This window comes from Acomys minous (genome assembly GCF_964271855.1).
Source record: "Acomys minous genome assembly, chromosome: 14".
NCBI lineage: Eukaryota > Metazoa > Chordata > Mammalia > Rodentia > Muridae > Acomys > Acomys minous.
Window position 1 is genome coordinate 65,232,523 of NC_140496.1, and position 69,014 is coordinate 65,301,536.

A 69,014-nucleotide genomic window follows, 5' to 3' on the forward strand; every position below is an offset into this window, starting at 1 on the left:
TTGGGGAGCACCTAGACCAAAGGAAAGCACTTGATAAAAATTCTATTCAAAGGAGTTCACCATATTGGATGATAGTAATTTGGCTTATTCAAGACCTTCATTGTGTGCAGTAAACTTTGAACCCCTACCCAGATCTAGCCAATGGACAGGATGTTCTTCACAGTTGAGTGGAGAGTGGGGTCTGACTTTCACACGAACTCTGGTGCCCCATATTTGACCATGTCCTCTGGATGGGGAGGCCTGATGGCACTCAGAGGAAGGATAGCAGGTTACCAAGAAGAGACTTGATACCTTATGAGCATATACAGGGGGAGGAGGTCCCCCTCAGTCACAGTCATAGGGGAGGGGAGTAAGGGGAAAATGGGAGGGAGGGAGGAAAGGGAGGATACAAGGGATGGGATAACAATTGAGATGTAATATGAATAAATTAATAAAATATTTTTTTTTAAAAGACCTTCATTTGGAGGTGAAGTATGGCCTTGTGGAAACCAAAAACAGGTAAGTGACTCTTGAATTACAAGCTTTTTTTTTTTAATTTAAAACTTTTATTCAAATGAGTGCTTTGCCTTCACAGATGTCTGCACACCACATGCATGCCTGGTGCCTGTGGACGTGGTGAGCCTCCACATGGGTGGTGGTAATCAAACCTGAATCTTCACAAGAACGAGTCCTCTTAACTACCAAGCCCGCTCGCCAGTCCTGCAAGCCTCTTTCTACCATTCCAGAACACTGTTTCAGTTCTCTAACTCGCGGAGGCTCTGGGCCATGGTTCCTACAGCTGGAACCCTGGCTGCCTTTTGGGGTCCTACAGTAAATCTCCCTTCCCAATGCCTGGTGTGTAAAATTATTGTTATTAATATTATCATTTTAGGAGGATGGAAGAAGAGGAGGAGGAGGAGACAGGGTTTCACTATGTGTCCTTGGCTGACCTGGAGTTCACTATGTGGACCAGACTGGCCTCCAGATTCACATAGAGCAGCCTCTGTGTCCCAAGTGCTGGGCTTAAAGGCACTCACCACTCTACCCAGACTGCATAAAACTCTTCCTTGCAGCTGTGAAAATTCAAAACAAAACAAAACCAAAAAAACAAAAAAGCAAACTCTTCTACATTGTTCAAAGGTGCTTAAGATGACTTCTTCCCATGCCCTGTCACCCTTTGTGCGTGTGCTACCAGCGCCTCCCTGGGTGTCTTCATTTAATCCTGCCCAAATACTACAATGATGGCTCTTAAATCTAAGATTCACTTAGAAACACATTATATAAGATTTATAGGGTCCCAAACCCAGAATCCTAAGAAAGCCTGGAGATGGCTTTGGATTCTCCTTTCCAAGTTCCTTTGGCTTCTGACGTGGCTGGGCGAAGCCCACACCTGGAGAACATTGCTGTGAAGGGGAAGTGTCTCGCTCAGTGAAAGTTTTATTGCTGAGAAGAGACACCATGACCACGGCAACTCTCACAAAGGAAAACCTTTAACTGGGGCTGGCTTACAGGTCTAGAAGCATGGCAGCTTCCAGGCAGACATGGTCCTGCACAAGAAGCTCAGAGTTCTACATCTTGACCTGCAGACAGCTGAAGGAGACCGTGTGCCACACGGGGTGTAGCGTGAGCATAGGAAAGCTCAAGGCCCTCCCTCACAGTGACGCACTTCCTCCAACAAGGCCACACCTCCTAATAGTGCCACTCCCTAAGGGCCAAGGACTCAAACACATGAGTAGATGGGGGCCATTTCTGTTCAAACCACCATAGGTAGTGTTGCCCAAGCTCCCGGCTCAAGTTCCTCCCAGGATATTAATCATGAAGATTCTGATTCAGTAGGTCTGAAGCTCTGCAGTTTGAACTTTTTAAAGATCTATTTTTATTTTACGTATGCGGGTGTTTTGCCCAATCGTGCACCATGCGCACACATGTATGTGCACCATGTGCATGCAGTTTCCACAGAGGCCAGCAGAGGGCACTAGAGCTGGTGCTAGAAATATCCTCTGCAAGGGCAGCCAGTTCTCTTAACCACTGAGCCATCCCTCCAGCCCCAGGATGAAGTGTTAATAAAGGAGCTCTTATAACTCCTACTTTCTATGCAAGAAAACTGAGGCTCAGGGTAATGTCTCCACAGTCTCACGGCTAGTTGACAGGGGTGAAACCCGAATCCAGCTGCCTTGGAGTCAACCCAGTGATCGTCCTACAAGACCCCAGAAGCCACGCCACCTACAGGGAACCTTGAACATCCCAGGCAGTTGATAGGTACTTGCTAAATTAAATACAAGCCATATATCTTGCTTTCTAGGCCCCAGACAGGGGAAGAACTCCTTCCAAAGCATATTTACATCCCACTTTACCCAGCCTCACCCTGAGGCCTGTAACAGAGTGCTCTGCCCTTGGGACTCAACAGATGTTTGTGAGCCAATGCATATGATATGATTACTGGACTGTGCACAGCTTCATCAGTGACCTCTGGCTGTGCTCCAGGCTGCAAATGAGCTTCCCAGAACTGATCTGGATGCTGCAGCTATGGTCTGACCCAACCTGAGTACAGCAGAGATCCTGCACTCTTAAAGGAACTCCTGTCTGTGCTGGTGGCTGGACCTGTTGGAATGACATGAGCCCTCTCAGGAACTGGCACAACTGACAGACCGACCCTTGGCCCTTCTTGCTTGTTCACCTCCATTATGGCTTCCTTTTGACTTCCCAACCCTTTAAAAATGTTTTCTTTAAGCCGGGCATGGTGGCACACGCCTTTAATCCCAGCACTCGGGAGGCAGAGGCAGGTGGATCGCTGTGAGTTCGAGGCCAGCCTGGTCTACAAAGGGAGTCTAGGACAGCCAAGGCTACACAGAGAAACCCTGTCTCGAAAAAAACCAAACCAAACCAAAACAAAAAATAAAAAATAAAAATGTTTCCTTTAAACAAACAAACAAAAATGTTTCCTTTATTTTATGTATACGAGTGTTTTCCATATATGTAAGTCTGCGCACCACATGTGTACAGTGTGGAAGCCAGAAAAGGGCGTCAGATCCGCTGGGACTGGAGCTACAGAGGGTTATGAACATTCACGTAGGTTATGGGACTCTGACCTGGGTCCTCCGGGAGAGCAGTCAGTCCTCTTAACCCCTGAGCCATTGCTCCAGCCCCCAGCCTTCCTATTCTTTAAGACTCAGAGCTCTGTTCTGTCCATAAGCTCCATGGGCCCCTAGAACACAGGACTCTGCAGAGCACAGACCACAGATCGCAGCATTACCCGTGTTCTGTGTGTCCGGATTGTCCCTAGCAGTCTCATGGCACACTGAGACTCGGTGGGAACTGTAATTACCTGTTTGACGTTAGGCACATCAACATTCCATCACGGACAGGGAAAGAGCTCAGGAGGTCCCGCCCTTCTCAGAGGGACTATTGACAGTTAATTGTGGCTGGAGTAAGAGGTACGGCTTTCTTTAGTGATGTGGCCATTCATAAGCTGCCCGTACTCCTTAATAATAAATAATCTCCCAGCTGTGCTTGAGCAAGAAAGCTTGATTAAACTCAATTACACACCCAAATGCACATGAATGTGCATGCGTGTACACAGGCACACACACACACACACACACACACACACACACACACAGAGGACATGAAAGAAGGAGGCACAGTGATGAAAGAGAGTAACAGGTGTGTGAAAATGATTACAATTCATTATGTACATGTATGAGACTGTGAAAGTACAAAAATTAATTTAAGAGAAAGACCCCAACCGAAGATGCAAAGACAGCCCACTCCTATTTCCTACTATATGTAGTACCTGTTCAGAGACTGTGTTGGGAGGTATAGGCTTGTTAAAGTCTTACTGTCCCATGGGGCGGGTCTTATTTTCTCCATAGTGTAGGACGAGTAACTCCTTCCCGTCACACACCGAGGGCTGGAGCAAAGGCAGCAAGCCTGGCTGCAGAGACTGCACTCTAAACCACAAAAGGACACTTGTCTCTCCTGGCTCTTGCTGCTCTGCCCGTGAGCTTGAGAACTTGACGGTTAATATCTCTTATAACATGGGCCGTTTCTTGCTCTTATATACAGGTAAGGGCCGGACCAGCCAAGGTTTTAGTTAACATGATAGCCAGTTAAGAACAGTACAAATGGTCGAAACTCCTCAAACATAATGGCATTGGATTCAAGAGGCATGAGTAGAGCTGGGCATCTTTGTTACAGTATTTTGTATCCGTTCGGCCTACAAAGCAAATAACTGACACAGGGAGACTGAAATGGACTTTAAAGCTGCCAGCACTTCGCTGGGCGGAGTCTGAACTGATTCTAATCTAAACCTTATAACACACATATATTCAAAGCCCTTGCCACTATGACCCCTGGGCGGGTCCAGGTCAAGTTCCCACCTCCAACTCCCCTCCCCCCCTCCCCTTTCCTCCCCCCAACCGTCCAACTTTTTTTTCCTCCCCTCCAGGAAGTCCCGCCTTCCACTGTCCTTCTGCCCAGCTGATTGGCTAAACAGAGCTTTATTGACGTTTGATACATTTACTCAGCATTCTTCCACACATGGTGACACACGATTTTGATTCCTGTATGCGGGAGGCAGAGGCAGGTGGATCTCTGTGAGTTTTGAGGCCAGCCTGGTCTACACAGTGAGTTCCAGCATAGCCAGGGCTGTAGAGATAGCCTGACTCAAGAAACAAAACAAAAGAGAGAGAGAGAGAGAGAGAGAGAGAGAGAGAGAGAGAGAGAGAGAGAGGTGGGGGGGGGGGAATGCAGATTAGAGGAGAAAGATCTATTCACACAAAGAGTTAATCAAATGGCTGTAGGTCCCGAGGGAGATTCTTAGCTGTTTGTTTAACAATTTTTCTTCCCTAAGTCAAAAAGTCCTGATTTCCTAAACAGGAATATTAAACTCTCCCCACACAATACAAACTAGGCAAGAATTTGTAGGATATGAAAATTAGCTGAGAAGTCTCAATGTTAGCTAGAATTTAATTTTAGAGTTACGAGCCTTTAAAAATCAAAAGAGAAAAAAAAATCAAAAGAGAGGGGTGAGTGAAGAGGGAAAGAAAATATTTTCAGGTCCATGACAAAAATCCTTAATTAAAAAAAAAACAAGCCAAATCCCTTTTATACGACTGTAGTTGGGAGCTCTAGAGAATTCTTGTTGGTAACCATGCCTGGGACCAGTCCTCTACCTCTGGGATGCCTGGTCAGGTGCAGCAAGCTTTCCGTAGTAAAATCTTGCCCCTCAGGGATGAAACAAGATTTTGAACCATGAAGTTATCAGATATATTTCCAAGAAACGTCTACCTGATGACTCAGTTCAGAACTGTTTTGATATGTCCATACGTGAGTATGAAAAGTCAAGAAAAATGTTCATAATTTAGCTATCTGAAACAATCCTTTCCATAAAGGCAGGACAGCCCTGACTGTGCGCTATAGATTAAATGAAATACCGTTAGCTGGGGTCCAGAGCATTGGAAGCTGTCTACGGTGGCCCTGCTGGCCCACACCATTGATCCATTTTCTGCCTCCAGTTAACACGCTCGTCCTTGTGGTTTCTGCAGACCACCCAGGGCTGCAGAAGTGTGCATGGTTGACAGCAAGAGTGGCGACGGGGAGTGTGGAGCTGATTGTCTAAAAAGGAGGATTTATTTGCCTCCAGGATGGGAAAGCCATCAATGTATGAACATGCTCAGAACCGAGTCAGTAAAGGAGCAAAGGAAACAGGGCTAATTTATAAAGTGGGAAGTGGCCATAGAAATTCCCTTAGAAAATGCTCCATCAGAAATGAAACAAAAAGGGAAATGCAGGTGAACTTCTTTTTGTTGTTGTTGTTGTTGTTGTTTTTCGAGACAGGGTCTCTCTGTGTAGCCTTGACTGTCCTGGACTCACTTTGTAGACCAGGCTGCTCTTGAACTCACAGCAATCTGCCTACCCCTGCTGGGATTAAAGGCGTGCTCCCCCACACGTGGCCCGCAGGTGAACTTCTTGCTATGTGAAGACTGCAAGCCAGTGGTGAGTGCCAAACTTTATCCCTTGAAGCAGTTCCCAACATGACCCCCGTCTTTGCTAATTGCCCCAAGGTAGTCTTAAATGTATAGGCCTCGCTTTCTGGAGACATGGTAAGAACAAATGTTACAGCTTTTACTAACACCTCGAAGTTCTCCACAAAATGCAAGAACACTTAAAATATTCTAGTTTGGGGGCTGGAGAGGTGCTCAGCAGTTCGGAGCATCTCCCGTTCATGCAGAGAAGCTAAGTTCCCAGCAAGCACAGCGGGCACTCACCAACACCTGTTAACTCCAGCTCCACAGGATCCAGCACTCTCTTCTGGTCTCTGCAAGGGCCCACACACACGTACAACACACACACACACACATTTTTTTCCCCAAAAAAGCTTGGATCTTTGCTTAAATTTAATTTTTAAGATGGAATCTTATAAGCCAGGCGAGGTGGCACACACCTGTAATCCCAAAACTCATGGAGGCAGAGGCAGGTGGATCTCTGTGAGTTTGAGGTCAGCCTGGTCTACAAAGTGAGTCCAGGTCTGCCAAGGCCACACATGCTGGGTCTTTATCAAACTTGGGGTTTCTTGAAAGCTAGACAGGCACTCTACCAACTAAGTTCATTGTTAACCCCAAATTTTTGTGTTTTCTAGCTCCCAAAGTTAGGTTCTTAATTCTCTACTTTGATTTTAATGGTCAATATCAGTCAATCCAACAGAAAGAAAAAAAAAACACTTCTAGCGTGGAAGAAAGCAATTCACTCAGTCTCATAAGCTAGTAGACTCATGCAGCCTCTTTTGTTCAAGTTCTTAGCTAGACAAATCAGCTTTGAAATTGCATTTAGGAACACTGGGTTGATCTAGTCTAGCAAGAGGAAATAAGTGCCCACTATAAATAACCTGTTGCCATTTATCTTGCACAGGTTTTCTTTTGTTGTGAATTAATAGATAGTTGTTTGGTTTACAATGTAGCCGTGGGAGAGTTATTATGAGTCAATTCTCTATACAGTGCCACCCAAAGGACTCTCTGGGACAATGCCTTGCTCCATTGGGTAGCTAGCCACATGTCACCACTATTGTCAGTGTGGCTAGGAAAACTGAAGAAATGGTTTCTTAGTTTTTAATTTTGTTTTTGTTTTTCCAGGACAGGGTTTCTCTGTGTAGCCTTGGCTGTCCTGGAACTCACTTTGTAGACCAGGCTGGCCTTGAACTCACTCACAGCCATCTGCCTGCCTCTGCCTCCCTGAGCACTGGGGTTATAGGTTTTTTTTGTTTTTGAGACAGGGTTCTCTGTGTAGCCTTGGCTGTCCTGAACTCACTTTGTAGACCAGGCTGGCCTCAAACTCAGAGATCTGCCTGCCTCTGCCTCCCAAGTGCTGGGATTAAAGGCGTGCACCACCACCACCTGGCTGAGTTATAGGTTTCTAATGCTATTTGTTTGTAATTAACTCAAATACCTAGATGCACTGAGCAATGGCTACCTGTCTGAACAGTGCACACCTAGCCTCTTGTGACTCAATACACAGCCTGTAGACGGAAGCATTAATATCTAGGCTGTTAGAAATACAGCCTCTTGGGCCCCTCCCTGGACTAGTGATTCAGAATGTCACTATGAACAAGATTCCTCAGTGGTTTGTATGCATATTTTAAAAAAGTTTTTAAAGTGTAATCAAGATTAAAAGAAACAGAGGAGCTACCCAAATTATAGATACCAATTTTATTTTATTTTATTTTTGCTTGTTTCTTTTTCAAGACGGAGTTTCTCTCTGTAGTCCTGGTTGTCTTGGAGTTCAATCTGTAGACCAGGCTGGCTTTGAACTCAGAAACCCGCCTACCTCTGCTTCCCGAATGTTGGGATTAAAGGTGTGTGTCACCACCACCTGGCTTAGTTTACAATTCTTAAATCCGATGTCCAGTACAAAGGGCCTTCTTCTTTCTTGCAACCTGTGTTTTCCCTACCTTTGAAACACAGTAGAAAGAGGGAGGGAAAAGAGAAGAGAGCGTGAAATGCTGGCGCCAGGAGGAAGAATAGAGGGCAAAGCAGGGCAGGAGGAGCACGCAGTTTTCCAGGGACACTTGTATAAAATACGGTAGTATTTCCTTGTCACTTAACTGAATAAGGACTGTGGCTCTATGGGCGTTCGTTGCATATTTTTAGTGTGTTTGAAATTTTCAAAATCAAAAATTGATGTGACTTCAGAGACTGCTCCCAACAATCCTCTTCGACTGGAACTCATGCCCTTGTGCGGTCTCTTTCTATCCGGATCTGACTATGAAGTCAAAGTGACGATGACAGCAATACTTTAAAGAGTTAGGTCTTAGATCCCTTGCCCTGAGAGAAACTGTCCTGTCAGGGCACAGGTCTCTTGGCAACAGCCAATCATCTGAGACATCCACGTGACCCTCTGTGAGTTTTCTGGTGACTAGCTCCCATGTGAGGACATGTACCTAGCAAGTTTCTCCCGAATCTCTGGCCAACAGAAACTGTTTCACAGCAACTGGTTTCCTGATGCCTTCTTCCTTCTCCTCCAAAAAGGACCACTCACCCTCTCTGACTTCTACCCATGCCTGGATTAAACAGGGGAGGAAGAAATGTTTTTAGATTGTGCATAAGGTTAATGTGCTAACATCCCTTGAAGAGATAATACAGTCACTTAAATTCATGGTAAAACTTATGGGACAGCTAGTCCTTTGTTTTTAAAACTCTTAGCAAGCTGATTTGTTGAGACATTAATTTCAGGCTTGGTCTTGCTACTGTAAGAGACTAAAAAAGAAAAACTTGGTAATTTCTGCTTCCTTGTCCACTGTCTCAAGAATGAAGTCACAGATGGTACCCTCTTGGTTCGCCCTGTTCCCCGCCCCCAATCATCAATATCATACCCTGATTAACGGTTTCTTTGTGTTTGGAGGGGCATCCTACAGAAAGCACGGCAACCCCCTACCACTGGCCTTCATCTTGAGAATTAGGTTAATAAAGAAACTACAGGAATCATCTCACAATCAGAAACTGATTCAAGAGAGGCATAAGATGGGAAGTGGGGAGACAAATAAAGGGTAGTCTGTAGGACACACTTCCCAACTCCACTGGGGTGCCTAGCAGGCTTGCAGGCTACGGAGCTGTTTTCTTCGACGGTATTCCACAGTGTATGGACTAGTGGCATCAAGACGGGATGCCACAAAAACAAAAACAAAAAATAAAAACAAAATAAAGCTCTTTCTCCCAAATTTTTGGGACGTCACAGCTCCACAGAGAAAGCAGGAGGAACGTCAAAAATATGACTAATGAATTTCCCGCCAACACTGACAAGCGGGAGTCGAGCCAGAGTTCTTTAATTTGGAAAATTAAAAGATGTGTGACGCTTCTTGCCCCGAGCCTGTTCACTGGTTCCAGCGAGTCCTGTTTAGACTCAACTTTTTCTGACAGTGGGTTTGGGTAGGAGGAGAGGTACCAGGGCATGAAGAGAATGGACAGAGCGAGGCGAGCCAGGAGAGGCGCTTAAAGGGCCACGGTTGCTAGCTTTGGGTCCAGCACCGGTTCGCAGAAGAAATGACCCCTGACTCCAGCCAGCGGGCGGCGTGTCCGCCGGGAGCCGGAGACAAACACACGCACGTGCGCCCCGCCCCCGCCGCGCGCACGCGCCCGGAGGCTCCGGCGGCGGCGACGGGCGCGCGCGCGGTGCTCGCTGCCCCCACGCTGCTCCCTCGGCTGGGATCGCGGCGTCTCCCGCTCGCCGCACTGCTCCACGCCTGGTCCGTGGGTCCGGAGGCGGCAGTCGTGCCAGGTGGGCTCGGGTGGACGGGTGCGGCGGTCGAGGCGAGGCGGCGGCGCGGGTGGACAGCGCGGAACCCAGCAAGTTCCTCGCAGGCGATGTCGCCGGGCGCGGGCCCCTGCGTACGCCGGGCGCCGTGACAGGCCGGCCGGGGAGGTGCGGACGGGGGAGGCCGCGACGGAGCCCCCGGACTGGCCATGGGCTGAGAGACGCATCCTCGAGGAGCAGGTGCAGTGACCAGAGAGGTTCTGGGGAGGGAACCCGCGCCACAGGCCCCGGGAACCTCCGGCCCTTCCCAGCCTGGTACCCTGTTGACCTTCCCTTGGTTCCTGGGGAAAGGCCCTGATGACCCCGCCTCCAAAGCTCGAGCGTACAGTCCTTGTGACACTCCACCAGTACCACCACAGGTGACACTCTATACCTACCCTTACGCTACACCAGCGACCCCATCCCAGTGGGCCTTTGCGCCACTGCCTCTAATGCCCTAGTATTCTGAGCCCACTGTCTGCCTGCAGTGAGCCTGGGAATTACCTGGGATTCCGTCCTTTTTCAGCTCGACCAAGGGGTGGGGACAGGGGTGGGAGGGGGAAAGCGGGAGTAGTGGTCCTTCCCTCCTGAGTCCTTGGTGACTACAACCCCATCCTCTTTCTCCCAAGCCTGTAGTGAAAGTGACTCTCCTACCCGTCACCAGAACATGCCGGGGTGACTCTGTCCCACATCTTCCTGTGGCCTTCCTTGCTCTCCCCGGTGACACTATGCAACCCCAGCGCGACCCGCGAGGCCTCTGGCTCCTGCTTCTTTCCTTGGTCCTGCTCCTCTTGGAGGTAGCCAGGGCTGGCCGATCTGTGGTTAGCTGTCCCGCCAGCTGCCTGTGCGCCAGCAACATCCTCAGCTGCTCCAAGCAGCAGCTGCTCAATGTGCCCCAATCTTTGCCCAGCTACACAGCGCTACTGGACCTCAGCCACAACAATATGAGCCGGCTGCGGGCCGAGTGGACCCCCAGCCCTCTGAAGAGCCTGCACTCTCTGCTGCTGAGCCACAACCACCTGAACTTCATCTCCTCCGAGGCCTTTGTCCCAGTACCCAACCTGCGGTACTTGGACCTCTCTTCCAACCACCTTCACACCCTGGATGAGTTCCTGTTCAGCAGCCTGCACACACTGGAAGTGCTGTTGCTCTACAATAACCGCATTGTGGTGGTGGACCGGTATGCCTTCGATGACATGGCCCAGCTGCAGAAACTCTACCTGAGCCAGAATCTGATCTCTCGCTTCCCTCTGGAACTGCTCAAGGATGGAAACAAATTACCCAAACTGATGCTCTTGGATCTGTCCTCCAACAAGCTGAAGAAGTTGCCGCTGGAGGAACTGAAGAAACTGCCAGCTTGGGTCAAGAATGGGCTGTACCTGCATAACAACCCCCTGGAGTGTGACTGCGATCTCTACCACCTCTTCTCGCACTGGCAGTACCGGCAGCTGAGCTCCGTGATGGACTTTCAGGAGGATTTGTATTGCATGCATTCCAAGAAGCTGCACAGTGTCTTCAGCCTGGATTTCTTCAACTGCAGCGAGTACAAGGAAAGTGCCTTGGAGGCTCACCTGGGAGAGAAATTGAACATCAGCTGTGATACCAAACAGCAAGGGATGACCAAAGTGTGGGTGACACCAAGCAATGAACAGGTGCTAAACCAGGGGGCCAATGGCACAGTGACCATGCTCAAGGATGGCAGTCTCCATTTTAAAAGCGTGCAGGTGGAGGATGGGGGTGTATATACCTGCTATGCCATGGGGGAGACTTTCAACGAGACCCTGTCTGTGGAGTTGAAAGTGTACAACTTCACCTTGCACGGACACCATGACACGCTCAACACAGCCTATACCACCCTGGTGGGCTGTATCCTCAGTGTGGTCCTGGTCCTTATATACTTGTACCTCACCCCTTGCCGCTGCTGGTGCCGGGGTGTAGAGAAACCCTCCAGCCATCAAGGAGATAGCCTCAGCTCTTCTATGCTCAGTACCACACCCAACCACGATCCCATGGCTGGCGGGGACAAAGATGATGGTTTTGACCGGCGGGTGGCTTTCCTGGAACCTGCCGGACCAGGGCAGGGTCAAAATGGCAAACTCAAGCCAGGCAACACCCTGCCGGTACCCGAGGCAACAGGCAAGGGCCAACGGAGGATGTCAGACCCAGAGTCGGTCAGCTCGGTTTTCTCGGATACACCCATTGTGGTGTGAGCGTAGGCTGGTGGGGAGGTTCTGCCCCAGGAGAGGAAGTGTATCCCTGAGGGAAATGAGGGGGGATGGAAGAGAGGGCTGGATGCCCAAGGGAGTGGGTTCCTCCTGACCGCCAGGGAGATTGGTCATGGGCACAAGAGCAGGCAAGTCCCAGTGAGGGTGTGGATGCTGCGAGTTTCACCTACAGATATATTCACCCTCAAGCAGACACCGCACCCCTGCCCAAAGCCTTGGCTATTCTCAGTGTGGTAGAGGAAGAGGGACACGCGTCTGAGTTGGACAGGAATGAGGCGATGGGGGAGGGGAGGAGCAGATTCCCTAAACTTTTTTTTTGAGGTCATCCTTAGCTCCTTAAGAGAAAACCATTTGAAAAACAAAACCAAAAAAAAAAAATTTTTTTTTTCTGTGTCTCTGCCCACCCACACCTGTGAAGTTGTGTGTGTTGGGGGAAGCCTCCACAGGAGCCGTGCTGGGAAACTGCAGTATCCTGTCTGGTCAGGAAGTCACAGACGCAAGCTAGGGAATTGGAAACCTTTGGGAAATGAGTCAGGAAAAGATTGAGGCCTGGATCGATAACACTCCCTAAAGCTGATGATGTGCGGCTTCTCACTAGAGCTGTCTTCTTTCCCCCCCCCCCCCCCCCGAGTCCTGAGTAGGTGGATCCTTGCAGGAGCCTGGCCTCTTGCCTGTCAGTTATGGCAGCAGTATAGGATGCGGTGTCTGTGCCTTGTCCTGGGGCAGGTGGCACAGATGTGCAACAGAATGAATTAGGAGGTCCCTGTCAGAGGATAGCATCCTCTGTAGCTAGGACGTGCATCCCAGGGATGCTAATTCCCTTGCTGAGGGCAAGCTTTCATTGGCATTTGACTCCCAATGTCTGTCTATCTGTCGGGACCAGAGTAGGGGCTACTGAAGGCGGAGGAGCATTAATGGATGCCTGGCACCGATGTGGCACCGGGTGGTGGGGAGGGGCGCTCCTGCTGAAAAGATGAGGAAAACCAGCCTCTTCGATGTAGCAGCCAGCCAGCCCTACCTGATTTTCTGTGTATGCCATCTCTTAAGCCAGCCTTCTAAGCAACTCAGGTGGGGTTCTGAGCCTTCCAAAGGATGCTACTCTGCAAAGGGAGGAGTCCAGTAAGGTCTGATCCTGCCCAGTTAGGCTAGGTCTGAAGATAGACAGGGCCCAGCATTGATTTATTTATTTTTTCTCCCTTGCTGGCAAGGCTGCCTCGCTCCTGCTGCAAAGCCAAAGTGTGGGATCTTGTCGTCTGCAGGGTTGGAACCTGGAGGTCTCTGTCCCAGAATGGTGGCACAGGGTGTGGCTTAGAGCTCTGGTCTCCCCCACCAGCCTCTAAGGCAGGCGGTCTTGTGACAGAGGTGTAAGGGGCACTAAACTTTGAAAACTTCTGCCATAGTCTTCCTCTCAGTTGGAGGTCAGTGACTTGTCAGAGCAGAGGAACTTAAAAACAAACTCAGCCTTAGCTTCTATCCAGGCTTACAAAAATACTTTGGGTACAGAGGTGTCTGTGACCTGCGTCCTTTGACCATCCTGTGGGGGCCCCCGCCGGGAGGCAGGTGTTCTGAGATTTGGAAGAGGGCCGAGCAGGGCGAAGATGTTCTCCAGCATTGGTCTTTCCCAGTGTCTTTTCTTTCCCTTGTTTCCTGTGGTTGGAAGTTGTCCAGGTCCTCCGGTTTCCTGACCTGCTTTTGAGGTTCTAAGGGGTGTTGTTTACCTGTGGGTGAGGGCTGCTTAGTGCTTAGGAGGGCCTTGTCAGGACTGGGGAAGAAAAACTGAACTAAACACCATCCCCTGTGTGCTCCTGGGATCTCAAGGCTGCGGTCCATCCTATATTAGCAACCTAGTTTTGTCAAGAGAGAGGCACAGCAATTCCTCTTAAGTAGTTGCATGCTCTTAGGTACGCATGCTCATAGGCACGCATGCTCACCAGCACCTTGACCTCCACCAGGACAGTGACTCTGTGGCCCCCCTCTAACACCACCATTTCTAGAACAGCCTCCACCCATGTGCACAACTTCTCACACCCAATTTTCTTGTACTGTAGGAGAGACAGTGACCATGCCGGGGCTCCTCAAATGCACAGTCTTCCTGTCCTTTAGTCTCCACACACCCTGAACCCTTTACCCGTACCTCCATGGCTCCGAATCACTCTTTGCAGGGGCTGGAATTAGGGGGACCACACATTGAAGCGTTTGGGAGAAGGGGTAGTGAGGCACTAGCTGGTTCGTCCGACTCTTCACGAACCCTCCTGAAAGACTACACATCTATAAGACGGGAGGCTGGAACCAGAGCAGTGAAGGACCCCCCCCCCAAAGAATGCTGGTGGCGGCTAAGCTGCTCTGGGGGTCACCTGTCCTAACAGACAAGGGTAGGAAAGGAATGCTGCCTGGTCGAATTCTAAAGACTTCTGAGGACTTTGTCACTGGAGATCCAAGAGCCGGACCTCTGTCCTCAGACTCGTCAGGGAATGGGACAACCTCTTATATGGCGGTACCTTCTCCTGACACCATCTTGGTCTGGGAAACTCTTTAAAATGGGGGCGGGGGGGGGGGGAATCAAATGAATTTCACCTTCTGGGGCATTCTAGCTGAATTCCCAAGGACCAGGGGGGCCATTTTCTTTGTAAATCTTACTCTAACAGTTCTAACTCTCCCTTCTGTATCCACTTGGGCGCTAGTTCGAGACCCCTGCAGGACATGTCTGGATGTTCCCACAAGGACATTTCGGCTGGTTTGGTCTCTTCTTGCGGTTTCAGTTCTCACCCAGTGGTAGCTCTCTCCTTCTAAGAGGGGCTATGTGTATGTGTCCGTATCCTGCGTGGATATTCCCATTAGACCTCGGGAAGAAAGCTGCTGGGTGTAGATATAAGAAAGGCTGACCTTCACCCCCCACCTGTACCCAAAAACTGTACCTTCAAGGAAGCAGGTGTCTCTGGAGACAGGATGTGACAGGGCTCTGCAGTCTGTGTAATTATCTGTGACCTTTTTCTTCGCTGTATCTGTGGGGCCCCTGGAAGAGGCCTGGAGAGGGTAGACCCGTCTGGGGAAGAACCAAGCCAGCTTCCCAGTTTTGTGTCTGTTCTTGCCTCTGTAATTCCTTCTCTCTGTGTCTAGGACAATCCTCCCACTCTGTACACCAGGCTGGCAAACCTCGGAGCCCATGGCCTCTATAGCTAGACAATGACCATTAAACCTGGCTTGAGTCTCTGCTCTGGCAGAGTTGTGGTTGGTTTATTTATCTTAGCCTGTGGGTGGGTTCAGTGTACTTCAAAAGGGTGTGACGTATGGAAAGAGAGAGTCTCTTTTAAGTGCTGTTGTCTGCATCGTCTAGGATTTTAAGTATGAACTCTGCATCATCCAGGCATTAAGATTAGGGAAGAGAAAGGCAAACTTTCCCCCTCAGCCAGACAGCAAATACTTGGGGTTTTCATAGGCTTCACCGTCTGTTGAACCTCAGCTGCACTGCTGCAGCAGACAAATGTCCCCAAACAGCACACAGATGGATGACTGGTTTGGTCCCAATGAGGTAATCTGTTTGCTAGAATTAAATGCCCGAGGCAGAGTATTTTATGAGGAAGAAAGGGTTACTTAGTGTATAGTTTTGGAGGATGAGAGTCTAAGGTCTAGGGGTCCTATTTGCTGTGTATGTGGTGTGAGGGCCCTGTGGTGTGTGTCATCACAGTAACGGGACCACACGCAGAACAGGGGACACAGGGAAACAGGGAGCAGGCTAGACTCAGGGGTCTGCTTTGCCCTTTTTATAACAACTTCTTGTAAGAACTAGCCAGGGACCTGTGAGAGCTAGGTTAACGTCTTCTAGGATGACTTAATTGTCCCTCACTGGGTTGTGCCAGCTTTCATCTCTATAACACCGAGGTCCAGGGTTCTAGGCCGTGAATCTTTAAGGCACATAATTCAAATCGCTGCCGAAACAGCATTGATGAGAATTTACCTACAGGCATTAAAATGTTAGTGTCTTTTGAGGTTTGTTGTTGTTGTTGTTGTTGTTTTTCCAATCAGTTAAAAATGTAAATGCTACTATTCTTACAGACCACACAGAATCAGGCAGGGGGCTGATCTGCCCAACAGACCACAGTTTTCTAACCTCTGAGACAACCTCAAAAGCGGCATCCCAGAGCCTTTAGCAAGCAAGAGTTTAGATACCCTGGGCGAGGGCTTGTACATAACGACAACTTCCTAGATCCCTAAGGAGGGGGGTGGCCTCCCGACAGAGTTCTCTTAAAAGGCTAGATTGAGCTTTCTACTGGTACAGTGGGAAAACGCTTGGGTTGGAAGGTTGCGCTTTTTCCCCCCCTTAATGGCGGGAAACAGCTCACTTTCATAAAATTTTGATTATTACCAGGATATTTTCATCTTGAGCTAAAAGCATATTCATCTGATGGGTATGTTAATACTTAGTGACCGTTTTGTGTGCACTGAGTATTCTGTGTAACAGGAAAAAAATGCCCCAGAATCTTTACTTTTTCTTATAGACATACCCTACCAGAAACTGGCCTGTAAACTGTGGGCTGGACTCTGACTAGGCTCGTGGGGTTTCTGGAAGGGACTGTCCCAGTAGGTAGCAAGATGGTAAGGTTCAGGCCCACACCACCCTATATGTGCCAGACCTCAACTGATCTCAGACGCTAAGTACGGTTAGCCCTGGGACATACTTGGGTGGGAGACGAAAGAGGGAAAACATATACAGTCACCATAACCTCTTGACTGAGCCACCATAGCCCTCTTCTGCCTGGGGAACTGTCTTTCTTCAGGAACAGTGGAGCCATTTCCTCACCAAATGCAGATGCTGAGTGAGGTCACAGCTCTCCCGTAGTCCACACTCTGTATGTTTTCTCATCTTTCCCTTTGCTATGGCTGACCACCTGGTTGAGAGGATGGCGCTGGTAGAGAACAGACTGGGAGGACTACTTGGAGTTCTTCCCCTTCGTGCTATCTAAGCTCTCTCATCTTCCCAAAGCCTTATCTCTTCCACTGTTTCTGCCCATCCCACTCCTAAGCCACAGATCATAGACAAGATACGCAGTTTTGACTGCTGCATCTTGCAAGACTTTCCGTCATTCCTCCCAGGCAGGGGGGGACAGAGAAGGTTAATGTGACAGGGTACAAGTCCAGTGCATGGGCAAACCCAGTCTTTCTTCCACCTGGCCTCTAAACTCCTCCCCTTTCTTTATTTGTACCACTTATCTTGTCTCCTAGGCAACCAGTGGTGATGCTGTACTTTCCCCACCCACATGGCAAAAAAAGCTCAGGCCCTGCAGTAAGGACAGTTGGCTTTTTTGGTCAGGCCTCAGGGAATCTATGCTGGGGGCTTCTTCTCCCAGGGCATTGAAAGAGAAGGCTAAAGCTGCCCCTGGTCAAGCACTTTTATCAGCCTCAGACACTGACAGGTAGAAGATATCAAATGGCCAGGATCCTTAGAACTGCCCTGAGGCCCTCCCTTCCGGTGTGTGCCAGCCTGATTACAGAGGGTATAGAACGGGGCTAGGTGGTGCTTCGCATGTCTTCCCCCTCATCTCCCGCTGTTCTCTCACTTGGTTCGGTTTACGTTAGGTGTGGCTCTGATCATCACTGCTACTAGGACACGCTGGAAGATAACTGAGAACCTTTTCTTTTTAAAAAGAGACAGCGAGCCCCCCAGAATCCACAGACTAGCATGCTCCAAAGACAGGTTAAAAACCTCTTTGGGAAATTCTGACAATAGTTGGCCAGTTAATAATGGTCTAATGTTCTCTGACCGTATCTGTGGCTAGTCAGGCTTTCTGGGATAAGGTTGTCCCACCAGAGATAATTTGTTTGTGTTTAGCCATGCCCAGTGATGACCATCTACTACCCTAACCACCCACCCACCCACCCACCCAGGGCAGTTCTGGGGCACTGCCCTCCTTCCTGCCTTCAGCTTCTGTTTTCTTTATGCCACTCTGGCAAGAATGGCTAAGGCCAGCCGGGCGTGGTGGCACACACCTTTAATCCTAGCACTCGGGAGGCAGAGGCAGGTGGATCGCTGTGAGTTCGAGGCCAGCCTGGTCTACAAAGTGAGTCCAGGACAGTCAAGGCTACACAGAGAAACTCTGTCTCAAAAAACCAAAAAAAAAAAAAGAATGGCTAAGGCTAGACTAGCATTTCATTCCTGGACCTCAAGACAGAAAAAGACAATTAAGATTTTGTTTTTTTTAAAAGACAAATGTTTGAGGCCGCATGCTGCTGTTAGTTCTGCTTGCCTTCATCCACTCTGGGCCAAATGCTGCCTGCCCTTAGACAAATGGAATGGGAAGTGTCCTTCCTCTTAAGTGAAAGTTTACACAGAACTGCCTTCATCTGTGTGTGTGTGTGCGTGTATGTGTGTGTGTGTGGTGTGTGTGTTCCACTAAAGCCTTTTGCCAAAAGCCATGCCCTTCACAGTATCACATCCCTAGTAGTAAGGATATAGGCCTGAGGCCACAGAGGGGAAACACGGGGTCAGGGTGGTAGCGCAGTGGTCACTAATAATGACCCTCCCTTTCTGTGTGTGCCCCATTCTTCCTTTAGAAGGGCAGAGGTAGGGAGGAGAGATTTAGGTAAGTTATGACCCATACTCCTGGCTGAGACCCAACCCTCCAAAATGGACCTGGAGGAACCCATACAGCCTCAGATCTGCAGTCAGCCCTGTGGCTTGACCACATGAGGTAAGCAATATGTAAGACAGACCTCAGTAACCATGATCTTAATGGCATCTCCTGCAGGGAGAGGTAAGGGACAATCTTGCATCCCAAAGTAAGAAATGTGGCTGTTATATGGCTCCCAAAGCCCCTCTGAGACCTGGGTCCTCTGAGCATCATCTCCCGCTGTCTACTGCCTCCCTAGGAAGCGTAAAGTCCAGAGCCAGGCTCGGGGAGAGGAAAGGACAGAACATAACCATCTGCTTTCCGTTTGTTTAATGCTTTGAACCTTGTTCTCTGGTAGAACCCTCACAACATCCTTGTGAGGTAGGACGAGAAGCAAAGGATTTGCCTATGCCACCCAGTGTTAGGAGCAGCTTTCCCAGCGTGGGCCGACACACCCAGTTCACCACACACACAGGTTCTTGGTGCCAGTCACAGGCAAGGACATTATGAAGGTACTGACCCAGAAACTTCGTTGCTCTGTAAACTTGCTTAAGGGCACTGAGGTGGAATGCCCAGCAGGGGCCAAGGCAAGTACACAGGAGCGCTAGAGATGTGGAGCTACCACAGCCATGGTGGTCTCAGCAGAGCATACTGTATTCTGTGTCTCTTGGCTTCACTCTTCACTCTCTTGGAGGAGAAGAGCCTCTGGCGTGGCCATGCAGCCAGAATCCTGGTTCCCTCTTCTCCCACAGTGCCTTTCCATGCTGCTGCACTCCACAGCCCAGGCAGAGGGGGAAGGTGAAGGCTGGCTGACTCAGCCTGCAAGTGCTTACAGATCTGGAGCTGAAAGGCCCCAGCACCATTCAACTAATGATTATTATTAACTCTGAACAGGCCTTGGCACCACAGCCAGCTGGCTCAGGGAGGGTGCCCGGGTCTCCCACAGTGAGCTTTGAAAAAACAAGACCCACAGCAGCCATGCATGGGGGTGGAAAGGTGGGGACCGTGAGAGATGCATCGAGGGCAGGCCAGTGTCATGGAGGAAGGGTGGCCTGCCTTGACATGGGGAGAGCAAGGGCAGGCTGGCCGGTGATGGCAGCCTATCTTGCACGGGGATGACAGCCAGAGCTCTCATATGGCTGTCTTTCATTCCCTGCCGCCCCCAACCCCAATGGGACGCAAAGGGAGGCTACAGGAGCAAAGGGCTCCCGAGAAACTTCAAACCCTATGTCCATTACCATTTTGGTTTGATACAAAACTATCTTTCTAATGCGCTCAAGGTTGAGTCTGAGTATAATCAAGCTTGGAGCACAATCAAATATAGAATCAGGTCTTAGCATGATATGGAAATTTGTGCAAATAATGGGTGATTTTTTTTCTTTTTAAATCTTAAGCATTTTAAGTGTTCCCATCCCCTTTAAAAAGCAAAACAGGCTACTAGCTTTCCCTAATCAAAGAACACGGACAAAGGATAGATATTTTTGTCCCCTCCTAAGGTCCCTGCCTTGCTGCTGAGAAGCCCAGGTCGTATCCAGACATTGGAAGATACAAAAAGGAAGGGGCAGACGGTGTGGGCAAAGAGGGAACACACAGCCAGGAGGCGCATGCAGCCGGCAGCCACAGAACCCAGCTGGAGGAAGAACACCCTGGCACTGAGGTCTAATGGCTGTCCAGCTGCTGCCCCAGGATGTGAAGGCAGGTGGTGACGGAAAAGTAAAAAGACAGGAGGGGGAAGAAAGCTTCCCTACCCCCCAAGGCGGTCTTACAAGAAGAAGGACTCTAACCAGTGCTCTGTCAGCTACACAACGGGTCAGATCCCTAAGCAGGAGACCACCACTACCTCTGCTCTCCTCTCCACTCTGCACCGATGCCCTCCAGGCCCGCTGGTCAGAGGAAGCGACAGCTGGGTCCCTTCTTCCTGCAGAATATAAATGACTCCCCTTCCTCCCGGGGCTGGGAATAGACATCAGATGGCACAGCCCACGCAAACTGCCGGCTGTCAGCACGCCCGCCCGCCCGCCCACCAGCCCCCGCACCACCTGGGAGGAGGCAACACCTCAGGCAGGCTCAGGCTTTCCGGCATTGCCTCTGTGCTCTGAGAACAAGCTGCTGAACCTTACCTGGCCCACCCTGGGGAGCCCCCAGCACTGGCCTTGATGAGGGAAGGAAATGGGAGCCCTATATCAAAGCGACTCTACTGAGACTCTCTTTCATGTGGCCGGTTTGCCATTCCTTCCAAGTTCACAGCACACTGGATAGCCTGAGAGGGGGAGAGGGTACTGGAACCGACAAGAACAGCTCCCCTCAGCACTGCAGGGGCCTCTACTCAGTGAGCTGTATTTAGAGCTTATGAGTGATGCTAGCTAGCTCCCTGAGGAAACGCATGGTGAGGTCCACTGAGAGGACTTCTGCCCCACAGTCCGCGTCCCTCTACTTATGAATCCCACCGGCCTTGTTTCTGAGCCACCTGGAGAAGAGGCTTTCGATTTTCAGAGGATCTGAGGCACCTTTCCCTTGTCTCTGGAATGGGAGCTCGCCCTTCTCCTGCCCGCCTCCCAGGGTTTCAGATGGGCTCTGTCTCCTGGGTAGAAAGCTGCACAGGGGCCTTTCCTGGTCCAGCAGTGTCTAGCCCATACTAGGATCTATAAAGGGCCCATTTCCTAAACCGACCCACACCACAGCTAACTAGTTTGACATCCTGCCCTCACAGCCAAGGATGCTCTGGGGAGCTCAGATGGACCAAGGAGGCATCTCGGCAGGGAAAACAGGCCAGTTGGTACCAAAAGCATCCCACTCTTAGGCCAAGGGGCTGTCAGGAAACAAAAATAAGGAGAACTTAAGTGACAAGGCAAGAAGGGCAGCCAGGAAGACGCTGTTTTCCTTGGATCAAGAGGGTCCTACCCCTTGGTTTTTATTTTGTTCTAGAAGCTTCAGAATAGTTCCGAGGAGCAGTGTGCTGAGTAAACACTCAAGCCGCGAGGGTGAAGCGTAAGAGGCCCAGGAATACTCTGCCCTGAGAATGAATGTCAGGAGCACACTCAGAGCCTACAGTCCGCACCCAGAGGTAGCCTGGAGGAGGTTCTCAGCTGAGCGAAGGGGCCCAAGAGTCAAGGGCTTGGTGAGACCAATACCCTTCTGTTCCTCCAAAGAACTTTAAAGTGACTTTAGTGCCTTTACTATCTTACTGTCCAGGAGACCCTCACAGATCCCTTCTCTCCAGTTTGTGGCCCTTGTTTCTTGGCTCAGGAGCCAGGTAAGCATGATTTCTGAAGGGTACAAGTGTAGACACATCCTTCCTGGGGAGAGGAGGCAGAATGGACCAAAGGATTATATCCTGAGCTGTCCCCACGGTGTACAGCTAAGAGGATGTTCAGTGACATCAGTCTGCCAGACACTGGATGTTAAAGATAAGGGACTTTCAGATGAGAAAGCTCGGGTCCTGAGATGTGGGACTTGTCAACACAGCCTAAGAGATCGCAGGCTCTCCACAGTGCTGCTTTCTCAAAAGGGACCCCGATGTTTGTGGCTGTCATCCATAACGTGCAGGAACTCATCAGCCATGTAAGAAACCACCACACCACCACCACCACCACCACCACCACCACCACCATCCACCGCCTAATACGATCAGCAGCGAGGCTTCAGGTTTTCCATAACCCTCTACCTGCACCCACTAGTACAGTTCCCCACTTGAGCCCACTGGATCCTGCCCCAGCAGGAGCAGCTATGGTTTCTGCACCCTGTGGTTTGGCCACGAAGTGCAAAAATATGTCTACTTCTGAACTGGGTCCCATGAAGATCACCAAGGAACTGCTGAAAATCCAAGGCAAGAATCCCACTTGGAGCCAGAGTTCGGAGGCATTTCATATTTCCACTTTCTTCCTCGGCAAGTAGGAGCTGGAGATCTGGTGCATGATCACCAGGGCTGGGTACAGAGGTAGTACCAGGCACAGGTACCAGGCTGCGCCTCTGATCTGGGCCTGGAACCACACTGAGTACATGCCCAAGAGCACCGTTACTGTAGCCATCAGGTAGACAACCAGGCCACACGTCAGATGGTAGAGCTTGAGGCGAGCCACCCTTGAGACACGGGCTGCCCGGGGACAGAGGAGGCCGAGCCCACACAGTGCCTGTGCCCCGGTGGCCAACAGTGTCAGAACTCCTATCCAGCTGTGCCAGGACACCAGATGGGACAGCTCACTGCGGATCTTGCTAGAAATGATGAAGCCCAGGCCTAGGAAGGCACAGAGGATGGCCATGGTCTGCCCTGCCCAGTGAAGTCGAATCCGGGTCTTTGGAGAGCAGAAGAAAAACAGGGAGTGCTCAGGGGAGAAGAGCAGGATAGCTTCAGCCATGCAGAGACAGAACTGTAAACACAGGAGAAGGCCAGTGAGCCTCGAGTCTGTGTGGAGCCTGGGGAAAAGGAGGTGTTGTCACACACCCAGAAAGATACAGGAAGCCAAAGGGCTTCCAGCCTCACACACGTCTTTTCAGGACAACAGAACAGCAAACAATGGACTTTCTCCTTAATTCTGATTGCAAGGCCTTGATAACATCCTTTTCCCCTCTCCCTCTAGAGGAGAAATATCTTCCATGGCCCCCTCCCCGACCTTCTCAGCCACCTGACACTTTACACCAATCTCCCCAGTCCTATAGGTTTTAGAGAAAGATGAAGCCTTCTCCCAACCCCCACCCCCTCTGTGATCCTTAGAAAGGCTGAAAAACTGAATGCTTCCCCAATGGTTAAGCTAAATATATCCAAACTCACCGCCAAGGCCATGAACACAGGGTGCCAGGAGAAAAGACCTAAGAAAGAATCAAAGAGAACAGACTAAGGTCTGGGCACCACTGATACTGCCCCGTGGTTTGTTAACCGCAAAGACCTGGCCACAAGCAAAAGGTCAGCATACCATCTCAAGCCTAAGCAAGAGTCAGGAACTTACCACAAAGGGGTAAACGTCAAGGGGCCCTTACACCACTTTGGCACAGGGTCCACATATGCTGCCAGCTCAGTCCCTCTTACAGTAGACCGCAGTCTGCCCCGACCCCACCCCCCACCCCCTCACCTCCCCCACCCCCGCCGTCAGGCTTTTCCATAGGGGCCTCCTTCCAAGGAAGTATCAATTCTATCTTTTCAAGCTCCCAGGACTTCCGGGGCTCCGCCCACTAGGCCTTTACAACTACTCCACGACCCGCCCCTCCTCGGCTGAGGGTCGGGGTTTGGCGTGTCTCAGCCCGCCCAAAGCAGCCCCTCCAGCACTGAGGCTCCGCCCCTTCCATGGCCCCGCCCCACCTTGCACACTCACTCGTTCCTGGCCGGGACAGCACAGTCAGAAAGATGGTGAAGCCCAAAGCTATCAGGTGCGCCAAGATCCCACTGCCTCTCCGCAGCCAGCGGGTCAGTCTCGGCTCCCTCGCTGGAGCGGGAACCAGACCTACCTCCATGAGATGCATGGCAACGCCAGGCCGGCCGGCACAGTACAGTCACCAGAGGCTTCTTCCGGGTTTGCGATTGCGGAGGCGGCGGCAGCTACAGGAGAGGCTCCTCCCCGGGGATACTGCGGGGCGGTGTAGCGGAGGCGCCCACAGCGCCCTCTGGAGGGTGGGGGGGAAGCGCCTCGGCCCCAAAGGGCGGCTCCCGGAAACCTCCAATGACCTAACCGAGCTCCCAACCCACCTTCATTTCTACCTTGATGCCTACCAGGGTATATCAAGCGGCCTGTGAAAATTACATCCATAGCAATTGACATCAACGAAACCCCAACTCATACACTCTCCCAAGTGTGAAACCAGTGTTTTCAGCAGCTCTCCAGAGGCACTGGATTCCCTGGCTGCTCACTGGACATATCTGGCCTCTTCAGGAGACAAGATTCCTTCCTGCCTTAACATAAACAAAAAGCCAAAGCCAAAACAGAGTGACCCAAACGAAGTAATCTCGTGCCTATCCTCTTTGCAGGGGTAGCTGTCCTCCTCCTGAGATACTGCGGAGGCTTAAGGCACCTTTAGCCTTTGCCATGGCGGCTGCACAGCAAGGTGATCCAGAGGAACCAGGGCCTCCCACAACCCCAAGTTCTTCCACACTACTACCCCAGAAAAGCTACGGTCCGGCCTAAAGAGGACTGACTGTGAGCAGCTTTACCCAGGTCTTCAAGGCAAATTTACAGAAGCGCCTGAAACGAGCTGTCCAGGGGCTGGGGAGATGGCTCCGTGGTTAAGGGTGCATACTCCTCTTGCACAGGGCCTTAACACCCACATCATGGGGTTCACAATAGACTGTAACTACCTCCAGGGGGAATGCACACTTCTGGCCTCCGCACACACAGACACACTGTAATAATAATAATGATGATGATGATGATGTCCAGCACCTCTAAAGCAGTGATCACCAAGCTCAACCTCTGTGTGGTTGAGAAACTAAGGCTGCTTTTAAGAAGTGGGGGGAAAACACCCAAAGACCGACGAAATAATTTGTAAAGGGATGGAAGCCCAGAGTTGGTAGAAAACCAGAAAAAGGCCATAAGCCATCTCCCACAGACCCTCAGGACAAAATCCCAAGAGTGGAGCCAAAAGTGTGACTCCCCTTCCTTTTTCATTTCTTTTCCCAGTGGAACCACAGCTGTCTCTCTTAAGCCTCTGGGGGGGTCTTGCTTACTCAGAGCCATACGGCTTATCGTCCTCTCTGGAAGAGCCCCAGTGATACCAGCCCTGGGGTTTTGTGCACCGTGTCTGTGTGCCCCAGGGTGTAGTGCCTATCATCAGCTCAGCCTCTCAGGGTAGGGCTGCGGAGAGTAAGGACACTCATTCGGCCACATCATGGTTCATCCTTTTCTATGTTTCTGTTTTTATATTTTCTTAGCAGCAACAGAACAGGGAGACAGTCTTGAGGTATTTTAAAGAGTTTTTTTTTTCTTAAAAAAAATAATATAAAGTTATAAAAAGCGGCAGCAGCCTGGGGCCCAGATCTGGAGGGGAGGAGGTGTTGACGGCTCCGTTGCAGTGGGCAGGCACTTTCTCGTTAATGGGCTTTTGACTGCAGGAAGACAAGAGGTAAGAGACAGGGTCAAGGTAGGGGCCTACCTGTTATCCTTCCCAGTGAACATCTGGGTAACCCTTGAATTCCTTCAGCTGGCCTAATAAATACAACTGAGCACGGGGAAGAGGAGTGCCAGCCTAACAGCGGGGAGGTAACACTGAAAAACACACATTCACACACCTGTACACACACAGGCAGGCCCTGCAGCAACTACCAGATTTTCCCTAATAGGTGCCAGCAGAGTCTGCACGCACCTAATCCATACCTTTATCAGGATACTACTAGCCGGTCTCACCTCCCGGAAGTCTCTCCTTACAGAGATCATAGGGACAGGACAAAGCAGACTTCAACAGAAAAGGTAAATAAGCCTAACTGCAAGCCTTTCTAGAGATCTGAAAGGACGGTGTGGACCTCAAGCTGTGTACTTGCTTTTCAATGTCCCAATGCCAGAGGAGGCAAGGCCCAGAGAAGCCCACCCACCCAGCTCTCCTGCGTGCTAGGAGTCCCTTTCCCTTAAGGAAAAGCAGCTCCAAGTCAAAGAGGGAGGGTCACTGCCAGTTCAAAAACCAGTGGTCCTTTGGTTAAAGCAAAGGCGATGGCAGGATGGAGCAGCATGTTTTAAGGCTAAAGAAGACGGGGCAGAGGGAAGGTCCCTCTGGCAAACGCTGGGGTCACCCTGGAAAGAGCTGACCGACCTCTCCCTAGAGTTGAGAGCCCAGGAGCTCTTGTTTCCCGCGTTATTCCCTTTTCTGGAGTCGTAGTCAGCACCTTCTGCGTGTCATGAACCTGCTGTGTTCCCCAGCCTCAGCCCTCCCAGCCCCTTCCTGCCCATGGTCTTCAGGAAGCTGGACTGGTACCTTCAGTGTAGAGCACTTCTCCTCAAAGGGCAGGGCTGGACCTGGCTTCTTGCGACGCACAGAGCAGGTCCCATCAGGAGGGACAGCAGCCTGACAGTGCTTGGCCTTGACTGGCCGGCAGTAAGTGGCCAGGTTTTTCCGCTTCTTGGCTACCTCCTCCTCAGAGAGGCAGTTGGTTGGCAGGACCTTAGCTGGGTGTCCAGCCGCTCCCCGGTTTTCTAGCTGAGAAGCCTTGACTGGTATGGAGGGTGCATGAGGGGAACCCCGACAGTCCAGGGGACCTGCTCTTTTTACTCTTGGCCCCACTGTCCCATTGAGCCCCACGCTCAGGGCTGTTTTAGTCTTGGCTGAGAGACCCCGACAGCCAGAGGGTTTGCCTTTTCCAGCAGGCTCCAGGATGCAGGTCCGTTTGAACGTGGTAGGGCCAGGGGATAACTTCCGCTTTCGAGAAGGGGCCTCCATCTCCAGCCCTTCCTTGCCTTTGGATAACTTGCTGGCCTTGGAAGGGGGCAGCTTGCTGAAGGACGGCGATGGCGTGTTGGCAGGCAGTGGTGAGGTAATAGCCTGGCTACCGCCCATGCACTCTGCCTGGCTGCAGGCAGCTGCTACACTGGGGGAGCCTGCAGGGTAGCTAGGGACAAGGCTGTCCTTGATGGGGGGTATGGAGGCTGGGCAGGCAGGTCGAGGGGGTGGGCCTGGAAGTCGGGGGCAGCTGCCCATAGAAGACGGACTCAGGGGATCAGATAAAGACGGACTGACAAGATGAGATGGAGGTTCAGCTGCTGGTGGGATCTTCCTGCAGCAAAGAGAGAGCTCCACTGTGATACTGAGCAGACACCAGGGCTCCCCTGATAACTGCCAGTCTCTGCGCCTTCAGATGGCCAGCAAAGCCCCAGAGCTGCTGCCCCCTGCTGGGAGACATGGGAACTAAGAGTCCAGGAAGGTGCAAGACATATGAACGAGCACGTAGACCCATAACAACCTGATTTTGGGTCTCAGTTTGGGCATTCCCCCCTCCCCCCCTCATACTACTTTACCTAAAAGGTACTAGAAGTGATGAGTAAGCATCTAGATTTACCCCGACAACCCACCATGCCCTTCTCCAGGCTGCCAAGTCTCACCCCTTTCATGCCATACCCTATTTGGGTTCTTAGCAACCAGCCAAAGCACACCAGACTGGGGCTTCTGAAGCCCAAGTCCGCTCAGGCCTGAGGAAGGAACTTCTGAGTCTGCAAAACTCACTTCCACATGTGTGAGCTGAGGTGCCGTTCCAGCATGGAGCTGAGTGCTGAGCAAAACCGGTCCAGCCGGCGGCTAAACACATAGCATCCTGGGCTCACCAGCCGGCTTCCGAAGGTGCAAAACTGGAGGCGGAAAGGAGGAACATGGTTGGGAGGGCCTGAGAGACAGGGGGGCATCTGCAAACAAGACTTGGCCACCTTCTACCCCAGCTCCCCGGCCTGGGCCTCCTTACCGCCTGCGGCCTAGGGGGCCGGGTTGCATAATGGCAGTCAAGGGGAAGGAGGAGGTCATCAGATGTCCCCTCATCTTCACTCTCCTCACTAGAGGCCTGGGCCCCACCCCGGGGCAGAGGGAAAGGGAATAGGCCTGGATCCCCATCACCACCACAGACACCTTCATCATCCACTTCACTCTCAGAGGAGGCCTGGGACCTGGAAGGGCCAAAGGGGACGTAGGATTGTGTGAATGATAGAGGGACGGGGTGAGGGTTTCCAGGCTCAAATAGCGTGGGCTCTCCCATAGTCCAGGGCACACAAAGGGGCCAGTGGATGCTAACACAGCAGCGCTGCTTCACCCAGGACCCTGGCCCGTCCCGTTCAGCTCCCCGATGACAAGTGCTAACCCATGGGGTAGCTGAGAAAAAAAGTTCACATCCCCAGTACCGAATCCGGCACACCTCACAGAGGCTGCGGTACTGCAGTGCTGCTTGGGCAGGAACAGGGTAATTAGTGGCCTGCCTGGCCCCACTGGCAGGGTTCTAGCTACCTTCCCATGCTTAGGGGAAGTGAGTGCAACTGTAGGGCAGTCCCTGGGCTCCAAGGCTTCCCGGTACCTCAGGGGCTAAGTAACCCCACGGTAGGTAGGGTTAAGGTTCTGTACGTACCTGGGAAGTGCACAGTATGGGTAGGCCTGCTTAGACCGGGGAGAGAGGGTGGTGTTGGGGGTAGCTACCGCTGCCACGCCTTGGACGGCAGCAGGAGGCTCCTGGGAGGGGCGCTCAAGAGCAGGCTCTTTGCGTCCTGGGCTCTTCTCCTTGGGAGACTCTCCTTTGCGGGAGTTGGCCTTCAGTTCAGCCACTAGCACGTCAAAGTCCTTGGCCCTGCCTGGGACCTCCCTGCGCTGGTGCACTGAGTGGATCTAGAACACAGCAGAGGAGAGGAGTGAGGAGGTGAGATCTGAGCAGGAGGGAGGGCATCGGTCTTCTCTGACACAGAGAGAGTGTGCATTGTGGGTGTACTCTCTCACACGGCCAAAACTCTCCTCTGGGTAAGGCGATCTCTACGGCCCTCCCTGGCTAGTGCTCCCACCTTGTGCCCCCCACAAGTGTCCACTTCTCTCCTTCCCTGGTATATGCCTAGCCTCATCCCTTGAGCTGAGTTTACAGTAACTTCTGACTTCTTCTTTCTAAGGTTCCGTGTCTCTGCTGGCCCCTCTCACCATGCAGGGAGATGGGGTTACCTTGCACGTCAACAGGCGTGTACAGATCTTCTTGGTCTCTGGATTTATGACCCCACACTGCCTATTGAGGTCGAACTCTTTTCCTGTGGGGAAAGAGGTGCCGATGAATCTCGAGTCCACTTTTGAGGAGACCAAGAAGAGTTTGGCCTCTTCCTGCCAAGGGCCCAAGAAGCAGCAAGACTAAGGCACTGGGCGTAAACCACCCCAGCCCCAGCCCTGGCCCAGGCACTCTTCGGAGACTGGAAGCCCAAAGCAGAGCAACCCGGAACAAGAACAAAAGAAGCTACAGGCATCCGTGGATGCCAGGAAAACCAACTGTGGGATGTGAGGAAGGAGATGATGGTCAATAGCCCAAGGCAAGGATGAGTGACTCTGCTGGCTTGGACACAGGGTCTCTTAGACTAGCTCAGAGACCTGGACCAGCGAAGCTTCCTGGGAACAAGCAGGACAGGAGGTGATGGGGCTTCTGTACCCTGCATGCTATAAATGCCAGGCCTGGCCAGGACCACTTTTTCCTGACCCAAGAACAGAGGAGCCCAGGGAGGTCTCCACTCTGCCTTTCTGAGCCCCGCGTCTATAACTACTCACGAGCCATCTTTCGGTGGGTTTTAGGAGGCAGCCTGGCTCCACTGGGCTCCTTCTCCGGAGGGCTGCCTTCAGCCCGGTGACTGGAGCCCTCACCAGGGATTAACTCCATGTTCTCTCGGCCAGGAGGTTCTTTAGGAGAGGGGGCCGTGGGGACTTTTCCAGGGGAGTCCTTAGGGAGGCCTCCTGGCTGACTGAGGAAAGCAGAGGGTGGAGCCACCCTGATTCCATGTCCATCGGGCTTCGGGAGACTGGACATCTTCTCCAGGTTCACCACAGGCACGAAAAGGCTACACGTGGAGAGAGGGTGTGGGCTGGGAGGTGGGGAGACTGGGACCGGGGTCTGGACTCTAGCCCAGAGCCATCTCCTCCCTAGCTCTGGAACTTGGGTGGGCTCCAAGAAAGGCGTGGAAAAAAAAGGGGGGGGGGAGCCCATGCTCCCTGGAATATATGGAAAGGAGCTGCAGATGGGGTTAGCTGGTTCTTGCGGTGAGCAGTCCCCTGCAGTCCAGGGCTAAGCATCAACCCTGTCATGGGTCAGAGTCAGGGCTAGTCTTTGGGGGTTGCCAGCCTCTTCTTACCAGAGGTTGTCCTTCTGGGTCTTCTCAGGAGGCGGATGGCCACGGCTCCGGGACCCCTGGCCCTTCTCCCTGGAGGAGGTTTTGGTGGAACCTGGGGCTCTACAAGCTGGGCCCTGGCCATTCACTACATGGCATTTCTGAGAGCTGGCGGGGGCTGGAGGTGGGGGTGGGGCCCGGGCATAAAGCTTGCTGAGGGGCCCATGTCTTCTTTCTGTCACCAGGAGGTGGAGAGAGTAACTGAGGTGAGTGGTATTGACTGGCTCCTTCCCCAACCTCCTACCCAGCCGGCCGATTCTTTTTTACAGAACCTGAATTGCTAGAGCTTGGGCTGTGAGTCTGTCTCCTCCCCATTTAAAGTCAAGCCTTTCGAGAGTCAGAATTCTAGACCTCACTTCTTGAAGCTCTTCACTCTACTTGGTGCTAGAAGCTTATTAGAACGGTAATCCCGACACCCACAAGACTCAAGCTGCCCCCAGCACCATCTTCCTTTACCCATGACCTCCCAACTGACACTGTCCTAAGAGTTCCACGGGCCACCTCCCTGCCCCCTTGTCACCTCCCTAGGGCGCCCCCTCACCGCAGTGCTTCTGGAAGGCTTGAGGCTTCACCACCTGGCTGCAGTGGTTACATACAACCAAATAGAAGTCATCATGGGCGGGGCAGTGCCCGAAGATGGACATGTCTGCAATGACAGGGGGCTTTGTCACTGGGGTTGGGGACTTGGGATTTCCCTAGATCGGGGAGCACTCCCACCCCACCACTGAGAAGGCACTCTGCCTTCCAACCGACATACGACAGGCTTTCTTCGGCTGGATGTTCCCAGCTTCCACAGGTCCAATCTAACCAGACCCAGGGAGGATGGGCTTTCACGGGAGTGGGTGCCAACTACATGTGGTCAAGGTCTCCAACGACAGGTCACGGGAGCCAGGGCAACTGGCTGGCTCCAACCTATCAAAACGAGGCTCCCCCAACAGCTTTGCTGCTTCAGGCTACCTCTTCCAGTGGAAGAGGGGACAGTGGTCCAACTTCCCCTGAGGCCCAGCCCCATGTGTACTGACTCTCACCTTCTTTAATGAGGGTCATGGTGTCCAGCTTCTTCATGGTTTTGCTGCTGTCCTCCAGCTCAGCCCCTGGAGGAGAAGCACAGCTCAGAAGGCCCATCCCCCTTCCCAGAACCCAGCAGGGCCTTGCGGCCCAGTGGTATGAAGCCCACACTCCCTGACGAGCACTCAGGGTTCCTGGAGAAACTTTCAAGGGGTCATTCACAAGCGCCCGGTTTTTTTTCCCTTTATGTGCCCCTCTGAGATGAGATGACCCCCATTAGGAAGGGTCCTAATGACCCTTCACTGCCAGATACACAGGACAGAGTTCCAGTGCTGACTAGGTGGGTGACTATGGGCAAATGTCTTTTGAGGCTGCTTACATGGGTCCTTTCTGCTACTCTGTGGCATCCCAAACACCCTCCCAGATTCCCGCCCCCACAAGCTCATTTTGCTCTACCCAAGTTACCATAGTATCATCAAAGTTACACTCAGCTTCTCAGGTCCTGTACTGATAGAGTGGCCATAGAGTAGAGAAACTGCTGTCTTTGGACCCTTTGGCATCTTCAAAGTCTCCTTGATCAGCTACGCAAGCCCCTCCCCTTCTTAGGGGGGCTTTGTCCAGGGGTTGCCCTTGTACCTCAGTTTCTGGGTTAATGACAAAAACATCTTAGCTGTGCAAAGCAGCTCTTTCCCCATCCCCCTACCTCACTCCTCGCCCCCCTCCTCTAAGCCCCCTCCCTGTCCCATGGGTGTATGTGCTGGGGTGGGGGGCGGGAATCAATTCTGAGTCACCAAATCTGTCTGAGTCCATTTCTGGTTCTCAGTGCACCTAGACCCTGAGTGGCCCCATCTTAGCCCACTAAGCATGGGGCAGTTTCAAGGATGGCCTGTGCTCCCATCTAGGCTGGCTCTCTAATGCTCAGTAACAGGGTTGCCCCTTTCTACGATGAGATTACTGCCAATCATAACCCCCAGACATGAGTGGCAGTGGGTCAGGCATGCAAAAGACAAGGGGGTAGCTCCCACTCTTTTACATCCCTTAAATGCAAGTGTCGGGGACGGACAGAACAGAAAAGAGCTGGAAGTCAGATGTCTCAAAAGAGACCAAGTGGCATTAGAGACTGCTCCGAGAGATCTCCTCCTCCACCTCTTCTCACTTGCAAACTTCTTCAGGGGTGTGATGCTTGTTGTCACCCCCAAAAGGCCACGAGGCCAGGTGCTCCCTGGGGGCCCAGGAGACAAAGATCAGAAGGGGCTGCAGGCCTGCTCACCAAAGGCACTCAAGGGCCTACAGAAAATAGGGGTCAAGGTAGAGAGGCAAGGGGGCAGGGCAAGAGGCCCAGGGAAGGATGGGAGGCTTGCAGGCATGGATGGATGATGGACGGATGGACTGAGGTTGGGAGGGTGGATGGATGCATGGAGGATGGAGTCACTAAAGCAGAGGGGGCGGGGGCTCAGGAACACTGCAGCGGGCAGGGAAACCTTGAAAGAAGCTAAGGTGAGGGGCAAAAAGCAAAGGACCAAGGGTGTGGGGAGGGGGCACAGAAGTGGGGTGTGTGGGAAACACGTGGAGAGGACTGTTGCAGATGGGTTAGAGCCGGAGCAGGTGCAGAACGGATAAAAGCTGGGGGCCAGCGCACAATAAGACAGATAAAGGCAAGTGAAGTGGGGGGCAGGTACTCTGCACCCGCAGAGGCAGAGGTGGGCAGGGTGGGCTGCAAGCGATGCGCCGGCGCTAGGACCCGGAGGCGCGAAGGTGCCTGAGCAGGCGGGCACTAGGACCCGGCGGGTCCTTTGTTTGGGGGGCCGGGGAGCCGGACGGCGGCTCTAGTCGGCGGCTCCCCTCAGCTGGAGGGGGCCCTAAAGGGGGGGAGGGGAGATAGTGATGGGGTCCCCGGACTCTAGTGTAGCTGTACTCACCGTCTGCCGCAGGCAGGTCGGCCCGCTCCACCCACGAGCTCCAGCTCTGTCCCGCGAAGTCATCGAGACTCGGCACTCGCCGCTCCAGAGCGGCCATTGCTGCCACCGCGCGTTCACGCACCGCCATCACCGCCGCGGACGCGCGCCCGCCCCGGCGCCGCCGCCGCGCGGCCCCCTCCCCCCACCCTCCGACCCGGGGCACGCCTCCCTCTCCCCCTACCTTGCCAGTTCACTCTTTGCGCAAGCGCAGCTGGGTCTCCTACCACCACCTCCTCTCACTCCCCGCACAGCTTTCTGGGAAGTGTAGTTGGGGAGAGGTGGTGATGCCTACGGAGCTAGCCGAGGGATCCCTTCCGAAATGCAAAAATCGCGTGCAGGGAAAGGAGAGATCAAAGCCTCGGGATATCCTCTTCCCACCCTTCTGCACACATCCTTTGTGCCACTAGTCCACTCTTCCAAGCTTACTGCTCACACCCGAGCCCCACACCTCTCTCTGCCCAAGATACCCCTCTAAAAGCCGTGCGTCCGCCAGCTGGCTGGCGCCCCTTCCTGGGCTGGCGGCCACGAAGCGACTCTGCTCCCCTGTAGATCGAATAGGGTAGGTGCAGGGAGGTGGGCGCAGTGAATCAGAAGGGCAAAGGGAGGGAGTCTGCAGGACGTGCTGAAGGACACAGGGCTGGGAGTGGGGGGGCGGGGGAGGGCTTCAGCTCCTGTGCTCTTCCTCTGTGGGAAACCCACGCTGCCTGGATGCAGAACGGTTTGGAGTGCTGTTGTCTGGGTTTGGGAGGACCTGGCTGAGCTTGCCGAGATCACCTGTCACTATGACAGAAGGCTGTCTCTGAGCCAGAACCAGCCCCGGAACTAGGGTGGCCCTAGGCTGCAGTGTCTCTGCTGATCCGTTTCTCTGCTCCTGGAAACTACGATCAATAGCCTGCATCGCCTCTTCCCAAATCCTGGCTGGACCCTGACTCCATCCATCATTTCGCCTTCTTTTTCTAATGAATATTTTCGCCACTGGAAGAGCTGCGGCTGAAGCCTTGGCATAGGGAGGTTTCTCATCATATCTATCTTTTCTTCTTTTTTTGTGCTAAGGCCCAGAAAGTACCTTAATCACCCACCTTTCTTCTCAGCCGATAATATTTCTTCTCACCCTCACACACGAGACAAAAGTCTGCCTTCACACACCACCACCACCACCTCCACCACCACCCCTTTCTCGTTGGAAATAAAATACCAATCCTCTTTTTCTTTGAACACCTCACACCTCACGCCATATTGCCATCTCTTTGCCTGAAATGAAACCAAGTTTGGGAGCAAATAAGTCAAGGTCTGTGACTTTAAGGCCGCAGGCTTTCTGCTTTCCCTAGAAGAATAGTTTAACTACATAAAGACTAATACTTGAGGGCAGAAGTTCTAAACCCGAGGCCCACCCATACATAGGCAGTCCCTGTGAGGCCCAGGAACCTGATGGAATTAAATGTAAATCTGTGCCCAAGTACATTTTTCTAGGGAATGTACACGTGATACGTGACTGCCTGGAGGAGATGGAGGTGCAAGTGTGTGCAGCATGAACCTCATAGTGAGTGGAGGGAAGCATATGGCCCTCAATTCCTGCTTTGGGTCACAGATGGTAGGAGGGCAAATGGAGACAGCACCGTGGAAGCCACTATCTTTTTTGCCTTTTGAGTTTGATCCAAATTTGCTAACGAGCGTCAGTTTCTTTGGACTAATTGGGTGCCACCAAAAGAGTCGATGTCACCAGATTGGGGCTTGCCAGGAACAAGTGCTCAGCCAGCGTTCCCTATGGCCTTGGGTGCAGAGTAGCGAAGAGTCCGTTGCCCTCTTGGTAGGAAATGCTGATTTTTGTCCAAGAATAAGGGAAGCGTAGAGGAAAGAAATCCCCAGAAGTCCTCTGGCTTTGGCTTCTTCGTGGCAAATGTCCGCAGCACTGTTTATTCAAATGTGTAACAACAAGCACCAGAAAACGACATGCAACATTCTCCCTCCCCGGCTGATCTGCAACCCCAGAACCAGGAGACCCATGGTCAAGATGTGAAGGGAACTCATGTCTAAGAAATGTCCTGCGTGGGCATCTCCACATGGTCAGAGTCTACCAGGGCAAAGGGCAAGCTCCCTGCCTGTTGGCCTCCCGTAACAGCTAGGGAAACCAGATACCTTCTCCTACTTCAGGCAAAGTCACTGACCAGGCAAAGTGGCGGTGCCAGGCCTGGTTGGAGAGGACTTGAGTCTTATGAGGACAGCCCTGTCCTTGGCACTCACCTGTGCATGCCCAGCCCCCCTGGAAGTAATGAGGTGAACTGGTCTTTCCCCTTAGGGTGGCCATGGAGAGAGAGAGAAAGGCCATAGCCTAACGGCTCTTCTGGCCATAGCCCGACTCTTGGTAAGAAAGAGCCTTCTCAGCCCCAGAGAGAGCCTTGTCTGGAGTGAGCATGCTCAGTGGGCGTGGACAGCTCCCTTTTTAAAGTAGTTGATGGGCCAGTTGCTAACTTAGGCTCCAAATGAGAACACTTTATCCATCACATTTCAGATAAATTATAAATATAGACGCAGAATCCAAACACAGTTCAAGTAGAAGCTGCTCACAGATCCCCCACAGGGGCTTGCTTGAAGAAAAATGAAGGTCACCCCTTTGTTCTTTGTATCTCTAGAGCTGTAGACGAAACTGTCCCCCTTGTCCTTAAGTAACCATGGGGACAACTTAGGATAGAGAGTTTCAGATTTAGGACCATTCTCACCCTCATCAACTTTCTCCCTCCCTAAGTCTTTCCCCTAAAATCTAAAACAGAAAACAAAAATTCCATTTTTTTTTTAAACTTAAGGACTTGGGAGCATCATACTTCCCCTGTCGGGTGGGGGAACTGTAACCCAAAGAAGAAATGAATGGCCCGGGGTTCTAAGCCCCCAAGGCACCCAAGTAATACATGTCTCCATGTGGGTAGCATTGAGGAGGGCAGGGAGGCTGGAGGGGGTGGACCATGTCTTAAGGACAGGTTGGCACAGGACACATTTATCTTTGGGGTGCTAAGTGGGCCAAGTGGCACTAAATTGGGAAATGGATGGTTTCCTTCTTCATCTTTCCCCCCCGAGCAATCCTACTGCCAGGGTCGATGAAAGGATTTTGATCTGGGTAGGAGGCAGATGGCGTTTACCCAGTTGGTACCCTCAGACCTTGGGGGCCCAAGGAGGGAAGGAAGGAGGTGCCAGGAAGAGGGTACACATCAAAGACAAATATGGAACTGGGTCCCGAAGTGAAGAAGCACCAATAGCATCGGGCTGCCCAGGACTGGGGAAGGGATGGAACCTGGCTACCGTATGGAAACGAGAGGGCAGGGCGAGAGGAGGAGAGAGAACACCTCTTTGTAAGGATGGGAAAGGAAAAGTATGAAAGAATTAGAAAGGGCGCTGGCTTGATGAAATGAGCAGGTAGCGAGGGACACGTGGGCCCGTGTATCCATGTCCTGGGACTCCTGGGCACCTCAGCCTCATGGTGGTCCTTCAGGCCCTCCAAAAGCCCACAGGAATGAAAGGAAGGCCTGGACAGACTTTTGAAAAGATCTTAAATGTCTCATCTCCAAAGGGCTGGGGGAAGGGGGAGGGGCTGACAGGTGTGGTGGGGGCGGGGCATGAAAGGGGAACCATTTCCTAGCTGTCTCATCTTGTTTCCTAAGTGTGAGACAAAAACCAAGGCCCAGGAGAAGGGAGCAAGGGGTTTCAAGAATAAGTGGAGTTTAGGGTGCTACTGAAAGTGTTCCAGCTGAGGGAAAGGGAGGACTAAGGGGACAGAAAATGTATTCTGCCAGCAGTTTTCCTGACTTCCTCGAAGCTGCAACACAATAGCAAACTCTATCTGCTCCCACTGAGTCCAGGTCTCATGTGGACCCTTGGAGTGTCCTCCGATAGAGTAACGGGTCTCTCTTGTTTCACGAGTGGTGGAAGCTATGGACAGTGGCCAGAGAGGAGATTGGGGAGCATACTGGGCTTGGGGTGGGTGGCTAAAGATAAGATATAGACTAGATGACAGCCATTGAAGGGTGTCCCCAAACCACTGCTGGGCCCTCCACACAGGAATCAGGGTAAAGTTGCCAGCTGACCTCCCCTTGCCCGAGCCCAGGCAAGAGGCACTGAGACCCTGCTATCTGCAGCTCCGGTAGGAGAAGGGATAGGAAGCCAGTGGAGGTCTGCCCAGGTTACCAACAGCTGATGCCTAACCCATCCATTGTCTCAAATCTCAAAGTCCAGAATGAAGGGGGAAGGGAGTTGGAGGAGGAGACGAAGAGGTGCTGTCCAGTTCGGGAGTAGCCAGGTGAGGGCTTCTTACTGCTTCTCCACGGCTCCCTGCTCCGCTGCACTCTCCGGGCTGGGGCCCTGGCCCTGGTCCTGGCCCTGTCCGTGCCACGGGGTCTCTTTGAACACAAACCAACAGTTTCCAGCCCACAGGAAGAAGTTGATAAAGCCAAAGAGCTACAAAAGAAATCAGGAGAGTTTGTGAGAATCGTCAAGCAAGTGCCACAAGGAGAAGTGGGAGGAGGAAGAGACAGGGTTCAAGGCTGTTGTCCATTAAGGGTTTCTCTGGAGAAAGTGTGTAAACTCTATCCAGAGTACTTTCCCACTGTAGAGCCTGGTCGCTAGCTGAATCCGGCCCCAGGGATGCGAAGTAAATCAAGGAATTCATGCTTGCCTGCTTGAGGTAAGTGTGGCTGGAGCTGTCCAAGGTACTCCTCTAAAGACTAAGCAAAGGCCTTATTCAAACAGCTATTGTTTTGTGTTATTGTTCCTTTGTTTTCTCTGTGTGCCTCTCCTGTTCTAGAACCTGTAACCCTCTCACCTCTTTCAGACAGGCTGTTGCTATTACAGGTGTGTGCCACACTAACTCTACTCAAATATTTGTTTAAAATATTTTGGAAAACTGATTACATGGCCGGGTGTAGTGGTATATGCCATTCATCCCAGTAGAGACAGAAGCAGGTTGGATCTCTGAGTTTGAGGCCAGCTTGATCTTTATAGAAAGTTCCACGATGGTCAGGGCTACATGTCCCAAAACACAAAAGAACAGGCTGGAGAGATGGCTCAGAGGTTAAAAGCACTGTCTGCTCTTCTAAAGGTCCTGAGTTCAATTCCCAGCAACCATATGATAGCTCACAAACATCTACAATGAAATCTGGTGCCCTCTTCTGGCCTGCAGGTGTTACATGCAGGCAGAAAACTGTATACATAATAAATAAATAAATCTTAAACACACACACACACACACACACACACACACACAAAAGAACAACAATAAAAACTTAACAAGAGAGCAGTGAGGAAGAAAGGTACTGATGTCTGAAGCGCACTTTGAAAAGTGTGTTTAAAAATGGGTTGGGAGCCGGACGTGGTAGCGCATGCCTATAATCCCAGCACTGGCAAGGCAGAGGCAGGTGGATCTCTGTGAGTTCTGAGGCCAGCCTGATCTACAAAGTGAGTCCAGGACAGCCAAGGCTACACAGAGAAACCCTGACTTAAAAAAACAAAACAAAACAAAAAACAACAAAAAATAAAATAAAAATGGATTGGGCTAGCCATGGTGGTGCATACCTTTAATCCTAATATTTTTGAGGCAGAAGCAGGCAGAGCCCCATGACTTGGAAGCCAGCCTGTTGTAGACAGTGAGTTTTAGGCCAGGCAGGGCTATATAGTAAGATTCTGTCTCAAAATAATAACAGAATTAGGATTGATAAGCTGGCCTGGTGGGTTACACCTGTGTAATCCTAGCATTTAGGAGATTAAGGAAGGAAGACTGTGAATTCGAGACTAATCTGGGTCTCAAAGCACAAATGAAATGTGAAGCTGGCTGTAGTGGCACAAACCAGCAAATCCTGGTACAGGCTGAGGCAAAAGGATCATGAATTCAAAGGTAGCTTGGGCTATACAGTGAGTCCAAGCACAACTTGGGTACTATAGAAAGCTGTCTCAAAAAAATCAAAACTAGGGGGCTGGCGAGATGGTTCAGTGGTTAAGAGCACTGCCTGCTCTTCCCAAGGACCCAGGTTCAATTCCCAGCACCCACATGGCAGCTCACAACTGTCTGTAACTCCAAGATCTGACACCCTCACACCAATGCACATAAATTAAAAAAAGATAAAAAATCAAAACAAAAACCAATAGATGCGGGAAGACAGATAAACACCAATAAAGCAGATGCATCAAAATGTCACAGTTTAGGTGGTGACCATGTGGGCCTTCTCTGTAATTTTTTTTTCAATTTTTCTAGATATGAATTTTTTACAATTAAAAAAGAGAAACCACAGGGTTCCAGAAGGCTTCTTGGTCCACTAACCATTAAACATTCTAATTGTGGGGTTTGGGGAGATGTGGGGCATTTTCTGGGTGGGTCTGGGGTGACTGAGACGACAGGGGGGCATTTGAGAAGTTTAATGCTGTGGGTATTTGATAGTTTGTGCAGACGCATGTCAACACTGTAACAACTGGATGGCTAAAACTTGGATTGCCTGCCAGCTGAAGCCACCACTCCCGCTCCCGTAGGGAAGGCTAAGTGACAAGGAGTATTTTTCTTCACACACCGGTCCCCTCACAGCTCGGAGCCCAGCCACAGACCTAAGCACCTTCTTCTGCGCATGCTCCCATGTGACACGTGGTCAAGCAGACGTGAAAGGGGTAACCTCCAGGGCAGCTAAAAGTTGTAAAGAGAGATGGGAAAGAAGTGACTCAGATCGTTCTCACCCAAAAATATTTTCTCAGGTCAGTATCAGATGCAGGGTGCATCTAGTCTGGGTGCAGAGCATAGCGGCTCTGGGGACACCTTCTCAGAACCAGCTCTCTGGGATGGATGGGTTAGCCTGCCTTCCCCAGACCCCTCGGTGATCACAAGTCTCACCACAGAGATGTTAGCCAGCCCCATTGAGGGCGTGGCCCCGGCACTGCACACTGCGTCCTCTCCGTGGCACACAGACATGGCTGCAGTCAGGCTGGATGGCCGAGTGGCCCCTTTGACATCAGTCAAGCCCTTGCCCCAGGCAGCTGCAGCAACCAGCCAAAAGAAGGTAAAGGAGACAGTCACACAGAAATCCTAGGGAGAGCAGAGTGAGGAAGACATTCAGAACGGCCCCGTCATCAAATTACTTTGTCTTCCCTCCTGCCACAGAGGTCCTCGGGTCCCAAGACAGATGGCTCTTCTCATCCTCCTGGATACCTAGACTCCCATCCTACCTGAGGACTCTGTTCAGTGCCACTAAAGGAATGCTGCTACCCAAGTGACCTAAACTCCCTACTCTTCCCTGTCAGCTTCCCCCCAGTGGTCACCACTGTTCAAACTCTACATAATGAAGAAGGCAGATTCAGAAGACAATTGAGATCTCTTAAGTGCATTTTCCATCTTGAATGCCCGAAATACAGAGGCAGTAAAGGAAATGATACTGAAGATAGGTAGCTCTCGGAGAATTACTACACACATACTCATTTTATCCTCCTAAAGCGTGGACACAAGTAGTCTTTACTTCATCATTATTTTATATGCAAGGAAATGAAAGTGTAGAGAGGCTGAGCCTAATGTCACACAGCCACTAAGAGCCAGCGCTGGGATTTGAACCCAGTTAGGTCGGCTCTACAGCCTGCTTTATATAGATACTATTCTGTGTCCTCTGACTGCAAACCAACCATGAGAGGTAGGTAGCACAGAGATTCCATTCCACATAGAAGCATCAAGGACTCAGAGAAGCCTTTGCCTTTGACCTCCCCTCTCCATCCCTGACTCCAGCCTTCTAACAAATGTCTCTTCCATTTCTTGGCCCCATCCCTTTGGGAGAGAAAGTGGGCAGGGCTCACTCACCACCAGCGGGAAGCGTTTGTTCTCTGTGTAGAGTTTGTGGAAGCGCAGGTAGAGGACTAAGGCAGCCATGGTATAGAAGAAGGAAAAGATGCCAAGGGTCACAAAGAACTCAGCAGGGGCGGAGAAGTCTCCCATGAGGTGCATGGTTTTGGAGGTGGAGTCCTCATCACAGAGAGGCATCTCATACTGGACCCGGTGCAACCTACAGGAGGCAAGGGAAGCTGGGCTTCTCTCACACGCAGCCCAAGAAGGGCTCCTATGTCTGTTCTCATCCTGGGAAGGGAGCCATGCAGGTAGGAGCTTCTGAGGAAATCTTAAAGGCAAGATAGGAGCTACCCCAAAATTTTACTTTTTGTTTGTTTTGTTTTTGTTTGTTTGTTTGTTTTTTGTTTGTTTTTTGGTACTGGGGATTGAATTTGGGCTCTCACACATGCTGGGCAAGTCCTTTAGCCATTGAGCTACAGTCCTACCTACTCCAAGGTTCCATGCAAACCCCATGGCCCCCTCAGCAGCCACTCAGCGCCCATCTATCTGGCCAGAATCTAAGTATTTCTAGGGACCTTTAATTCATAACATTTATACAGTCTAACTATTTCTGGGAGCTAAACAACAAATCAGATTCCATTCTGCCCTTGGAAACACACAGGTCCATATTAGGCAGTGGCCAAATTAAGCTTTGAATCACCTGTTCCATGTGATTTGGTCACATTGGACAAAAATAAGTGGAAAATACAGCTGGTTGTGTACAAGAGATACTTAACCTAAGTTGGATGCTGATGTGGTTTCAGACATCCTGAAAGATGCCCTCTGCCTCCACCCTCTTCTGAACAGTCACCCCACTCCCTAGGCTCCCAGATACTCAGGAATAGCCTCTTCTACTTCCTGGTCAAGGTGTACCCCCTCGTATTTGGGGGACATCAGGTTAGCACCTCACATCTGGTATTTAATAACTGAACTCTAACAAGCTTCCTTCCTTCAAGACACAGAGGACTCGGCAGAGGGTCAGAGAGCGCTACCAAACTGTCCCAGAGCCCCACCACCCTTGCTTCCAGCAGCTGGGTTCCCTCTGTCTGAGCTGTGGCGACGAGCTGCCACTGGTTGAGTTTGGACTGGGCTACCAGAACAAATGATAAATCCATGTTTCACTGGGGTCAGAGTGTCTGAAACAGCTAAAGGACAGAAGGGCACAAGCCTTGCTCTAGTTTGATCTAGAACCGCACACAATAAAGGGTCTTTGAGAGTGTGTGTGCCCTGTGAGCAGAAACAAGTGGTAAGAGGCTGGGAGGAGCAGAGGAGGAAGACAGACCTGCTAACGTAGGAAAAGCAGGGCACCGGGCCGGAACCAATCCTTACTCACCTGAAGGGATAGCCGAACAAAACAATGATGGAGCTCACGTCCTTGGCTTCGTTGTTGCAGCGAACCATGGCTCCCGTCTCCCCGCTGTAAGAGCCGCAGGACCCGAAGGCGAAAATAGCAAAGAGCTGAGAGAAAGTGAAGTCGCTTTGAGAGAGTCGGAGGGTCTCTCAGAAAACCACCCTTTGACGCCAGAGGATTCAGGTGGGCAGAGAGCGACAGTTCCTTTTATTGAGTTCCTCCTGAGAGGGACCCTCGCTGCCACTCTTCCTTCAACCTCAGACATTGTGTTCTCTGAACAGAGCGTTGGACCAAGTGACCAAGTGAAGAAGATAGGCTTTGAGCATGGTCTCAGAGGAAGAGGAAGCAGGAGGAGTTTCCAGGTCTCTCTATTGGGGACCACATGTGACCTCTTTAAGATAATGACTAACATAAAATTTCTGTAATTCTGGCTTTAGGAATGTCTGTTTCAAAGCTAGACTTATTTTTTTTCTTCAAATAAGAGATCAGAAACACCCCCCCCCCTTCCCCACCCCCCACCCCCACCCCCATCTCTCTCAGGTTTTTTTGTTTTGTTCTGGTTTTGTTTTTCAAATAGCCGTGGCTGTCCTGGACTTAGATCCTCCTGCTTCTGTCTTCCCAAGTGCTGAGACTAAAGGCATTCACCACCACCGCCCGCTGTCTCTTTGTTTTTCCAGATAGGGTTTCTCTGGGCAGTCTAGGCTGGCCTGGTACTCATAGGTTCTGCCTTTCAGAGTTCTGGGATTAAAGGCGTGTGCCACCACACCTGACCAATAGATTACCTTTCATCAAACCAGATCAGGTGTGCCTGGAAGTTTTTTTTAATTTCATTTTTATCCCTCGGTGACCAGTCATGGACTCTTGCCTTTATCTTATTGCTAGTTTCCAGTAGTTCTCTCCCTGTTGGAGGTACGGTGGAGGGGAAGCTTCTACCAACCCATCTCACGGGTCTGCGGCCTTTTCTTCCCTTCCAGCAGCAGCACCGGCTGGGTGGATACTGACAGGCCTGGCTCAAGCCCAGGGATAAGTACCCTCCACTTGCCTTATCAGCCTCCACTACTTCCCACTGCTGTTCCTCTTTGCTATCTGTTGATGCTGCTATTTCCCAGCATCAGGGGTGTTTCAGACCACTTGAACTGTTTTCTTTTCCACCTTTCACTACAGCTGTCTTCACCTTCTATCTTGACGTTACAAAATGTCCCCATCCTATGATTCTCACGTTTCTTTCTGGGGAAATCCATGTTAATTGGAACAGAAAGTAAGAGGCTGTAATCTCTTGTTCTCCCACATTGTCTGTCCAGCCCATTTCCTGTTTGCTTCCCTTTGGCATGCGGCAAGTATATTCTCATTAAATGCTGAATATACTCTGGTAATTGTTTGCTTATATCTGCTTCTCTGTGACTCAGTCAGTGTTTTGGACATTTAAGGAAGAAGAAGAAGAAGAAGAAGAAGAAGAAGAAGAAGAAGAAGAAGAAGAAGAAGAAGAAGAAGAAGAAGAAGAAGAAGACAATATCTATACTCCAGGCCTGCATTCAGTCAAGAATCCAATTGTGCCATCTTTTTCTACTGCTGAGCGGAGTGGAAAGAGGTCTAGATCAGGAATCAGGATACCTGGGTTCTACTCTTGGCCCTGTGATGCATTTGCTAGGTGGCTCAGCTCTCTGAGTCCTAGTTTCTTCATTTGTAAGCTGAAGAACTTGGGGATAAATTAAAGGCTGATTCCAGCTCTGGAATTCTTCCACCCTCTGAAGTTAACGCTATCAGCAGGGCATGCTCTTGGCTGGGTTGACCAACAGCTGTGCCCCACCCCCGGGTGGTGTCCAGGGCTACGGGCCTGCCTTGCATGGCCTGGCCTGGCAGAGCTCCATGCAGGAGCCATTGACTGCTCTCTAAAGGTCATGTGTGCCCCCTGCTTTTAGTAGACTTGTTTTAAAGGCATGAGAACTATCTCTATAGGTAAAGATGCCCGGGAAAGAAGACAGCATAACCTGCCTGCAATGCCTACGTAACCTCCACATCCAAACTCAGCTCTGAAAGCTGCCGTGGAGCACTGCTGGCTTAGCTTCCTGACAGAGCCAGAGGGTTGTCGCTAGAAGCCTCTGCATCATTACCCTTTGCGTACTCAAAGCTAGCCTCGCAAGCAAAACCATGGACCTTCACTAGCTCTTTCTCAGAGGGATTCCGTCTAGAAGTCTTTATTCCTCTTGGTTCCTTGTGCCCAGAACAAGGCACAACCAGGGTGTCACACCCGAGGAAGGGCCTCACAGTTGGCTGTATTTTTATTCATCAGCTGTTAGTCAATGAATATAAAGGAAGCACGTAAAGACCCCTAACTTGGGGCAGTGTTGAACATCTGCCAAAAGATGGCGTTTCTCATGTATGTACTTGTACCAGGCACTTTAGCAGTGAGAGAGAGAGAGAGAGAGAGAGAGAGCGCCAGAGGGGGTGCTGTCCTCATGGAGTTAATGCCTTGGAGCTAAACTCTCCAACGGGTAGTGTCCAGCCAACTATGGCTATTTAAATGACTTCAAAGAAAATGAAACAAAAGCCAAGATTCAGTTGTTCAGTCATACCCAGCCACATAAGCAAGTGTTCAGTAGTCACATACAGCAAACCCCTACCCTGATGACCAGCATGGATTACAGAACTTTTCCATCATCAGTGCACATTCTGAGTGAAAATGATGAGCCTTACACCGATTCTTCCAAAAGCAAACCGTACTCATAACCACATTGATGCTAAATTTATTCTTTTCTATTTTAATTCTCTGAAGGCCAGGATTATCCACACAGTATCTGTAATCGATAATTTTTACTTGTCAGAATGTTATGCTTATTTATTTATTCATTTTGTGGTGCCGGGTGTTGAACACAGGGTCTTAAGTACTTTAGACAGGCACCCTACCATAAACTCAAATTTCCAAACCCAGCACACCACAGTCTGGGTGACCGTATAGGAGATGTAGTGGATAACAGGAAAATCAGAGAATCTCAAAAAGACCTCAGATGTTATCTGGACCAATAGATTAATTCCATTTCTGGAAACAGAAGCCTCCTCCCTCTGATACAGTGATGGTCTCTGAGTCACGTCCAGCCAATGTGAGAGCTAGGCTTCACGGCCACATGTCCAGAGTCCCTACTTTGAGCTCTCTTCTTCTTCATTCATTCTTTCTGAGAACAGAGGGCTTTCTGGAGCTCGGATGCTGGGAGCCCTTTGCTCTCTACCTCCCCCTCCTCCCCACCTGCCTTTGCACCTCCTCAAAAAGACAGAATAACCTCCCCAGTTTAAGGCTGGGGCTCCACTCTGATGCTGCCTGGCTTGCTGAGTATAATTCCGTGTCAACCCAAAGGACACTAGCCACCAGGGAGCTCAAGGCACAGGAACACAGGCTCTGTCTCCTGGTCCTGCTTCACCATCTTTGTTGGTGCGGTGGACTCTGACAACGTCCATTCAAATTACCCGGCCCGCAAAACAGGAAACAAACAAACAAGCAAAACCAGCAAACAAATAAAAACAAATCCTACCAATGAAATAGCTTCTTTGTCTTATAGATCCCTAACCCCCCCCACCCCCAAGATAATAAGAGCCATCATCAGAAGGGCATATTTGGACAAAGTTAATATGATCTCTTATTTGTAAGGAAATGGAATTCCATATGAAGGCGTCACCTGAATTCTTTTGTGCCTCACATTCAAATTGAAGGCTCGGCAGTGGCGTTTGAGGAATCTCACCAAAAGGTAAGTCTACATAAAGAAGAAAGTTAGGGAAGGTTTGGAAGTAGGATGGAAGGGAAAACACATTTATGGAATCTGCTCACTGTGGTCTTCAGGAATGTTCCATGCATCCTAAAAATTACTTTTGTTAATCCTCCCAAGAGCCCTAGAGGACATGGCTTAGCCTCAGATGAGAAATATGAGGCCCATAAAGATTACTTCACTAACTCAAGCTTTGAGAAATGAAAAGCAGAGGAGACCGAACTTAAGTCAAAGTCTATCTAACTTTGGTTCCTTGTGCCCAGAATAAGGCACAACCAGGGTGCCTAGTCTCTCTTTTCTTTTAAAGCTAGTTTTTAAGGCTAATGGAATGACTTAGTCGTGGGCAACGGCACTTGCCATGTAACCCTGGTGACCTGGAGTTCCACCCCCAAATCTATGTAAAAGTGAAAAGAGAAAACAAACATAGCTGCATGTGCACTTAAACTTGTGCACATAACCCATTCACAAACATACACCCTTACTATCTCCATCTCTATATATCACCCTGTCCTGCCTCTGTCTGTCTGTCTGTCTGTCTGTCTGTCTGTCTGTCTCTGTCTGTCTCTGTCTCTCTCTCTCTCTCTCTCTCTCTCTCTCTCTCTCTCTCTCTCTCTCTCTCTCACACACACACACACACACACACACATGATAATATAAAAGCAAAAAAAAAAGACCTACTTAAATTACTGGTCTATATAGTTATTTGGCTACACTTGGGAGACAGAGGCAGGCAGATCTCTATGAGCTGGAGGACAGCTTAGTCCTGTGAGTTCCAGGACAACCAGGGCTATGTGGAAAGACCCTGTTTCAATAAAACCAAGATAGATAGATAGATAGATAGATAGATAGATAGATAGATAGAGTGAGTGATCTTGCTGGCTTGATATAAACCTAGTAAGATTCTTAAATTGGAATTGAGGTGAGATTAATTGCCAAGTCTATTGTTTGGTCAGTTGGTTTGGTAGACTAGGCTGAGATCCGGCTGCCTCTTCCTCCCAACTGCTGGGATTAAAGGTGTGCAACACTATGGCCAGCTTAAATTCTAAATCTGAAAGACGCCCTAAATCTTGACTCATAAAAGAATTATATCACCCTTTTCTCACAAGGATTCCAGTAAAAACCCATGTCTCTGAGTAGTAGTAGTAGTAGTAATAGTTTTCAGTTACCATTATAATAACTACAAAGCCTGGGCTTTCTGTTTCTCCTCTGGTGAGGACTGTTTCTCACACTGGTTCCTGTACGCTTTTCTGTTCATCACACTCTGAGTTTAGGTTACCTGGCATAGCACTGAAAGCAAATCATAACTCTTTATGATGCTACCTTGTGGATCAGTGGTTCTCAGCCTGCCTAGGGCTGTTGACCCTTTGATACAGTTCCTCATGTTGTGGTTTCCATTGCTACTTCATAACTGTAATCTTGCTACTGTTATGACTTGCAATGTTTTCTGATTGTCATAGGGACCCCTGTGAAAAGGCCGCTCGACCCCCAAAGGGGTCTCGACTTGCAGATTGAGCACCACTGCTGTAAATGAAGGCTAGTTCCAAGAAGCCTGACTTATCAGTATGGAGGAAGGAGGGTCCCTGTTTCATACAATTCCTTTTTTTATAAAGATGAAGATCATAAAAGTCAGAGAGCTCTTGATTCTTAGAGGATCAGTGCTAACCTTGGAAGAAGACTGGACCACTGAACTAGGAGATACTGTGTGCAGGAATGTTGTAGGAATTGGAAAAGATGGAAGGAGACTTTTTATTAGCTCCACTTGGCTAGTTTAAACATCACTTATGTCCTGTGCCTCAGGGTTGCTCACAATGCCTTCATATTTCTGAAAGCCAGTTCCTTGGAAGCCTTACCTTTCCTACTCGCTGCCCTCTGGGTACTCAAGTCAGAGCAACAAAGGGCAAGAGATGAAAGAGTGCAGTCATCACTCGTACCACTCTTAAAACAGCCGAAAAAGTGGAAAGCCCCAGAGTTTATTTATACTTGGGATTCCCAGGCTGGCCTGCAGCCCATCAGGGTCTCAGATACCCAGAGATAGTCCCAGATGCATTCCAGCTTTGATGAGTCCCATCCAAACCACAAATATTTAGGATTTGGTGACATTGCGCTAAGTCCTGTCTCGGGTGATTTCAAAGCTCTTTAGAACTCTGTCCTCCCATGTAGTAATGGTAAGTTACTCCCTTGCTGAATCTAGTGCTGAGAGCACATTCATAGCTCCATATAGCACTTGGTATATGGATTGTCTAACAAAATCCTTTCTACAAGAATGCACAAAACGTTCCCCGAGTCATTATGGTTTGAAAAACTGATTATGGAGAACTTGGTGGGTGTTGAGTCTAAGAAGAGAGGGCTTACTAATGTCTTTAAGTACCAGGGAAACAAGACAGTATGCCCACTAGACCAAAGCAGTGACACCGAGGACCTGGGTGGAGCAATGTTTCAAGGTCACGGGGTAAATTAATGTAGAGCTATATTCTAGCACGCTGACAGGTTTGATCCATATTTGACTAACGTTGGAAACCGACGTCCAGAGAAGTGACGTGCCCAAGGTCACAGAGTTGAGAAAGGTAACTCTAGGCCTGCAACCTACCATCTCACCTTCCCAGCTTAGGGGTTCGTTGTGCTAGCTGCCACATTTTAGTCACGCTGTGATTTTTTTTCCTTCTGTCTTAATTGTTTTTATTTCATCGTTGGACTGTTCATTCATTCATCATTTACTCTTTTACTCAGTTACAGGTACGCAAATCACTCCAGTAACCTCAGCTGAGTGCGACTCCAGGATCATCCGGGTCATGAGGGTTCTGGGCAGGATGGTTTCTGTAACCCTCTTCCTTCCCTCTGGTGCCCTCCATGGCTTTGCTCTCAAGGCAAAACGGACCTTACCCTCCTTGCCCTCCTCACCCCTCCCGCCACTGATGAGTGGTATGTGCAGGATCAGAGTTCTGGAAAGGTTACACCCGGGTCCTCTCGCCCGAGTGAAATGTGAGCGCCCTGGGCAAAGGCGCCTTGCACATAGAAGGTCCGAATCCGGGACTCTGCATGTTTGGCTCCTCTCCCTCCTTCCACCGAGAGCTGGAAAAGCAGCCCCGGTCCTCCCCTCCCCCCGCCCACCTGTTGCCACCCCCCCACCCCCCCCCAACCCTTCCGCGGTGGCTGGGCCCGCTGCATCTCCCCAGCCTCCTCCGGGGCCACATTGCTTCGGGTCGGCGTCACAATCCAGGCTCCCGAAATAGCCCGGAGTTAGGGCCGACTCACCCACTGGAGAACTTTGATGAAGCCCAGCGGCTCCTCCAGGCGCCGCCAGCGCAGCCCCACGAGCAGGCGATCCACCTGCCGAGACAGGACCAGCAGACAGTCAAGGCAGCGGGGCCGGGAGGGAAAGCGTGGGTCTCCCCTCTACTCACACTCGGGGAGCGGGGAAGACGGAATTGGACTCAAACCGAACATCTGGGTGGACAGGGGCTAGAGAGAGTCCACGGACCGGGCGCTCGGGGCGTACCTGCGGGCGCGGAGACTTGTCCGAGGTGCGGCCGGGGCTCTCCGACGAGGACATGTTGGAGCGGCGGAGCGCAGTACGCGGGTTCAGCTCCCTGGTCCGGAGGCTGCGGGGCGCGCGGGGGCGCTGGGGGCGGCGGACTCGAGGCCGTGGGCAGGCCGGGCTCCAGGCTGGCGGGCTGGGTCGTGGGGGCGCTGCTGCTTGCGCTCTCGGAGGCTTGTGTCCGCCGCTCTGCCCCGCAGGCTGCAGAAAGCCCTCGAGTCCGATTCAAACTTCTGTCAAACTCACTGGCAGACTTGGCAGCCGGAGTCACGTGGCGTGCGATCGCGAACCCTGCTCCCGCCCCCTGCGCTCCCCTTTTTTCCGCGCCTAAGGGCGCCTTAAAGGGACCTGTGGAGCATGTTAGCCGTCGGGCTGCCAGAAGGCTCCAGGTCTTTGACAGAAGTTTTTAGGGCAGGTCCTCACTGAAACAGCCCAGGTGCTCCAACACCACCCGGCCGAGGTCAGGAACCCACCGGGGATGCCTGGGCTCCTAGTGCACCTCTCCCGCTTTTCCTGGCTTCTGTCGAAGGGTGCCTCTCCTTTCCATGCCGTAAAAACTAGAGCACCCAAGATTTTCCTAAGGCATCCTTAGCACTTGTGCTGTTGTAACAGTGCTCCACCAGTCAGAACAAAGAACTGGAATATAGACTTTTACTCCACAGTAGGCGTGGGTTTATTTTTTAATAACAAAAGCCATTTGAATGTTAATGAGTTTTTGAAGTCATCAAACTTTAAAAGTAACGACTCGAACTCCTTTTAATAGGCAACACCATCTAAATGAAAATAAAGTCTCCGAGGAACGGTGGGCGGGGAGATCGGAGTTCGTATTGAAAAAACGAGGCAAAGTCGCATTTTGGTTGACTTTGAATGGGCCTCATTTTCGGAAAGCGTTCTGTGGGATCCGGAAGCGAGCTGTCGTGAGTAACTGCACGTTAGGTTTACAAGGAGTGACAGCTAAGTAGTAAAAGGTGACTTCATTTAACCAAAGACGCTGAGTGAGCCGAGGGGCGGAGCTCGGAGGGACCCAGCCCCCTCCTTTGCTCTCCCCTCTCAGCCGTCAAAGTCGATCTTGGATGACCTACCTCTACTCCCGCTTCCAGCATTCTAGGGTCTCAAAACCAGGGCTTTTAGATTAAATATTTCTGTTGTTATTTATACAGTTCAGCCATTGAATAAGAGCCCTTCCCAAACCTGGGCAGAAGTGGGTGAGGCAAACAGCTAAGGCTGGGATCGAAGGAAACTTCTGTCATGGAGTTACACACAAATTTGGGGCTAAATAAGGGATTGCTGAGCCCACAAATATGACCTTAAAACGTGGGGACCAGAGAAATGGTTCAGCAGTTAGGAACATTGCTTTCTCAGAGAACCAGGGTTTGGTTCCTGGAAATAACACTGCGGCTCGCAAGCATCTGCAATTCCAGTTCTAGGCTATTTGTGGCCCCATCTGGCCTCTGGGCACCAGGCTTGCACATCAAATGCACAAACATACAGCAGGTAAACACTCATATATGTAAAGTAAGGATAAATACAGCTTTAAGAGAGTCATTCTGCTGTCTTCGGTTCCTGTTCTATATATAGTCTCATTTCTGTTTCATTTATTTTTCTTTTCACAGTATGAGATTTATTGTAGAAGGACTGGAGAGATGGCTCAGAGGTTAAGAGCACTGTCTGTTCTTCCACAGGTCCTGAGTTCAATTCCCAGCAACCACATGGTGGCTCACAACCATCTATAATTGGATCCAATGCCCTCTTCTGTCTGATGCTCTTTTCTGTCATGTGGTCATACATACAAATAGAGTGCTTATGTACACCAATACACAAATCTTAAAAAAAAAAATTAATGTAGAAGCACGGGGACAGAAGGAGAGAGAGCACACCAGGGGGACAGAGAGAAAGAAAGAGAGACAAAGGAAGAGACTATTTCATTTATTTTTATAAAGCCACCATAAAGACTGATGTGTAAGGCCAGGGATGCCTTTAATGCCAGCACTCTGGAGCAGAGGCAGGCGGATTTCTGTGACTTCAAGACCAGCTTGGTCTACAAAAAGAGCTCCAGGAAAGCCAGGGCTATACAGAGAAACCCTTTCTCAAAAAACCAAAAACTAAAACCAAAATCAAACAGACTGTATGAAGGAGAGAAACCTGTTCTTTAGGATCCCAAGTGTGGGATCAGAATGGTCTAGTGAGAGAACAGGTGATGTTAATTCACTAGCAGGGCAACCACCTCGTGCAGGAGCTTAATTGCTACCAGATGAAAAAGATCCCGTGAACAGACTCTGGGAGGAGAGATATAAATGAGCCCAGAACTGGCAGCTGGGCGGATTGGAGACTTGGGATAGATTTGGCTGTTCATCGCTGCACTTCAAGATGCTCCTAGAGAAAACCGCTGAGGGAAGGCTTCAGAGCTCTGGCTCCTGCTGAGGCTCTGAGGTCTTATTACCCCCGGTTCCAGTGGAAGAAATCCTGTGGCTCCTGTTTCTCGGGACAGATATCCTTAAGGTTTTGTTGTTGTGTCAATCTTCATTTCCTACTGTTTTGGTTAAGCTGGTTATAATTGAAGTAGGCTCAGTCAATAAGTTGTTAATAAAATATTTTGGGTAAGAAAATTGAGTCTACAACTGTATAAATGCCCAAACCACACAGATATGAAATAATATATATTACTGCCAGGCTGTGGTTGCACAAGCTTTTAATCCCAGCACTTGGAAGACAGAGGCACGTGGATCTCTGAGTTCCAGGCCAGCCTGGTCTACATAGTGAGTTCCAAGACAGTCAGGGCTACACAGAGAAACCCTGTCTTGAAAAAAGAGACAAACAAAAAATAATAATATTGAATAATACATATTACCGACACCCACTGACCAGCCTTGTTGGCCTCAAGTCCATTGCTTTTCTGTCCAGTTCAACAGCGTCACCCCCCCCCCCACCCCCTGACAATTACACTATATGTAGGAACAGTACATGGACATTACATCATACTTTTTTTTCACATTATTTTAAACTTTATCCTATTACTATCATGGATCTTTGAATTGCTTTTGTTTTGTGACAATCATCTGACCCGATACATGTAGCTTTATTTATTTTTTATTTTCATTTTAGCTATAGAGAATTCCACCATAAACACAATACAGACTATGTTCTACCTTTTTTTATTTTATTTTTTTTTTGGTTTTTCGAGACAGGGTCTCTCTGTGTTAGCCTTGGCTGTCCTGGACTCACTTTGTAGACCAGGCTGGCCTCAAACTACCAGCGATCCACCTGCCTCTGCCTCCCAAGTGCTGGGATTAAAGGCGTGCACCACCACGCCCAGCTGTTCTACTTTCATATTCATGAACATTTAGGTTTGTTCCAAAAGTCCACTCTTCAAACACTCTGCTGTTATCTTCTTGTATGTTTTTTACACAGCACTGAATTTTCAGTGTGTGTGTGTGTGCACTCATGTGTACATGTGTGTGTATGTCCAAACACAAACTCTGATTGTAAGTAAATGTATTTACATCCCATTATATAAACTGAAGCAGGCCCAACAAGATGGCTCAAGGGGGTAAAAGCTTGCCAGGCAAGCATGATGACCTGAGTTCGATCCTAGGAACCCACAGAAAAGGAGATGAGAGACTCTCACAGCAGACACACAGATCAGTCATAAATACAGTTTTAAAAGTAACCCGATAAAACAAAGATTTTTGCATAACTCATATTTTTCTATTCCCTTTCATTAAGAAATTCTGGTCACCTAAAGGCAGATTCAGGTTTTATGGAGCCTAAAGGCATTGCCGCACTCTTTATTTTTTCCTAAATTGTACTGTTGTAAAGTTATTTTTTAAAGGTTTTTGTGTTCATTCATGTGTGGGTTTGTTTGTGCCATATCCACTGCATGGTAGTCAGAGGACAGCCTGCAGCAACTTACAATGTGGGTTCTAGGAATAAAACTTGGCCATCGGGCTTGGTGGCAAGTGCCTTTTTCCACGGAACCATCTGTCTGGCCCAGGAAATTCTTAATACAAAATTAAGTCTTTGATTACAAAGCCTGGGCCTCATTACTTTCAAAATAATGATTCATTGCCCTTTGATGGCACATTCATAGTGGGTCTCTAGCTGCAATTTGATAAACATTGTGATCTGCTAAAGAGCAGTCTGGCTAAGTAATAAGATGTGGACACTTTGGGGGCTGGAGAGATGGCTCAGTGGCTAAGAGCACTGGCTGCTCTTCTAGAGGTTCTGAGTTTAATTCCTAGCAACCATATGGTGGCTCACAACCATCTATAATGAGATCTTGTGCCCCCTTCTGGTGTGCAGGTGTACATGCAGGATACTATATACATAATAAATAAGTCATTAAAAAAAAAGATGTAGACACTTCAACTCCAACTTTTGACAAATGCATGCATCCATGTCCACCACCATAACCATGACCTGCGACATTTATTGCAGTCAGTCTCCAGGCAGCGCCCCATGCTGACTTTTTTTTTCATTGAAAATGAAATTTGTACCTTTCTCTTTCCTAGTGTTCAAGATGTTGAAGGGGAAGACCTGGTCGGTCCTCTGGAGCAAAATCCTCGATATCCCTGGGTCTCTCGGTGTGATAACTGCGCTAACAATGCAGGAAACAAAACTTTGCCTATCATCTCTGTGAAGGGAATCAAGGGACAGCTGGGCAGACTTCTTGCTGTCTGTGGATGACATGGTGACTGCCACAGTTCAGAAAGGCAAACCAGAGCTAAGGAAAAAGGTCCACCCAGCAGTGGTAATTAGACAAGTCATATAGAAGGCAAGATGCGTGCTTGCTTTGAGGATAATTCAGGGGTCACAGTAAACAATAAAGGCGAGATGAAAGGTTCTGCGGTCACTGGTCCAGCTGCAAAGGAGTGTGCAGTCCCGTGGCCATCCAATGCAGGCAGCATCGCAGGATTCTTCAGTGCATTTGTAAAATATAGTCATTAAAAAGACTTCGCTCCGCCGGGCGTGGTGGCGCACGCCTTTAATCCCAGCACTCGGGAGGCAGAGGCAGGCGGATCGCTGTGAGTTCGAGGCCAGCCTGGTCTACAAAGTGAGTCCAGGACAGCCAAGGCTACACAGAGAGACCCTGTCTCGAAAAACCAAAAAAAAAAAAAAAAAAAAAAAAAAAAAAAAAAAAGACTTCGCTCCAAAAAATGAGATGTGCTTTTCCTAGAATTTGAAATTATTCGGTATTAGTCTTACTGAAATGAACTATCAAAATAAACTTCAAATAGAGCTATATAGTATGACCCTTTCGTATCTGGCCTCTTTCATTTCAGCGTAGCGTTTTTGTTATTTACTCACATTGTCAAATGTGTCAGTAGTTTGATCCTTTTGGGTGCTGAACAGTATTCCCTGACATTTATTTGGTATGGCGCGCCATAGTTTACCTATTCACCTGCGGAGAGTGTGTTTAGTTGCTTCCGTTTCCTTTGTTATTTGTAGAACCTCTATAGGCATTCATGTATTCTTGTGTGAGTACAAATGTCTAGGTCTAAGACAAATGCTCAGAAACGGGCTTTCTAGGTCATATGCAGACAGAAGTTTAACCCACGCTGCTGGCAATGCCCCCCTGTTGCCTCATCTGCTCCAGCACTCGGTACGATTCATTCCTGTAGGCTTTCACCATGCTGAGAGATACGTGGCTATCTAGTTGTGGTTTTCTTTTGCATTTTCCTAGTAGCTAATAACGTTAGTATCTTTTTTTATTTTTTCCATTTGAATATCTTCTTTGGTGAATTCGTTTGCTCAAGGCTTTTGCCTTTCTAAAAAACCAAGCTGTGCTTTTTTACTACAGAGTTATAGAAGTTCTTCATAAACTCTGGGTGGGCATTCTTTGAGATATGTTTAGATAGATGGATATATCTGTATCTCTTATGAATATCACACACACACACACACACACACACACAACTTATACATGTTTTCTCCCAATCTTTAGTTTGTCTTTTTTCATTTTCTTAACAGTATGTATGAAGAAAAAGGTTTTAAATTTTGTTCTGGCAGACTGGAGAGATGGCTCAGTGGTTAAGAATACCACCTGCTCTTCCAGAGGTCCTGAGTTCAATTCCAAGCAACCACATGGTGGTTTACAGCCATCTATAATGTGACAATAAATAAATCTTTTAAAACATTTTTTTGTTCTGGCAACATGTAAAGTAACTATCACATACCCTGTAGCCAAGCCAGCTACACATTCAAGCAAACGTTCCTCTCTCAGTGGCTTTGTCTGCTCGGTGAGACAGCCTGTTTATGCTGCCGAGGCTGCTCCCAAACGTCTAGGCTGAAGTGATCTCTGTACCTCAGCCTCCCCTGTAGCTGGTACAGGCACGCACCACCAAGCTGGTTTTCTTTTCATTAAACCTACAGGACTACCCCATAACAGATATCCCAACAGATAGTTTGTGTCTACCTGTTAGGGAAAAAAAAAATAGTTTAAGAACAATATTTATATGAGAATCTAAATTAGTGGCATTTAATGTAATTACGCCTTTAAGGGTATTATTAAGGGTATTATTTGGGCCTATATCGGGAAGAGGAGGTGGGAGAGTGCATAGGTGCCACTCTCCAGGGTTGGACAAGTGCCTTTCCCCCACCGAGCCATCTCCCTGGGCCCTCTTATTGTAATGAAAATCATGACAATAATTGAAGCAATGGTTTAAATATTTTCATTGTTTTCTGAGGTAAGACAGAGGAAACATTCTTATGTAAACAAAGGCACGAACATGAGCACAGGGTATGCTGAGGACAAGTGAGTACTTCCATTTGCTCTGGGAATGGGATGTATGAAAGTCAAATGCTAAGAAATACGGTTTGAATGGTACTAAAGGGCAGAGGCCCTGAGTGAGAAACTCCTGGATTTTACTGATGACTCATGGCTGGGGTTGGTTGGTTTGTTTTAGACAGACTTTTACAACGTAGCCCCCATAGACCTCAAATTTGCGACCCTCAGCCTCCTACTAAGTTTTGAACAGAACATATGTAAAGCCTGGTGCCTAAAATCTAGCATGTAACAGCCACGAGTGACTTCTTGGGTCTGTAACGTTAATCTGGCTGCAGTGTGCAAAGCAAGGTAAGTGAATAGCTTTCCTTCCTAACGCAGAGCCGGAGCCTGCCAAGGTTAAGGCCAAGACTGGAGAAAGCAGAATCTCTTGGTGGGAAGATGTGTCTCTGAGGGGACATTGGCAAGATTCCGAGGCCACTCTGCCTGCAGGTCAGGGATGCAGTCGTGCTTGCATGTCAGCACTTCTGCGTGTCAGTGCTCTGATACACTGGGCTATTTTTAAGCAGTGAGGTTTGGGTGTTCTGCGGTGTGCTGCCATATCACCTCACACATCTGCCAGAAGATTCCTTCACTCACGCTGTCTCCTCTCTATTCCTTAGTTTTCAAGTAAACCCTTACCAGATGCCCTATCGCCCTCTCATTATTTCCAGGTCCTACTAACTCCCAACCTCCCTTCAAACTCCCCCTCTTCCACTACACTCTCGTGGCAAAAAGGCCACCAGGGTCCAGGCTGAAGGAGGCTTCAAAGTTAGAGATCTCCCCATGGGAATGGGGAAGAATCAGACCATAGCTGTGGCCCTCTAAGACTCAGGAGAGCATTTCACCCAGAGACAATACTTCTGAAATCCCATAGGGGCTCCACTTGGAAGCAAGGTGGGGAAGCTCTTCCATGGTGGGGAGTTCAAGGAAGGGAGCTAGCTATTCAGAAAGTGGCAGAGCTAGCATTTGGTACTGGGTTTGTAAAGTTTGGTTTGGCTAACATTTTGGAGTATGTGTGTGTGTGTGTGTGTGTGTGTGTGTGTGTGTGTGTTAGGGGACAGGGCTTCATGCAACTGAGTGTCATCTTGCATTCCCTTTTTTTTTTTCTTCAAAGATTTATCATGTACTCCTAAAAGCCAGAAGAGGGCGCCCTATCACATTACAGATGGTTGTGAGCCACCACATGGTTGCTGGGAATTGAACTCAGGACCTTTGGAAGAGCAGGCAGCACTCTTAACCACTGAGCCATCTCTCCAGCCCCCTCATCTTGCATTCCTAACGCCACGTCCTATCTTCACTCTCAAAGGCAGGGATTATAGGCATAGGCCACCACACCAGGCTCACAGTGTTTGCTTTCAGATGTGTTAAGTACTGTTTAGTTTTCAATTTAAAAAGCATACATGCTGGACATGTACGATAGAGTAGAGCCTGGTGCTTTAGTTTTACTGGAGATGAAAACAGAAGCATCAGTAAAGCAGTCCAACTACTCAGTGAGAGAGGAAATCACAGATGGCTTTAAGTGTGAGAGAGCATTGAGGTCAGTTATAAAAATAGGAGATGTTATTAGGCTTAGAAACATTATCCTGAAGGCCAGAAAGCACTTGCCGAGCAAGCCTAATGACCTGAGTTCAATCCCTGGGTCACACACACACACACACACACACACACACACACACACACACACACATTTTTTCAAAATAAGGAATCTACCTGAAAGATGATGGTGGCCTAGGCAACACTCACGATGAAGGTCGTGTGAAATAATCAGATTTGAAGTAGAAGGCAGGGTTGATAAAAATGTATTAAATGATTTAGTGAAGATATTATGAAAATGAAGGAATTGATAGTTCCCTAAAATGTCTGGTCTGAGTAACAAGACGATTGGGAAAAACCATTACTGTATTAGATTTCTCACCGCTGTGGCAGAGAGCCCAATAGAAGCATCGTAAGAGAGGAGGGATTTTATCTTAGATTGCAGTTTGAGGGCACCGTCCATCATAGCAGGAACTATATGGTGTCAAGAGTGGCTGGAGGTTGGTGGCAGTAACATGAGGTGGCTGGTCACATTGTGTCATAGTCAGGAAGCAAAGACAGATGAATGTTGGTGTTCAGCTGGCTCCCTAACAACCCCCCCCCCCCAGTCAAGGACAGCAGCCCATGAGTCTCACCTCCTCCTTAAACAGTTGTGGAGATGCCCTCATAGGCACACCCACAGGGTATCTCCTAGGTCACTCTAAATCCAGTCAACTTGACAATGAGTAGTGATCACTACCATTACTGAGATTAAAAAAAACAAAAACAAAACAAACAAACAAAAAACAGAGCAAGAGAATAAGGTTTGAGCAGCAGAAAATTGAAGCTCATAATTTAAAAATATGTTGTTTGTATTTTGGGGATGGGTTATGTGCAGTGTGCACCTAAGGGAAGCCAGCACTCGCATCCGTCTGTTTCTGCTTCCTGGGAGAGAAAAGAGCACTGAATTCCCTGGAGCTGGAGTTACAGGAAGTTACGAGCTACCCAGTGTGGGTGCTGGGTACCTTTCCTCTGCAAAAACAACAAAAGCTATTAACATGCTCAGTCACCCCCTTTAGCCACCCCCACCCCCCAACTCAGTCTTGGATGTCTTTAGTTTGGCATACTCAGGACATCCACGCACAGTGGCCAGTGAAGATAAGTGGCTTTTCAAGGGAAAGGCTGAGGTTGGAGACACACACTTTTAGAACCAACGACATGGCCTGGCATGGTGGTGCATGGCATGGTGGTGCACACCTTCGATCCTACAACTCGGAAGGCGGAGGCAGACAGATCTCTGTGAGTTGAAGGCCAGCTGGTCTACAGAGAGAATTCCAGAGGGCTGGAGAGATGGCTTAGTGGTTAAGAGCACTGGCTGCTCTTCCAAACGATCCAGGTTCAATTCCCGGCACCTACATGGTAGCTCACAACTGTCTGCAACTCCCGTTTCGGGGGATCTGACAACCTGACACATACATACAAGCAGGCAGAACACCAATGTACATAAAGTGAAAAACAAAACAGAGAGAATTCCAGGACAGCCAGGGTTACATAGAAAAACCCTGTCTCAAAATACAAACAAACAAACAAACAAACAAATCAATGATATACAAATGATTCCCTTTTAGGCAGTGTCTCATTGTGCAGTCCTGGATAATCTAAATATCACTATGTAGACTGTTGTGTGGTTCAGGAATAACCACACACCGACCACTTGGACACCAGACTCAGAAGGAAGTTTATTGAACACTAAGCAAATTTGACCTGTCAGAGACACAGTCTGGATTAGGCAACTAAGACTGTGACCCTGAGATGTTCTCAGAGTGAGGTGTTTTTTTTTTTTTTTTAGATTTATTTACTTATTACATATACAGTGTTCTGCTTACATGTATACCACACCAGAAGAAGGCACCAGATCTCATTACAGATGGTTGTGAGCCACCATGTGGTTGCTAGGAATTAAACTCAGGACCTCTGGAAGAGCAGACAGTGCTCTTAACTGCTGAATCAGCTCTCCAGCCCTCAGAGTGAGTTTTTAAAGGAAAAAATCATAACCAGGCAAGGAAGAATCAATTCTATTCCAGGTACATTGTGCTTAGGTAGCTAGACAAAGTATTGTAAGAGGATTGGCTGGGATTTAGGGTATGGAAATTTCCAGTTCCCTATCATTCCAGGAGAAAGGAACATAGCAGGATATTATGGTTTTGCCTAAGTTGAACATACATTTATCATCAATCCAAGCAGAACATTTAACAAGTGTAGAATTGAAAGTAAAAGGCTATTCTTATGTCTGGCAGAACTTGAACCCAGCTTCACCTTATTATCAAAATGGAGACTAAACACACAATGGCTTCAGTTAAGCTAAAGATGAAAGCAACTGTTAACAGAGGAGCTACAGTTATGCTAAAAAACTAAAGTAGGTCTCAACAGAGGGTCTATAGTTATGCAAAAAGTTAAACTGGGCCTCAACACAGACAAGCTGACCTCATACTCACAGAAATCCACCTGTCTGCCTCCTAAGTACTGGGGTTAAAACCATGTGCCACCACACCTACCTTATTTTTATTCATTTGTTTTTGAGACAGGGGAGCCCTGGACTCTCTGTGGAACTTTCTATGTATATCAGGCTGGCCTTTAACTCACAGAGATCTACCTGTCTCTGCCTCCCATGTGCTGGAACTAAAGGCATGTACCACCATTCCTGGGTTTTGTTGCTATTTTTAATTAGTATATTTGCACGTATGTGTGTGGTTATGGACACATGTGAGTGCAGGTGACCCAGGAGTTAAGAAGAAGGCACCGAGTCTCCTGGAGTGGAGTTGCAGGACATTGTAAGTTTCTGAACATGGGCGCTGGAACCAGACTCAGGTCCTCTTGCAAGAGCGATGTGATGTGTTTGTGTTCCTAACTACTACACCATCTCTCAATCACCTAGAAATGATTTTTTTCCCCTGAGAAATGAATATAAAATCTAAGTATTGGGCTGGAGAGATGGATGATTCCGTGGCTTAAAAGCACTGGCTGCTTTTGCAGAGAACCCAGGTTCAGGTCCCAGTGTCTAACTGGAGGTTCACAATCATCTGCAACTTCAATTCCAGGGGATCTGATGCTCTCACCTGACCTCCACAGGCACCAAGCGTGTGTGTGTGTGTGTGTGTGTGTGTGTGTGTGTGTGTGTGTGTGTTGTGCATGTGCATATTGTAGGCAAACTCACCACACATATAAATACAAATAAATAAATCTTTAAAAATATGTATTAGTTCAAGAGTAGAGGACTAGACTACTCCAAATTCTTAAAGGTTAAGAAAAAAAGGGGGGGGGGACATATCTAATGAAGAGTTTGGGAAGGAGTGTCTATAGACAATGGAAGCAAAGGATGTCATTCAAGAAACAAGTGGTCTTCACACCAGCTGCTGCTCACGTCAAGTACGTAAGAGCTGGGGTGGCTAGCGTGAACTGGAAGAGAACAATGTCAAAAGAGAAATGGGGCGAAAGCTTCATTGGAGCAGAGCAGAAAACAGCAGAAGGTAAGGAAGTGAGGTATTTTGCTGTATGACGGGAAGCAGAGAGGTAGCGTACAAACTGGAGGTCACGTACAAACTGGAGGTCACGCCACCACTGGAAGGCTTTGTCAAGAGGGAAGGAAATACTGGTGATTTGACAAGAAGGTCAGTGTGGAGGCAACGTCATCCTCAAGTAGACGGGAGAGAGGTGGAGGTTGGAGGCATAGGTTTTGCATGTAACGGGGACAAGAGTGAGAATGGATGAAATCATTTAGAGAGAATGCATAAAACATGGAAACCAAGGACGGAATTCTAAGGAAAGGGTTTTGTTTGTTTGTTTTTTAAAGGGTTGGGGAATAAAGGGCAAAGATTGAAGAAAAAAAAACTTAGAAGAAACATCTATATTTCAGATTTTTAACGGCCATATCACAGGACATATTGTCATCCGTTCTGTTTCTCCTCCAGCCTGTAAAGCTGTCCCGTCCCTGGATTTCATCTCCATCTGTCACAGCGTTTTATACATGTCTTTATTAGCACTTACTTCATTGCATCTTCTTTATGTATCCGCTCCTTCAAACAACACCGACGTTCCTCTTCCTCTTCCCTCACCAAGAAAGAACTTTTATTCACCATCGTATGCAAACTATTTAACAGTGTGCCCCAAACATAGATGTGCACAATAAGTGCTGCACGGGGTGGGGGATGTGAAGCCAGAGAGAGTAATATATAAACATTAGAAAGTATGAATGTCGTTTATGCCTTTCTAAAAGCAGTGTATATGCTGGAAAGAACTCACCAGTGAGGCCATCTGGAGTTTTCTCTGTAGGATGATTTCAATTCCTTTAGAACACACAATTTTCTGTTTATTCTGGTGTCAGTCCTGATAAGTTTTGTTTTGTAATACATTTCCCATTTCATGTGAATTGTCAAATCGGTGCAAAGTTATATATAGTATCCTCTTATATTTTTAGTGTCTATAGGACCTATAGTGATGTCACTTTGTTTAGTGCTAATATTAGTAATTTTTTCATTTTTCTCTTGGCTAATCTTCATAGTTTATTCTTTGTTTTGTTTTGTTTTCTGTTCAGATTTTATTTGAATCCTAAATCAAGTTGTCAAAGTTACAAAAAGGGGAGAAGTGTCTAAGTCACAACATCTCAAAACAGAATACTACTATTGCCAGCAGAACCGTTGTACATGTTTCTGATGAAATTCATTTTCTCCTCCTGCTGTAGGTTCTGAGGATCAAATTCTGGTTGTGAGGCTTGCCTGGTTGTGAGCACTTGCTTTTACTCACTAAGCCATCTAGCTGGCTTTATTTCTTTTATTTTATCTGCATTAAATTTGCTGCTCCTAGGAAAGAGGAGGGGGTCCATGAGCTTTGGACCCCCAGCTTTGGCTGAGAAACTACTGACCGTTGATGCTTCTGGGGTAAGGAGTGTCAGTTTTCTCTAAGGGCGTGGCCTCTGGTAGGTTGACCGTGTTCCAATTGACATCCTTATATTCGTGAGTATATAGGCACAAGTTGGACTAGGTGGGTTATTTAATAAAAAAAAAAGGCATTAGGTTGAGAGAGTAGAGAGAGGGGTGTGGACCTGGGAGGAGTTGTAGAGGTGAATGTGTTCAAAAATACATTTTAGAAAATTCTCAAAGAAATAAAATATCATATTAAAATACAAAAATTGCTACTACTTTCTTCAAACACCCCTCTGAAATCTAATCTTTCTGTTTGTTTGTTTTGTTTTGTTTTTTGAGACAGGGTTTCTCTGTGTAGCCTTGGCTGTCCTGAACTCACAGCGATCTGCCTGTCTCTGCCTCCCAAGTGCTGGGATAAAAGGTGTGTGCCACCCGCCCAGCTTTATGTGTAGTTCTTAACCAAAATAGAACATTAGTTAGGGGTTGGAGGAGAGATGGCTTAGAGGCTAAGAGTACTGGCTGTTCTCCCAAAGGTCCTGAGTTCAATTCCCAGAAACCACATGGTGGCTCACAGCCATCTACAATGAGATCTGGTGCCCTCTTCTGGCCTGCTGGCTCACATGCAGGCAGAACACTGTGTACTTAATAAATAAATCTTAAAAAAAAAAAAAGTATTAGTTGGGTCCTAGATCCTAGTGCTAGTAATAGCTCATAGGAAGCATGGTCTCCATTGCCAACACATTGGTGTATCCTGAAAGTGAGCATCTGAGTTAATCAATTACCCATGACCCCACAATAGGCAAGCTGAAAGGCCTATTTTCATAAGTACCAGTCACTGCCCACAGATCTACTCCTTCATGGCGGGTTTGAGAATCTTTTCCATGGTTCCCATAGGTTTTTTTTTCTAAAAGGGAAACTTCTAGAGCAAAGTTAGCAGTATTAACTATAACAATTGACCACAGAAGACACAAGTGATAGTTTTCTCTCCTCCATAACCCACTCTAAAATCTCTCCACCCTAAGTATTACTTTAGTAGGTCTTGGTGAGGTATGTGGTGATATGGTCCAAATATTTTTTTGTAAAGATTTCTTTATTCATCTATTACGTATATAGTATTCTGCCTGCTCACCAGAAGAGGGCACCAGATCTCACTATAGATGGTTATGAGCCACCTTGTGGTTGCTGGGAATTGAACTCAGGAACTCGAAGAGTAGCCAGCAGAAGTGCTCTTAGCCTCTGAGCCATGTCTCCAGCCCCATGATCCAAATCTTAACTTGTGGCAATTCCTATCTTTTCCAGTCATATTGGCTCTATGTGTTCACTCAGTTACATTGGGCCATAGGAATAATAGGAGACATCTAAATGTAGCACCTGGGCTTTGACAGGCCTGTGTCTTCCTACTGCTCATAATCAATTACCTCTGTCATGATACTGACACTTCCTTTTACTAACTGGTCTCTGGACTTAATGTAAAAGTATGGATTTTTTGTTTATGCCTTCCCTTGCTCTGAATAATGACAGAGAGACCTTTACATTTCTTAAAAGCTTCAGGTACAGTGGCTGGGCAGATACTCAGTATTCTAACCTGATAATACTGGCCTGGCCTATTTCCCAGGCACACGGCCTGTTACCTGCCATCTTTGTCTTGCCCTGGCTGCTCTTTCTCCTTCTGTGTCCCAATGGAGAGTCCTTGTATGCTCCTTCTTTCCCAGATTTCCCCCTCTCTCTGCCAAGAAGTCCTGCCTCCTAATCCTGCCTCATCTTCTTGGCCATCAGATTTTTATTAAAACCAGTCAGAAGGTGACGGAGAACAATTTTTTTTAAATAAAATATTGAGTCAAGAGCTGCTTCATAAAAATGACACCGCCAAAGTTGGGCCTATACTCAACTCTCCGGGTACAGAAATCAGCATTTGACTACAAAGTGCACAAAAACATCACTCCAACAGCTTAAGGAGTCTAGAAAGCCCTAGCAGCAGTCACTACCTGTAGCTCAACTAGGTACTTCCTGTGTTTCCTAATTAGGAGGAGGACCAGTCCTGCCAATCCCAGATTTGAGATACTAGAAACGTGGGTCCCTGTTAGGAAAAGTAAGTGGGCCTGGGCCAGGATTCCGTCTTTGGTCAGTAGGCAGGCCTCATTTAATCTTTGGGGTCACAGTCTGAATTCTTTCAGAGTTGCCTCTGAACAACCCTTCACTTTCACCATAATAAAAATCATAGCTCTCTCTGAGGCCAGACGCTGGGTCCACTCTTGCATCTCACTCTTTTATTGTAAAACAAAAAACCTCCTTCACAGCATCCTATGCGTGTGGCGTGGGTAAACCATAAGCTCCCTGACAGTCAGTGATAGTAACACTTCTACCTAAAGATCTGTGAGGAGGAAAGGAAAACCAATGCTTAGAACAGGTGATCACTACTGTGAGAAGGGACCGTTGTCTCCTCCAAACTGTCACTGATATATGGCCAGGTGATCTTGAGCAATGGAGCCATATTAGGGCCCAGAGTTTGTCTCTAACTTCACTAAGTTTTCATTACTGTGACAAATGCCTTAGAAAGCGAAGTTAGGCCAGAAGGCAGTCATCTTCAATGTTAAGCAAAGCATATGTTAATCTGCTTAGAGCCTCTTTTCCTTGTCTTTGTGCCTACCAAGGCTCTGTCTGACTCCTAGCCTCTAAAGAGGGAAAGGGAGAGGGAGAGGTTGAGAAAATAATTGCCTAACGTGAATATGGAAGCTGACAAATTCTAAGATCTGTGGTCAATAAGATGGAGACCCAGGAGAAGCAGTGTATAGTTGGTTCCAGTACAAATGCACGAGACCTGGGAAGGCCAGTGGTTTAGGTAGGAGTCTGAAGGCTGGAACCCTGAGAACTAGTTCACGCCTAAAGGTCAGAAGAGACAACGTCTCCCCTTAAGCAGCCAGGCAGGGGCTCCCTCTTATCCATCTTTTTGTTCTATTCAGGTTTTCCACTGTGGGGGGAGGCTCATCACAGAGGGAAGGCAAAATGCATTACTGAGTTTACCAATTCAAATGTTAATCTTATTCAGAAACACCCTCACATACCCAGAATAGATTTTGATCAAATATCTGGGAACTCAATGGCCCAGTCAAATTAACACAAGAGCAGGCACCACAAGCTCCAAAGTGCGCCTTTTTCATACCTCAGACAACTTCAATAGAAAACTGCTGGGAAATATGGCCAAAGTGGGGATGATGGTCTCTAACCAAGACGAGGACAACTTGGACATTTCCACCTTGTTTCTCTTGCCAGCTCTTGCTGGTCTTTATGGTAACTGGATCTCAGAATCTGGTGACTAGACAGCACCATCTGATCTCCATCACGTGGACAGTGGAGTGGCACCGTTCCCATCACGGTTCCAGCTCTGTCAGGGGTTCTCCACTTGTTACCCCAGTATAGCAGAGAATTCAGGGATACCAATACCCCTATTACCAGGGCACTTTTAGTGGCCTTGGTAAATGGTGTTTCTTTTGTGCTCTTCTATGAAACGATATGGTCTCGCATGCGGTATGTTTTCGTACAGCCAATTTTCCTACATTTCTGTTGATTCTTCTGGAGGTATCGGAGCAACTCAAAGCCTTTCTACTTCGTTCAGCATTTTTCATAATTCCTCTAGGTGACTATGACAACTCCACCAGTGACTTTCATGCCTTGGTCCTTGTTAGGATGTTAAATCCTATGTCTGAAGAAGTGCTCCCAAATGGATGAATCTTGATTGTCTAATTCCTAGCCCTTTGATCAAAGGACCTCAGAATTGAATTCTGGAACATTCCCTTGTTTTCTGCTCACCTAGCTCCTTGATAGAAAATCTTATCAGGTCCCAGCTGTGTTTTGCTTCTATTTGGTTATTGGTCTAGCAGCCAGGAGAGGAAGTAGGAACAAGTCCTGTGGTTTTATTTGTGGGAGAGTGACTATGTACTCACCCTTACCACCGCTGTGTTAGAGAGGCAGACAGCCCCTCCATCTTTGAAAGTGCACAGAGACCTGCAGAGCAAGTATCCCTAAGGATGCCCACCTAGACGTCTTATCCATTGTTTCAAGGTCCCTGGCTTTTTCAAATAGGGGTTGACCTGCTCTGGCTACACATAGTAAGTCTCTGGAGCTCTGTGACTATCATGACCTGAGTCTGTGGCTCATCTGTGTCAGCTCTTCAATTACAAGGAGTTCCTCCATCTTCCAAACTTGGTCATTCACCAAGCACTCCCATTATTCCTCTTCAGAGTTTGGGTAGCAGTAACCAGACAATGCCACTGTCCTTATACGTATTACCTTCCAATGTATTTCAAGTTCTTGAAATGATACTTCCGAGGGCTTTCCCTCTACTGGAATGTTTTCCCAGGCCAACGCTGACAGAGCCTTTAGCAAGTGGCTCACCGCCTTGTGCTAGGAGCTACTCCTCTACACTACTTAGCACAGCATGCTCTCTACCTAGCAGTAAAACAGCCAGGAAACTTTTTTTTTTTAAATCTTTGGTTTTTCAAGACAGGGTTTCTCTGTGTAGCATGGCTGTCCTGGATTCACTTTTTGGACCAGGCTGGCCTTGAACTCAGAGAGATCTGCCTGCCTCTGCCTTCCTTAGTGCTGGGATTACAGGTGTGGGCCACAGTGCCTAGCCAGTCATAAGCGTTTAACTTGTGCTTTCTGGATCTCTTCCAACACTTGTGTTAGTCTAGGTGCACCAAGAAGCAAGTATCAAGTTGGAATCCAACATGTGAGCTAGTTTCTGTCTGTCTGTCTTTCTTTTTGTTTTTGTTTCGTTTTTCGAGACAGGGTTTCTCTGTGTAGCCTGTCCTGGACTCCCTTTGTAGACCAGGCTGGCCTCGAACTCACAACGATCCACCTGCCTCTGCCTCCCAAGTGCTAGGATTAAAGGCGTGTGCCACCACTGCCCGGCTAGTTTTGAAAAGCTGCCAAAACAGAATAGTACAGGGTGGGTGGCTTGGATGACAGAAGTTTGCTTCTCATAGTGTGGCGGCTAGAAGTCCAAGGTCAAGTACTGATGGGTTTGGTTTCTTCTGAGGCTTCTTGTGGCTAGCAGATAGCCATCCTCTCATCGTATGCTCCTGGGTCTCTATGTGTGTCCAAATTTCCTCTTTTTATAAGGACGTCAGTCAGAGTGCATAGGGCTACCCTTACTGGCTCCTTTGAGGGCTGTTTTAAAAGCAAGCCCTCTATCACTGGGTGTGGTGGCACACGCCTTTAATCCCAGCACTCGGGAGGCAGAGGCAGGCAGATCGCTGTGAGTTCGAGGCCAGCCTGGTCTACAAAGTGAGTCCAGGACAATCAAGGCTACACAGAGAAACCCTGTCTCAAAAAACCAATAAATAAATAAATAAATAAATAAATAAATAAATAAATAAAATAAAAGTCCTCTATCCAAATACAGTCACATTCTGAGGCACTGAGGGCTAGGGTTAAATTTTGAAGACTCAGTTCAGTTTACAAAATTGTCTAAGACATATATTGTGGGAAATATCTGTACAAGATAAAAGAGGAGAGAACAGAAAATTCTAGAGCCTGCAGACTGATCCAAGTTTGGCTTGTATGAAGGACAGAGCAATGGACTGGTCATTGGTGGCTTGTCCTCAAGCAAGGGCCTCAAAAGCACAGAGCCCACAGTTTGTATGAGTTCTCCTGCTATGCTCAGTCATCAGCCAGGAGTGTCAATTACTATTTCAGGAGACATTTGCAAGAATCAAAGCAGATAAAACTCCCAATATCCTTGCATTAAAAACAGTTATTTTTAAATAGTCCTACAAAACGATGGAGGTTAAAAAAAAATCTCATATAGGGAAGCAGCCAAATCTAAAATGTCTTTTTATGTAAATAACAAATTGTAGCTGCTAGAGATAAATGTGGACAGATGGATTTGCAGAACATAATATTTAAGAAGAGCAAAGAGACTTCAATTGATTTAAAATTACTTAAAAAAATTCCTTGCATAGTTCCTGCATTTTGCCCAGGAATGTCTGACAAATAG

At 48.9% G+C, this 69,014-nt stretch overlaps 4 protein-coding genes and 1 pseudogene across 13 annotated transcripts; 2 read left to right on the plus strand and 3 right to left on the minus strand.

The window, feature by feature from the left end:
• The first annotated feature begins 9,662 nt into the window (after positions 1 to 9,662).
• On the plus strand, positions 9,663 to 15,973 carry AMIGO1 (adhesion molecule with Ig like domain 1). 2 transcript variants are annotated; one of them, XM_084755752.1, is made up of 2 exons: positions 9,663 to 10,142; positions 10,392 to 15,973. In XM_084755752.1, the coding sequence occupies exon 2, from the start codon at positions 10,491 to 10,493 to the stop codon at positions 11,970 to 11,972; it is 1,482 nt and encodes a 493-aa protein (XP_084611878.1). In that variant the 5' UTR covers positions 9,663 to 10,142; positions 10,392 to 10,490; the 3' UTR covers positions 11,973 to 15,973. The 2 variants fall into 2 exon arrangements, with proteins under 2 accessions (XP_084611878.1, XP_084611877.1); XM_084755751.1 differs by having other exon boundaries at positions 9,663 to 9,963.
• A 5,494-nt stretch (positions 15,974 to 21,467) lies between these two features.
• On the minus strand, positions 21,468 to 24,155 carry CYB561D1 (cytochrome b561 family member D1; the record flags this gene model as incomplete). 5 transcript variants are annotated; one of them, XM_084755754.1, is made up of 3 exons in its annotated part: positions 21,468 to 23,005; positions 23,361 to 23,398; positions 24,032 to 24,155. In XM_084755754.1, 3 exons carry the CDS (start codon positions 24,044 to 24,046, stop codon positions 22,456 to 22,458), a joined length of 603 nt encoding a protein of 200 aa, XP_084611880.1. In that variant the 3' UTR covers positions 21,468 to 22,455. The 5 variants fall into 5 exon arrangements, with proteins under 5 accessions (XP_084611880.1, XP_084611881.1, XP_084611879.1 ...); XM_084755755.1 differs by having other exon boundaries at positions 21,468 to 22,959; positions 24,032 to 24,129; XM_084755753.1 differs by having other exon boundaries at positions 21,468 to 22,959; positions 23,899 to 24,046.
• Positions 24,156 to 25,490: 1,335 nt separating this feature from the next.
• On the minus strand, positions 25,491 to 33,495 carry ATXN7L2 (ataxin 7 like 2). Of its 4 annotated transcripts, none has more exons than XM_084755749.1 (12): positions 33,312 to 33,447; positions 31,858 to 32,614; positions 31,413 to 31,478; positions 30,926 to 31,030; positions 30,349 to 30,559; positions 29,771 to 30,057; positions 29,183 to 29,265; positions 28,608 to 28,861; positions 27,957 to 28,155; positions 27,725 to 27,846; positions 26,483 to 27,278; positions 25,491 to 25,622 (listed from the first exon to the last, which is right to left on the minus strand). In XM_084755749.1, exons 3-12 carry the CDS (start codon positions 31,447 to 31,449, stop codon positions 25,608 to 25,610), a joined length of 2,109 nt encoding a protein of 702 aa, XP_084611875.1. In that variant the 5' UTR covers positions 31,450 to 31,478; positions 31,858 to 32,614; positions 33,312 to 33,447; the 3' UTR covers positions 25,491 to 25,607. The 4 variants fall into 4 exon arrangements, with proteins under 4 accessions (XP_084611875.1, XP_084611876.1, XP_084611874.1 ...); XM_084755750.1 differs by having other exon boundaries at positions 31,858 to 32,036; positions 33,312 to 33,432; XM_084755748.1 differs by lacking the exon at positions 31,858 to 32,614 and having other exon boundaries at positions 29,771 to 29,961; positions 33,312 to 33,495.
• Positions 33,496 to 35,228: 1,733 nt separating this feature from the next.
• On the minus strand, positions 35,229 to 50,417 carry SYPL2 (synaptophysin like 2). Its single transcript, XM_084757020.1, has 6 exons — positions 49,784 to 50,417; positions 49,540 to 49,614; positions 42,515 to 42,639; positions 41,158 to 41,359; positions 40,207 to 40,398; positions 35,229 to 37,793 (listed from the first exon to the last, which is right to left on the minus strand). The coding sequence occupies exons 1-6, from the start codon at positions 49,835 to 49,837 to the stop codon at positions 37,647 to 37,649; spliced, it is 795 nt and encodes a 264-aa protein (XP_084613146.1). The 5' UTR covers positions 49,838 to 50,417; the 3' UTR covers positions 35,229 to 37,646.
• On the plus strand, positions 50,368 to 54,766 carry LOC311582485 (large ribosomal subunit protein uL14-like; annotated as a pseudogene). Its single transcript has 2 exons — positions 50,368 to 50,372; positions 54,348 to 54,766. The product of its transcript is annotated as a large ribosomal subunit protein uL14-like (transcript).
• The last annotated feature ends 14,248 nt before the right edge of the window (positions 54,767 to 69,014 follow it).

What these genes read in the sequence shown, in the direction of transcription:
- AMIGO1 (XM_084755752.1), top strand. Translation starts at nt 10,491, where the DNA reads ATGCAACCCCAGCGCGACCCGCGAGGCCTCTGGCTCCTGCTTCTTTCC.
- ATXN7L2 (XM_084755747.1), bottom strand. Translation starts at nt 33,438, where the DNA reads ATGGCGGTGCGTGAACGCGCGGTGGCAGCAATGGCCGCTCTGGAGCGG. An exon ending in ACCCAGAAGGACAACCTCTG is followed by an intron (nt 30,058 to 30,348) that starts GTAAGAAGAGGC and finishes CTCCACGTGTAG; the next exon opens with CCTTTTCGTGCCTGTGGTGA. An exon ending in CCATACTGTGCACTTCCCAG is followed by an intron (nt 28,156 to 28,607) that starts GTACGTACAGAA and finishes TGGCCCTTCCAG; the next exon opens with GTCCCAGGCCTCCTCTGAGA.
- SYPL2 (XM_084757020.1), bottom strand. Translation starts at nt 49,837, where the DNA reads ATGTCCTCGTCGGAGAGCCCCGGCCGCACCTCGGACAAGTCTCCGCGC. An exon ending in ACAAGTCTCCGCGCCCGCAG is followed by an intron (nt 49,615 to 49,783) that starts GTACGCCCCGAG and finishes CTGTCTCGGCAG; the next exon opens with GTGGATCGCCTGCTCGTGGG. An exon ending in GGCTGGCTAACATCTCTGTG is followed by an intron (nt 37,794 to 40,206) that starts GTGAGACTTGTG and finishes TTTCTTTTGTAG; the next exon opens with CTCTTTGGCTTTATCAACTT.